The sequence below is a fragment of the Eurosta solidaginis genome, chromosome 2, assembly GCF_040869045.1.
Source record: "Eurosta solidaginis isolate ZX-2024a chromosome 2, ASM4086904v1, whole genome shotgun sequence".
Classification (NCBI taxonomy): Eukaryota; Metazoa; Arthropoda; class Insecta; order Diptera; family Tephritidae; genus Eurosta; species Eurosta solidaginis.
In genome coordinates, this window is record NC_090320.1 from 21,384,107 (window position 1) to 21,456,195 (window position 72,089).

Consider the following 72,089-nt stretch of genomic DNA (forward strand, 5'->3'; position numbering starts at 1 on the left):
AATAATTTCAGTGCATTCAAATCTCCGATTCATTCGAAATGTTTAGTTGCAATCACGAAACTCAAACACACGCCGATGTAACAAACAAATTTAAAGAGTAAAATTGAGGAGAGGTAGCATTGATTTATTCTCCACTAAATACAGATTTCAATTTGAAACATTTCTTTATAAATTAAAAATCAATTTTATCAAGTTATTATGAGTTTGTGCAATCAAAGTAAATGTAATAAGTTTGACTGCAAACTAAACATATTGAAATTTTATGAATGCTTTGTTATTGCAATTAAATTTGATATACAAAACTTATGCTAAATTTTTTTTATCACTTAACGTTTTTTTTTTTCAAGTTAAAAGAATAAGAGGTTGCAATGAAAGATTTTTATGCAACTAGCTATTACTGATAATAAGTGATTGCAATCAAAGTTTTCGAAAACTGCACAGATTTAAGTTTTCGTAACAAAAATAAAAGTGAGAAAATTTTGAATCCAATCATGATTATAATGAATTTTGTGTGATTGCAATCATATTTCTACTTACTTTATTTTTACCAGACATACAATTTTTATTATTTATAAGTACTTTATAACTTAAAAGGGATTGCAATCAAAAGTTTTAACGAAACTAAATATTGCTGTAAAATGCACAGACTTAAGCTTTCGCTATTGAAATTATATAGATACAATTTTGTTTGCAATCATGACATAGTGTTTTATGAATGTTGTGTTATTGCAATTATATTTGATATAAAATGATAATGCTTGTAGTATTGTTAAATTATTACAAGATATACATATCTGCTTATCAGACCTTTTTTCTATATTTGCCTTTTTTATATTTTGTGTCATGGATATTTTACTCTCCTAACCCCTCACCAGCCAAGTCAACTTAACAACCTGAATAAATGAAATTTTTCATATACAATTTATTGTAAATCGCAAAATCGATATCCTTTTACAAAAAAAAAATAATAATACATACATCCCACTTCATCCTTTCGTGTGCTTGCTCGTACATACCATATAACGTCAATCTGTTTGTTCATCACCCAAAGGATTTTCAATTGAATCTGTCAAACGGCAAATATCACCTTTCAATCATATTGTAAAACACAATTTCTCATCTTTGGATGTGACGGGCACTCGAGTGGACAATATTGTTGCTCCCATTGTACATACATACATATATACATGAATTTGTTTGCAAACCCCAATGGACATTAGTGGATATGAGTGTGACAATCTTTTGCGCTGGACAAAGTACTAAAACACAGCATTCATATATACTAGGACAGTGATGCGCTCAAGAGCTTCGTAGAGCTTCGGAAAGCTATTCGCCGTACACGTACAGACAGAGATTCAATAAAGCAAGCAGTTAATCAGTTTTAGCTTGTACTTCAAGCAGTAAAGATCGCATACGTCAGGTCTATACTCAATTTTTTTCTCCATACTCCTTGTACACACATACTACTACAAAAAAAGTTGTGTTTGTATTCGAAGCTCTGCTGGCTTTGTGCACCACTGTTATAGTGACATATTTTTTATATATATTTATAAAGCTTCAAAAAATATTATGTGCTATAAAAATTCAGTGGATACTTTTAAGTACGTTATGTGGGTATGACCCGAAAAATGTGACGAAAGAGAAGAAAATTGCCAAAGAGATGGACAGACATGTGAACGGACACGACATTTCACAGTTAGCTTGGACACACAACTTTTGTTTTGTACAAATACAACTTTTGAAATTTGTGTGAGTGGACACATCCTTCAATTTTTCATATTTTCAATTTATTTTTATGTTACGATTATATTCACACACATACATATATACATACATCCTCAATGCACATGAGTGCATGCCAATTTATGCTACGAGTGAGAAATTATCTTTAAGGTGGAAATGTTTGGCTGTCAAATACCGCCATTAATTCGATAAGTCGTTTAGATACAAAGAACATTTTTTTCACGGTTCTATTTGAATTGTTCTCGCTTCCTCTCCTCTTTTCTTATTGCGTAATTCATCCGAATTTCCTTTTAAATTTTTAATACTGTTTGTTCTTATCCTTAAAGCTTAAAGCGGCACTACACTACGTGACACTTTTTTCGCCCGTTTGATCAACTTTGTTGCTCATTGCAGCGTCGCGTTGTGTTGCTGCCGCTAGGTGTGTCGTTAGCTTAACACCATCGTTCTCCATTTTTTGCTCCCTCTCTATTCCTTTCTCTCACTCCCTTTCTCTACATATCCCCTTCTTATTTCCTTTTCTTTCTTTATCTCGCTTTCTGTATTCATCTATTTCTCTCTGTGAGCCTTCCAAGATTTTTCCTATCTAGCTTAACGCTATCGATCTACATCTTTTACTCCCTCACTATCCTTTTCTCCTACTCCCTGCCGCTACAGACTCACTCCTTATTTTCCATCTTTTTCTTTCTCTCGCTTTCTCTCTTCATCTCTTTCTCTCTGTGAGACTGCCAAGGCCTATCTATCTGTTGGATTACCACATGAAAGAATTACAAACTATGAATGCCTTAGCTTCGTACGGCAAATAAAGGATAGCAAAAACTTCAATGAAAATGGCAGTCGGTGTTGATGCAGGGTTTTTTCCAAACAGTTTTAAACCGCAATGTTCATCCGTCTTCTAAACTGAGCTAGCATATTTCAAACAGAGGTACTGGATATAAAGAGGGCCTGTCTTTTCCTGTTAGAGAATCGGGTAAGCGACGGTACGATACGCATATACTCGGACAGCTAAGCAGCACTCAAAGCACTAAATTCACTATATACGTTCTTTAAGGCTCTCTTAAATTATAAGAGGACGGTACGCGAAACAGCAAACCTTACGTCCATCACGCTCACTTGGATACCCGGTCACAAGAACATGGACGGCGGTGAGCTGATAGAAGCAACGGCCACTTTCATCAATAAAGAGTGACATTCTTATCAATCTCAAGAAAACCTTCACAATTGCTACTCTACGGATAGCTAAAAAATCATCATATAGAAACCGAGGCTGCTGCAAGCAGCTCCTTGTACATGGGTTTTTACTGCCTATGTTTGTCATTAATCTATTCAAGTTTGCTATTGTGAGAGAGGTGAGCTTAATGTCTAGCTTCAATCACAGATATTTCGTTGAAATGCGTGTTTCAATTTGCTGGTCCCCAACCGTCATGTCAATAATAGTTGGCATGCGCCTATTTGTAAGGATGACGATCTCCGTTTTTGCTATAGCCATCTGAAGACAGTAATCAGCCATCCTTCTCTTACCACTGCGCATGAGCTGATTTAGTTTGAGCTGTGCCAGCTCACAGCTTCGCGCAGTCAGGACATCTGTCACGTTGTCCGCGAAAGTAACTATGAATATACTTTCTTGCATGTCCAATCGAAGGAGACTGTCGTAACTAACGTTCCAGAGATTGGGGCCAAGTACCGAATCTTGAGATGCTTCGCTTAATATCTAAACTTTCTTGGAGCGTGGGTGGTTTCGTACGTTAGATACCGGCCTTTCAAGTAGTCACTCAGAATTTCTAGCAGGTATTGAGATACCTGACTGTCGTCGCACCTGACTGAGTTGAAGGCATTCTTGACGTGTAGCGTGATCAACAGCAGGATTATCGGTCTTACAATGACGTCTATTGTAGAGTGACCTCTCCGGAAGCCATGCTGTCCATGAGACATACTACATTATGTTAATTTAACCTTTAAACAGCCTGCTACTTTATCACTCCCGTAAGTAAATGCGTTTCCGGGTCGAACCAGAGTTCTTTGAAGCCTTTTTTCTGTGACTAAAGCAGTGATCACCAAAATTTAAACCGTGACTGCGTTGCTAAGAAAAATATCATCGTAGTAATGCTCTCATGGTCGTGGATTAACGGGCAGCAAGGCAAATCATATGCACGTATAGTTGTTTAAGCTCAACGCAAATAAACAGTCTACCCCGATGTTGCTACGACGCTTGCCAGCGACTACTAAACGAAAGAGAATAATAGTACATACGTATGTGAGAAGAAGGGGGCGCAAGCACGTACATAGACTTAAGTAACAGAGTAGCTATAGCCTGAAGAGCACTTCATATTAGAAAGTGGTCTGTCTTCAACATGAGCGTAGTCACTTTTTATCCCAGGGCAAAATTTGGTTGCGTTCTCTCTAAGAGGGTTTTGAGTATTGAACTGCAATATCTTTAGGTCCTTGCCTTTGCTCCACACCCATCACAGAAATATTTAAATTAATAAATCGAGATTCTTTTGTGAAAGCATTCATCATTGATACCCGATACGCTTCAAGATTTACATTAAAATGCATCAGGAGATTGATAATGTGTCAATATGTTGATAATTCTTACCTTGTGGACTCCACACACACACACAAATAATCACACACGGTGCGAAAGAGAAGTGAAAATTTATTGGCAGCTTACATGTCGAACTGCATGTTTGATAGCGATCTTCAAGAAGTTGGAAAGCTGCTTGTGGCAGCAAAGTTGAAAATTTATGAATGCAAACACTTGACACATTAGCAGCGCAGAAAAGTTGTCGCCTGTCAGAAGAATGCTGGTGATGGTGATGTGTCTACATTGTAGTGGTGCTGGAAATGGGCACATTACAATCATGTACCTACGCTGGAACTTAGCAAATTTGTCGAAATGCCGGGAGTGCTGCTTGTTGATGTTGTTGTCTTTAATGCTGCCAGCTGCCGCCAGCCATGCCAAATGAATGCGCTTGGGAACACGTTGATCAATGTGCCATGAGATGCGATCGCGCGCTCACTGTGATCACTGATCAGCTCGATCTTAAGCACAACAACAAACACATAAACGTACTTTGCAATGGAGGTGGCTAGTGGTTGCTGAATGATTGGCATGGAATTCGTTGGTTTTTGCAGGCGACAAGAAAAATCAATTAGTGAGCGACATCTGATGATAAGAATGACGCGCCGCGACGATTGTGCTGCATTGCATTGAAGTAGGATGCTGCTGCTGCTGCAGTGATCAAGCAAAGTATGAAAGAACGCACGAGGGTGTGGAAGGAAGGTAGAGTAAAGCTTTAGTGCGTTTTAATTAAAGGAAAACCTATCAGCGGTTAGATGGACAATGTTAACTTGGCCTGCGCTTGTGATGTGATCAGAGAGTGATGGCCGCGTTAATGATGATTGGTGACATACCTCAATTGCACCAATACAAATGCGCGCGCACACTCACAGACACAGACACAATCTGCTTGCTGGCTAAAATTTGTAAGCGGCCATCCTCGTTCACCTTTGAGGTTGCATGATAAATTTACGCTTCATTATGAAAAATTATTGCGCTGACTTTTACACAAAAACGCGTCGCTATGCAGCTTGTGAATATAAATAAATATGCACATCTGTCACTATGCTAATTTCTCCAGAAGAATTTATGCCACAAGACAGCTAAGATTTTGTTTTTGCAATTTTTTTCGCTGCTTTGCAGCATGTCTGCGGCTACAAATATAAGCAGTGATATCAATCAGCCAATAAACCAAAAATCTGCATGCCAAATACAACACTTACAGTAGACGATATTACAACAAAAACAAAATTGTGAATATACCAAAAAATCGAAAAAAAACAAAAACAAAACATGCAACATAATTCATGTTTGAATGTTGAGTAATTTATGTAAATGTACCTGTACAACATGTTCGCCTCAACAGATGGAGACATCTGTATTTGCATCTGTACGAGCTAAGTGAGTGAGTGTTGTTGTGTTGCCTGTTGTTGTAATTTTTAGCATCGTAGCAATTGCCGCTATCGTCATTCACAAGAATTGAAGAAATGAATGCCAAATGAATGGACAGATGGCCAAAAAAATGTTAGGCTTATATATACAGGGTTTGTGGGTTTGTTGGTAATATACTAGGCTCTGAATGTGATAGCAAGGCATGATTGGATTGTCATTGATAAACCATCCTTCTCCGACCATGGGTATATCAGTTTAAGAGGGCATCGTAGTGAGGAACCTTTTAGTTTAACGAACTGGACCAAATTTCAGAGACATGTAGAAAGAAACTAAAAGAGGTTGCCAATGTGGAGGAACTGGAGGAATCCAATGCCGTTCTACCACAGACTATTATGATTGCGTATTATAGAGATTGCCCTCTAAGGAGACTCAGATTAAAAGTAAAGGCTGCCAAGGTGGACCAATGAGCTGAATTTTCTTAGATAAAAGGTACAATAAATGTTTAAGCTGGCAAAGGTCATGGAAAGCGAAGCGTACAGGAATGAGTATAGAGTAGAGCTGCAAAAGTATTCATATAGATATCGACACATCGAGTACCCGATTCATGGTGCGACTATCGATTTTTTTTCTAAATATCGATCCATTTTGTCATTCCTTTTTCTAGCGGCAATCGAATATTAATAAATAAAATTACATACATTATGTCAGATTTGTGTTTATTTTAGATGAATACCTATCAAGTTGGCGGCTCTGAATATGGAAAAATTCGTGCAAAAGTCCAATGTGTAAGTTAAGTTATATTTTTCATATATTATATTCGTGCGTCCTCATTATTGTTTGCATCCACTTACATTCATACATATATTCGTATAGGTATGTACATATATAAGCAACAGAAGACATCATTGAGTTGGAAGATGAAAATTTTGTTGCAAAAAAGCCATGAAGTAACGTCAAGCATGGATCCAAATGCTCCAAATTTGACAAAATCAGCAATACTTTTGCAATATGTCATTATTTCAAAATAAAATAATTAACGGTTTTATTGAAAACAATAATTACATGAAGTAATAATAATACGAAAAGCTAGAAAATAATTAGGTAGATCCTAGGTACTAGTCATCACACTCCTTATCAATCTAGGGCGTTGATCAGACAATTAAATAAAAGCGTTGGACGTGTGAAATTTCTGTTGATAGTTATAAGTAAGACCAACTGAACCTTAATAAGGTTATGCTATGCCTCACATTTTAAGAAATGTGACGCTTCCAACGCTTTTATTTAATTGTCTGATCAACGCCATAGATTGATAAGGAGTGTGATGACTAGTACCTAGGATCTACCTAATTATTGTCTAGCTTTTCGCATTATTATTACTTCATGTAAGTATTGTTTTCAATAAAACTGTTTAACTTAAACATTTTTTTTAATTATTTTATTTTCAAGTTTTTAGTCTTTATTTAATTGCCTATTATTTCTCATTCTATTTAGTTCATTTAGTGACTCATTATTACAACGACTCTTTCCTGACAATTTGTTACAAGCTAAGTCCTCAATACATAATACTTCCAAAGACTTTACTCGACTCTGCACCACGTATGCTTGTCCCTCCTCCAACTCCAAAATATTTTGGTGTCACTTCTACCGGACTGTATGTAATATTTGTTCCAAATATGTACCAAATAAAATCGGCCCACAAATACGATTTTGTGAATATCTCGATCCTTGCGCCACCTAGCTGCGCTTTTTTTTTGATAGCTCGCTTTCTATTCTTGTATGTATTATGTGTTCCAAGCATGGGCCAAATACGATTTTTGTGAGTATCTCGATCCATGCGCCACCTAGCGGCGATTTTTTTTCATAAGTCGCTTTTTATTCTTGCATGTATTATGTGTTCCAAATATGAGCCAAATCGGACAACAATTGCGAATTTTGCGAATATCTCGATCCTAGCGCCACGTAGCGGCGATTTTTTTCTTATTATTGCATTGTCATCGGGTTCTGAACTATATTCCAAGTTTCAAGCTTGTAGTTTATCGGGAAGTTACTTAAATTTCAATTACAAAATTCGTTCACAACGGCCGTGCATGCATCCTGCCTGTCAACTCAAGCTAAATAAAACCGTTTAAAAAGTTATAAAACTAGTGGTAATACGTCCAATTTGTTTCACCATCTAGAACGATCGCATCCAACTGCAAATGTAGATTCACAAAGCTCGCAAAATAAGATTGATTTTTATAGGAAAAAAACATATGATGGTTCATCATCACGTAAAAAGGCTATTGACAACGCCCTAGTAGGTTTAGTCACCGCAGACGCTCGAACTTTTTCCATAGGGGATGACAAAGGGTTTTGTAACTTTGTATATGCTCTCGATGCACTTTATAAGCTACCATCGCGGACAACTTTGAAGAATGTGTTTGCAGACAAATCGTTTCGAAATTATGAAGACAAAATTAAAGCTAATTCTGGATAGTATCGAATATTGCTCCATTACGACTGACGGTTGGACTTCGCTGGCTAACGAAAATTATCTCACAGTAGTAACATGTCATTTTATATGCAAAGATTTTGTTTTGCGATCAGCAGTTTTGTCCACTCAACCATTATTAGAAGAAACAAACCCCTCAGCCAAAAATATTTCTGCGTCGTTGCTAAAAGTTTTCGAATCCTGGAAAATATGTAACAAATAGCAGCGATTGTCACAGATAACGCAAGTTCAATGATGAAAGCATGCGAGCTTCTGCGAAAGAAAAATCTGCCCTGCTTCGCACACTCGCTAAATTTGGTAGTGCAAGATTGTTTATTGTTGGGCTGTATTAAAATAATTTTAGCAAAATGCAAGCGCATTGTCACATACTTTAAGAGCAGCACAATTGCATATACTAAATTTAAGGCTACACAAAGCCCAGAAAGAAAATACAGCTTAAAACAGCAAGAGCCTACAAGATGGAACAGCAAGAGCCTACAAGATGGAACAGCGCCTACGAAATGATCGATCGAATTTTGTTGACCAAGGATGCGATTGGGAAAGTTCTGCTAAACACGGAGAAAGCACGAGCACCGTTAGCCCCTAATGAAATTGCAATATTGCATGATTTAAAAGGCTTGTTATCATCATTTCACAAAGCCACCATGCAATCATCATCAAATACCACAGTAACAATCTCTTTTGTGGTTCCAGCTGTATGTGGACTTTTACATACTTTGGAAAGTTCAAAGGCTACACTTAAAACTTTTGAAGGTTATCAAACATGTACATTCTTAATCGAACGTGTCAACAAAAGACGTTTGCAGTATGAGGAACGCACTATTCCTCGATTAGAAATATTGCTGGACCCCAGATATAAAAAAGGAGGATTCCGTTCTCCTGTCAATGCCGAACAAGCTGAAAGGGACCTTCAAATCGAACTGGATCTTTTAAGCACGACAAGTACGTTTACTCACGATATTAGAATTTCAGAGCCGCCAACATATACCGAAAAGCCAGGGTCATCAAATAACTTGCTCCAGTTCCTTGAATCAAATATTGCTAGTTTGCCAAGAGCTAATAAACTTGATGCGGGTTTACGGCAGTAGTTCGGAAAATGAACATTCTCTTCGTGAAAGTAACATTTTACAATACTGGAAGGTAATATAATTTGAAGTGTATGTGAATTTATATGTACATAATATATATAATGATGTCCATATTCATTTAAGACTGCTCAAAACGAGTTATTGAAATCTTGTGCTGTAAGATACCTATCTGTTCCGGCAAAGTCAACCGAGTCGGAACGCATGTTTAGTAAAGCTGGCTTAATTATTAATAAGAGGCGAGCGAGTTTAAAAAGTAAGCATGTCGACGTGCTTCTTTTTATATTCAGTTGAGCAGAGCTCACAGAGTATATTAAGTTTGATTGGATAACGGTTGGTTGTACATATATAAAGGAATCGAGATAGATATAGACTTCCATATATCAAAATAATCAGGATCGAAAAAAAATTTGATTGAGCCATGTCCGTCCGTCCGTCCGTTAACACGATAACTTGAGTAAATTTTGAGGTATCTTGATGAAATTTGGTATGTAGATTCCTGAGCACTCATCTCAGATCGCTATTTAAAATGAAAGATATCGGACTATAACCACGCCCACTTTTTCGATATCGAAAATTTCGAAAAACCGAAAAAGTGCGATAATTCATTACAAAAGACAGATAAAGCGACGAAACTTGGTAGATGAGTTGAACTTATGACGCAGAATAGAAAATTAGTAAAATTTTGGACAGTGGGCGTGGCACCGCCCACTTTTAAAAGAAGGTAATTTAGAAGTTGTGCAAGCCGTAATTTGGCAGTCGTTGAAGATATCATGATGAACTTTGGCAGGAACGTTACTGCTATTACTATATGTACGCTCAATAAAAATTAGCAAAATCGGAGAAGGACCACGCCTACTTTAAAAAAAAAATTTTTAAACTTTTGACGACGTCAAACTGGTTATGCCCATTCGCTCACCTGAAGATAGGGCACTTCTTCAATTGGATCTGAATAATCTGGTTGAGTGGTGTGACGTGAACGTCATGTCACTAAATTTACCGAAGTGCAAGTTTATGTGTTTTACGACGAAATCTTTTAAAACCTATCAGTACATGATAGGCGATTATATCATTAAGCAAGTCACAAACTTTACTGATCTTGGCGTTATAATGGACCCTAAACTGGACTTCAAATTACATATCGAATCGTGTGTGAATAGGGCTAGAGGCACTTTGGCTTTCGTAAAAAGGTGGTCAAAGGAATTCAATGACCCCTATGTTTATCGTTAGTAAGACCTATATTGGAATATGCTTCCATTATCTGGAACCCGCGTTATCAGGTTCATAGCAACAAATTGGAATCGGTCCAGAAGCAGTTTTTGCTCTTTGCTTTAAATCATTTGCCCTGGGATCCATCAAGGAACATACCGCCCTATTGCAGCCGGTTAAAACTTTTACAGCTGCCTTCACTACAGAGCCGTAGGGAGATGCTTGGCGTTTTATTTATGGTAAAACTATTAAGGGGGATGATAAACAGTCCATTTCTGCTTGGCGAGGTGATGTTTAATGTCCCTTTTAGGCCCTCTCGGTATTTCCAACCGCTATATTTAAATACATGTAGATCGAATTTTCAAATGCATGAACCTCTTCGTTGTCTGTGTCAAGATTTCAATAATCACTGCAATAGTATTGATACTTGCGACACACTTTACAGTATAAAAAAATATATACTCACTGCCTTGAACTCATAACTGTTTCAAAATCACATGTTAAACTAAATCGGTTACCTGCTCCAGTTACTTTGGGCGGGTGGCTTGGAATCACGTCCTTTCCAACTTCCCACACATCGCAGCCCTACTCATTGTGTGTTAAATATACATCAGCTGCTCGAAATCACGTCCATTCCGACAGCACTAATAATCAATAGTTACTTTGGGCGGGTGGCTTGGAATCACGTCCTTTCCAACCTCCCACACATCACTGCCCTACTCATTGTGTGTTAATATACATCAGCTGCTGGAAATCACGTCCATTCCGACAGCACTAATAATCAATAGTTACTTTGGGCGGGTGGCTTGGAATCACGTCCTTTCCAACCTCCCACACATCGCAGCCCTTCTATTGTGTGTTAAACATACATCAGCTGCTCGAAATCACGTCCATTCCGACAGCACTGATAATCAATTCCGTTGCTCGGCATCACAGTCCATCCCGACAACTGATTCAATAATATATGTGTATACATATTTTATAATATAATTTTGCTCACTATGTATACTTGTTAATTTTACACTGTAATCCGCATTTATGTTCATTCATTAATTCATATTTAGTCTGATTGATTGTAAAATTTGTAGACTAACAAATAAATAAATAAATAAATAAAAGTAAAATTGTAACAAAAAATTTAATATCTTTACAGTATATAAGTAAATTATGTCAACATTCAACTCCAGTAATGATATGGTGCAACAAAATACAAAAATAAAAGAAAATTTCAAAATGGGCGTGGCTCCGCCCTTTTTCATTTAATTTGTCTAGGATACTTTTAACGCCATAATTCGAACAAAAACTAACCAATCCTTTTGAAATTTGGTAGGGGCATAGACAGTCGTCCGTCTGTCCTTCCGCATGGCCGTTAACACGATAACTTGAGCAAAAATCGGCATATCTTTAATGAACTTAGTTCACGTGCTTACTTGAACTCACTTTATCTTGGTATGAAAAATGAACGAAATCCGACTATGACCGCGCCCACTTTTTCGATATCGAAAATTACGAAAACTGAAAAAAATGCCATAATTCTATACCAAATACGAAAAAAGGGATGAAACATGGTAAGGTAATTGGATTGTTTTATTGACGCGAAATATAACTTTAGAAAAAACTTTATAAAATGGTTGTGACACCTACCATATTATGTAGAAGAAAATGAAAAATTTTTGCAGGGCGAGATAAAAAACCCTTAAAATCTTGGCAGGTACTACATATATAAATAAATTAGCGGTATCCAACAGATGATGTTCTGGGTCACCCTGGTCCACATTTTGGTCGATATCTGGAAAACGCCTTCACATATACAACTACCACCACTCCCTTTTAAAACTCTCATTAATACCTTTAATTTGATACCCATATCGTACAAACTCATTCTAGAGTCACCCCCTCCACCTTTATGGCGATATTTCGAAAAGGCGGACACCTATAGAACGGAGGCCCACTCCCTTTTAAAAATACTCATTAACACCTTTCATTTTATACCCATATCTTACAAACATATTCTAAAGTCACCCCTGGTCCACCTTTATGGCGATATCTCGAAAAGGCGAACACCTATAGAACCAAGGCCCACTCCCTTTTAAAAATACTCATTAGCACCTTTCATTTGATACCCATATCGTACAAACACATTCTAGAGTCACCCCTGGTCCACCTTTATGGCGATATCTCGAAAAGGCGAACACCTATAGAACGGAGGCCCACTCCCTTTTAAAAATACTCATTAACATCTTTCATTTGATACCCATATCGTACAAACAAAGTCTAGAGTCACCCCTGGTCCAGAAAGGCCCACTCCCTCTTAAAATACTCATTAGCTCCTTTCGTTTGATACCCATATTGCACAAACAAATTCTAGGGTCACCCCTGGTCCAGCTTTATGGCGATATCTCGAAAAGGCGTCCACCTATAGAACTAAGTCCCACGCCCTTTTAAAATACTCATTAAAACCTTTCATTTGATACCCATATCGTACAAACATATTCTAAAGTCACCCCTGGTCCACCTTTATGGCGATATCTCGAAAAGGCGAACACCTATAGAACGAAGGCCCACTCCCTTTTAAAAATACTCATTAACACCTTTCATTTGATACCCATATCGTACAAACAAAGTCTAGAGTCACCCCTGGTCCACCTTTATTGCGATACCTCGAAAAGGCGTACACCTATAGAACTAAGGCCCACTCCCTTTTAAAATACTCATTAACACCTTTCTTTTGATACCCATATTGTACAAACAAATTCTAGGGTCACCCCTGGTCCACCTTTATGGCGATATCTCGAAACGGCGTCCACCTATGGAACTAAGGATTGCTCCCTTTTAAAATACTCATTAACACCTTTCATTTGATACCCATATCGTACAAACAAAGTCTAGAGTCACCCCTGGTCCACCTTTATTGCGATACCTCGAAAAGGCGTACACCTATAGAACTAAGGCCCACTCCCTTTTAAAATACTCATTAACACCTTTCTTTTGATACCCATATCGTACAAACACATTCTAGAGTCACCCCTGGTCCACCTTTGTGGCGATATCTCGAAACGGCGTCCACCTATGGAACTAAGGATTACTCCCTTTTAAAATACTCATTAACACCTTTCATTTGATACCCATATCGTACAAACGCATTCTAGAGTCAACCCTGATCCACCTTTATGGCTATATCCCTAAATGGCGTCCACCTATAGAACTATGGCCCACTCCCTCATAAAATACTCTTTAATGCCTTTCATTTACACAATACAAACATATTCCAGGTTTTCCCTCGGTTCATTTTCCTACATGGTTATTTTCCCTTATTTTGTCACCATAGCTCTCAACTGAGTATGTAATGTTCGGTTACACCCGAACTTAACCTTCCTTACTTGTTTTAATAAGAATTCATGGATCTCAGACTAGTCTTATTAATCACGGAGAGTTTGAACACATTTATCTCAAAATTCGAAGTCAATGAATCCCTTCACGATTATGTTTTAGGACAAAATAAAAAAATGTTGTGTATGAGAGGAAAAGTCATCGGGCCTTTTTGAAAAGTTTTAAGTTTCCTCAGAAAATGCAATATTAAGTGGTTATAAAACTTGTATACAGAACTATGTCAGTATATAAAATGCTAAACCGTTAGAAAGAAAAAATCCATAACGGCCATCATAATATTTATAAATTAACAAGTAAGGAAGGTTAAGGTCGGGTATAACCGAACATTACATACTCAGTTGAGAGCTATGGTGACAACATTAGGGAAAATAACCATGTAGGAAAATGAACCGAAGGAAACCCTGGAATGTGTATCAAATGAAAGGCATTAAAGAGTATTTTATGAGGGAGTGGGCCATAGTTCTATAGGTGGACGCCGTTTCGAAATATCGCCATAAAGGTGGACCAGAGGTGACTCTAGAATATGTTTGTACGATATGGGTATCAAGTTAAAGGTATTAATGAGGGTTTTAAAAGGGAGTGGTGGTTGTTGTATATGTGAGGGCGTTTTCCAGATATCGACCAAAATGTGGACCAAGGTGACCCAGAACATCATCTGTTGGATACCGCTAATTTATTTATATATGTAATACCTGCCAAGATTTTAAGGGTTTTTTATTTCGCTCTGCAGAACTTTTTCATTTTCTTCTACTTAATATGGTAGGTGTCACAACCATTTTATAAAGTTTTTTCTAAAGTTATATTTCGCGTCAATAAAACAATCCAATTACCTTACCATGTTTCATCCCTTTTTTCGTATTTGGTATAGAATTATGGCATTTTTTTCATTTTTCGTAATTTTCGATATCGAAAAAGTGGGCGTGGTCATAGTCGAATTTCGTTCATTTTTCATACCAAGATAAAGTGAGTTCAAATAAGCACGTGAACTAAGTTCATTAAAGATATGTCGATTTTTGCTCAAGTTATCGTGTTAACGGCCATGCGGAAGGACAGACGAACGACTGTGTATAAAAACTGGGCGTGGCATCAACCGATTTCGCCCGAAAACAGTTAACATCATAAAATCTATGCCCCTACCAAATTTCAAAAGGATTGGTTAATTTTTGTTCGACTTATGGCGTTAAAAGTATCCTAGACAAATTAAATGAAAAAGGGCGGAGCCACGCCCATTTTGAAATTTTCTTTTAATTTTATATTTTGTTGCACCATATCATTACTGGCGTTGAATGTTGACATAATTTACTTGTATACTGTAAAGATATTAAATTTTTTGTTAAAAATTTACTTTAAAAAATTTTTTTTTAAAAGTGGGCGTGGTCCTTCTCCGATTTTGCTAATTTTTATTAAGCGTACATATAGCAATAGGAGTAACGTTCCTGCTAAATTTCATCATGATATCTTCAACGACTACCAAATTACAGCTTGCAAAAGTTTTAAATTACCTTCTTTTAAAAGAGGGCGGTGCCACGCCCATTGTCCAAAATTTTACTAATTTTCTAAATTGCGTCATAAGTTTAACTCATCTACCAAGTTTCGTCGCTTTATCTGTCTTTTGTAATGAATTATCGCACTTTTCCGGATTTTCGAAATTTTCGATATCGAAAAAGTGGGCGTGGTTATATTCCGATATCGTTCATTTTAAATAGCGATCTAAGATGAGTGCTCAGGAACCTACATACCAAATTTCATCAAGATACCTCAAAATTTACTCAAGTTATCGTGTTAAAGGACGGACGGATATGGCTCAATCAAATTTTTTTCGATCCTAATTATTTTGATATATGGAAGTCTATAACTATCTCGATTCCTTTATATATGTACAACCAACCGTTATCCAATCAAACTTAATATACTCTGTGAGCTCTGCTCAACTGAGTATAAAAACCTAACCCTTTATTGGTTATATAAATAAATGAACGGGCGCTAATCTTCGTCGATCCTTATAAAATTTTTGCATTGCACTTTCTATTATATTTGACGAACTGTTTTTCATATTTAGCATTTTAGGTACTAACACACCTTGGCATACAAGCTGAGAAAGCTTAAATTGTTTTAAAACGGATCCTATGGCTGATTTATATCTGTTTTGATTTATTCTAATTCGGATCAATTTTCTATTGTTTCGAAAAAATATCATAAACGAATTTTATGCATGTTTTGAACTCACCGTAATAAATAAAACAATAAAAACCGTGAAACTGTTTATTATAAGAACGTTTTTTATGAAAGAAATGAATAAGCTTTTAGTTTTGTTTTTATTAATATACACAAGTAATATTTAAAATGTTCCTATTTGTAATTTTTTTTTGAAATATATATATGTATACAATATATGTTTACTATACATGTACAAATTTTGTTTACATAAATGACTGAAATATACCTGATATTGCTTTTAAATTGAGTAAGCGTTTTTCACTTAAAAAAATGTCGATATATATCGTGATATATCGATACCCTCCCTCTGAAATATCGAAAATATCGAATTTGCCGAATATCGATACTTTTGCAGCTCTAGTATAGAGATCTATTGACGATACAAATGCTTTAACGAAGCGCTGTTAATGGAAGTCCTAGGAAATAATCGGTTTAGGGAGAAGCATAAATCTATATTGGGTACCATGGTATATGGGCCCGATGGGAATAAAAAGCGGATAAACTAGCTAAAAAGGGCGCATCATTCGAAGTTTGCTTTGTAGACGTCGCAATTAGGTTGGGCGGGATTAAAAGAGGATTTGCACGTGATAGACCCAACAGGAAAAGCGTAGATCCAGGCGCCGGGTTGTAAAGTTTCGAAGATCATGAGTAGGTCTCACAACATTAGACTAACAAATTTACTACTATCATTAAAAAGAGAGGATTGTTGACTCATGATGGGTATTCTGACAGCACATTGCTTTTGGCGTCACATGGCTTTGTTAGAGAAAGCAGATGTAGGAAGTGTGGGTTATAGAAGAAATCGATCGAGCACGTTTTGTGCTTGTGCCCTGTGCTCGCAAGGTTACGACTTCAGTTGTTAGGAGTTGCACAGCTATCAGATCTAGAAGCAGCAAAGGTCTTAGAACGCTTCTAGTATTTGCCAGAGGACGAAGTTATTTTATAACATGAGGCCTAGTTTCTGATAGGGGTTTTCAGTATGGTCATGGAGCAAACTACTGGTAACACTAGGGACTCTTTCATTCTACATATGTCATGTTCTCACGGACCACACAGTTCAACCCAGCTTAGTAATGTAAGTACTACCACTAACCATAATAACGACTCCTAACATATGTATATGTGTGATTGAGGGTTAAACAAAGGCGTGTGATGTGATATCACATGTGACATGATATCACATACAGAGCATATTTTTGTATGAAAAGTTCATGCAGTTCATTGCCATGGCCACCCACCTAAGCAAATGATTTGGCTCATAGGCTAAATCAACTTTTTGTAATTATGAAATTTTTTAAAATTTTTAGTGCTTATTCCATCATTGCCATCCCTTTCTCTCAACAACTGATTTGCGTATTTTAACCTAAGCATACATATGTATCTGAAGACACCTGTTTAAAATTTTTATATATATATATGTAGGTATGTATGTATTTACTTAGTAATATATGATGTTTTTTCCAGCAGCTTGGAGCAATAAATTTCCACGTCTCCGGATTTTTATTACATAGCAACAAATACACATACATACATATATACATACATATACATATGTTTGTATGACTGTACGGCTGCATCAACGTATCATATCGCCAAAGTAGAAGACGAGTTGTTGCTGTGTAAATTATCGAAAGACCATCAATAGTTTATGTCACCCTGGTTGACTTTGATTTACGGTGATATTTTGCACAAATCATAAATAATGGCAAATCTGCGATAATAGTTTAGAGATTTCCTTTTGGCGACAAATGAATGCTTCAGCGATATTTACAAGCCGATGGCAAAGATGATGCCCAAGCAGCAAGGAAGTTGTTTTGTTGTTCGATCTGGCGCGAGTTTCTTGTCATTTCAATATTTGATTGCATGGTCGAATGCAGCTTTGTACTCGAAGGGTTATTATTACAAAAAAAAAAAAAACAAGTTCGGTAAGTATCACGAAAAGTTTCTTATCTGAACAATCCGTTGTATGGGATACATACACTGAGAGAAATGGTGCTAGTAAAATCAATAATTTGGTTTTGTTGTTCTTGACTTAACGGAGATACGGTGAATTTGATCGAATTATGGTTAATTCGACCGAGTTATTTGTCAAGCGAACAAATTAGTTTAGTCATTTCAACGGAAGAGAAATTGTCGCTCTCAAGTTAACACAATTTTGTAAAATTGACAGATTCCTAATCAATCTAAGTGATTTTTCTGTTAACACAACTGATCTTACAGGTCATTTCAACGGCGATCAACTGTCAACACATGAGCAAATTTCAAAGAGAATTTTACGCTCACTGCGCTCTCTACTTTGTACTTATGACGATAGTGCCACTTGTTAAAAAAAAAACATCAAAATAAGAAAACCATCAAATCGAAAAAACCCACAAAATGGGAAAACAATAAAAAACTATTTTAGTGAATTTACTGTGCAAAAAATTATTACCGGTACACCTATTTATCGGGTACAATTTTGCAACTTCTCGTCCAAGAGAAATGCAAAATTGCGCCCTCCTGTTGCAAAAGTTTTACTTGAACGTACAGAATTTTTCCAAAGTTAGTAACATTTTGTTCAAGTTTTTATGAATTTTCACTCACGCGAACGAATCTAATAAGATAATAAAAAAAAACATCCTTTTTTAATGTTGATGTTTCCGACAAAATAAAAGTTTGAGTTGTTTTGGAATCGTTTCAACTTAAAGTGTTACGAAAATTAAACTTGCCGAATTACATGTGAAGTTACTCCAGTGCTGAATTACCTTCCTGCGATTTGATTCTTTACTTTTCTATAACTTACAAGTTCTCTTTTTAAAATGTTACGTCAAACATTTATACTAGAAGTTTTGTTCGAAACAATCAAGTGTGGCAACTACATGCGAGAGAAGAAATTGAGAATGAGCTGAGCTGCAGCCGAAAGAATTGAGAATCAGTTTTGTGATTACTATTTTCATTTCTATATTCATATGTATGTATATTTAGCAAGCATGCGTATTTATGTATTCACATATTTAGGTATTTATATGGCGGCCGCCGTGGTGTGATGGTAGCGTGCTCAGCCTACCACACCGAAGACCCTGTGTTCACACCCCTGGAAAAGCAACATCAAAATTTTAGAAACAATCCTTTTCAATTAGAAGAAAAAATTTCTAAGCGGAGTCGCCCCTCGGCAGTGTTCAGCAAGCACTGCGAGTGTATTTCTGCCATGAAATGCTCTCAGTGAAAACTCATATGCCTTGCAGATGCCGTTCGGAGTCGGCATAAAACAAGTAGGTCGCGTCCCGCCAATTTGTAAGAAAAATTAAAAAGGAGCACGACGTAAATTGGAAGAGAAGTTCGGCCTAAAATATCTTCGGAGGTTATCGCGCCTTACATTTATTTATTTATATGGCAACATAGGTACTTTCATACAAAGATGTCGCAACAACTTTTTTTGTTCATTTGACTACTAAAACGGTCAATTGCGAATTAACGATTTGTGGGCAGTTGATTCAACATCTTTATAGATAAAAATTGACAGAAATTTCGGTTGAGTTGACCCGTATTTCGGTGATTTTACCAGTCTTTTTCTTTCAGTGTACCATATATACGACCGATCTGTATGATTTCTACAGAGAATAATATTTGCTATATAGGGAAGCACTTGGTGAAATTGAAAGCTTCTAGCTGTTAAAATGGGGGAGTTATTACGAAAAGCTTCTTATCTGAACAATCGGTTGTGGGGGATATATACGGCCGCCTTCATCCATTTTTTCAGACAAAAATATGTGCAATACACGAAAGCATATAGTGAAGTTTGAATAAACTGATAAATTGAGGAAGATATGACAAAAATTCTCCTTTCTGAAAAATCGGTTGTATGGGGGATATATGCCACCTAAATATAATCCCTCACAAAATTTTATCATGATATCTCAATTGAGGGACTAGTTTGCATACAAACGGACAGACGGACAGGCGGACAGGCGGACAGGCGGACATGGCCAAATCTAAATCAACTACATGTATTTCCTTTAAGGACTTAATATCCATTTATATATTTTCATTTATCTATTTTCTTTTCTATCTATTTTCCTTTAAGGACTTACAATTTTGAGATTCGTGACAAAGTTAATATACCATTTCATTTTCATGAAAGGTATAAAGATACCAATACCAAACACCTACAACCAACGCCTCTAACACCCTTCTCACTCTGGCCCACCCCTGTTGAAATTGCAAGTTTTCTTGGACTCCCGTTAGAGGATATTGATGACAATTTGTGATCGGTCGCGCCTATTGGTTGGGGTGAAGCACTGCTCCAACAACAACCGCATTTTATAAATTGACATTCGTGTGTGTGTGTGTGTGTAATATTTAGAAGTGTTGAAGGTATGCTTTTTCTTGACTATCAACAACTGCAGCTCGCTTGATGCGACATTTATTTAGTTGTTATTGTTTTTAAAGCTTTGTTGTTGTTTTTATTGCTTACCAACAATATGCAGTTCACGTGCAATTAATATTTATAAATAATTGCACATTCAAAGCATATTTGCACTTGACTGAGACGAATTCATCAGTGTGGTATGAGTGTGTATTTGTTAGATACATATCTGTGTGTTTGTATGTATGTGTATGTATGTACACACTCACGTGTGTGCTAGTATGATAAATGTCTAACTGCTGCAGTTGCAGAGTTTGCTGGCTACATGGGCAACATAAATCGCCGTCAGTTCAACATCGTCATCATCAATAGCTGCGTCGTCATTGTCGTCAATGTATCACCTTGCTGCTGCTTCGTTGCACAGTGGGCAAGTTGCAAGCTTATATGAGATACGCCGCTGATAACTTTGCAAACATAACCAGGTAACCAGGTCACAGGATCTTTCAAAGGCAGGGGTCCCGCTTGATCCTGCGTATGCAGTCGAGATGTATCATTCACTTACATCAATAAAAAGAAACATACACGACAGATTCAAGGAGGTAACGGTCTCCAACTGGTTGTTCCGAAACACCTGTATGACTACCAAGTAAACTTGGACGATTTACTACAGCAGGAGAACAGAGGACCTGCTTAGTAGGTCAAGTAGGGAAATATTTAAGATCACTGCAACAATCAAGGACGCTGGTCGCTCTGACTGCATGCAGAGAGAATGGCGATCCCTTATAAGAGCGTTTCCAGCAAACAAACAGTCGCACACTACCTATGGGAATGACTGAAGGGACTTTAGGAAGTAGCTAAATGCTGTGTAAAAGATATCAGGCAGGTTTATTGTCCGCAATTATTGGTTTGAACGAAACACGGACTAGCCATACTAAAACAACAGGAATTGGTTTTATGAGAACGAGCATTAAAATGGCGTCCGGCGCGTTACTTGGGCTTGGGTCTTTGGTATCCCGGCAGCATAACAATCATACAACCAACCAACCATCAATATAATTACTAGCCCTTGATCTACTCCGAACTCAGCTAAATCCTATGGCTGACCTTTGATCTTATTACTGCATGTGGAGGCTTTTAATATGTTTGTATTTTTTTTTATTTCAGACTTTCAATGAAGACCCACTCCACTCAGGTAAAACAGTTTCTCTCTAGCTTGATCGATATATTCACACACAATGTGAACTATCCTTTCATCGTATAGTTTGGTATATCTTCTTCTTCTTCTTGTAGCGATGAAAAGACTTCCCACAGGTTTTGGGAAGTTTTATCCATACTGATGCTCCAATGCAGGTTATTGACCCTAAACGTTGATTGAGGTACTAGTCTGACTATCGCCCAAACTATTTTATAATAACCACGTTGAACCTTCTAGGTTATCAAACTCCCCCCTTCGGTGAGGAGCTTGGTGTCGCCAGAGTCTCGCCTGTTAAATAAATATGATTTTTCACGAGTAGGTTAGCTTATCAATTGGGTTGGAGAAGCTATATATTGCAATGACATCCTTTTTAAAGGGGTCTGCTACACAACCTACCTCTTAAGTCCCGACATCAGTATATCTATTCTATAAAGGTGAGTGCAGGGAGAGATCTAGAGCCTATAATAACGGGTTATTTTTGAAACGAATATAAATAATTTTGTTTACTATTTTTGTTCTAAGCAGGCATTTACATGTTTTCCAAACTGTTTGGTTTCCCAGCACTTTGTAGTGACCCTTATGTGCAATTTTATGGGCCCAAAATTCTGAGAGAGCACGCCGCTTGGCAAAGTGTTCTTCCTACCGACATATCCCGCATGGTAGGGGTTAGGTTAGGTTAGGTTAGAGTGGCCACCGGTGCGAGCACCAGTGCACGTAGGCCCAAAAAGTTCCCATTGTGATACCACGTGGATCTCTCCCCTACTCAAACCAACAGCTCGATACAGCAAACTGCCGGAGTTTTTAGTTTCCAACTTAGCCAGATCACAAAGATGTTGAAAGAAGGGAGATCCCAGAGATTCCTTCCTCTTATGCCAAAGCGCGGGACAATCACACTGAAAATGTTTGACTGTTTCTATCTCCTCTTCGTCTTTGCAGCTCCTGCAGTAATCATTATAGGGAGCACCCAGCCGTTGTGCGTGCTTCCCGATTGCTATATGGCCGTTTAAAGTCCAACCACCAGAGATATGCAGCCTGGCTGTCACAGTAAATACAAATTTGGTTGTAGCCGTGAGCAGCCTTTCCCAGGTGATCGGCGGCTTCATTTATAGCAGCCACCTCTGCCTGAAAGACGCTGCAATGATCGGGCAGGCTAAATGATAGATTTCACCCTAGTTGAGGTGCAAAGACACCGCTACCCACCTTATCCAGTTTGTAGCCGTCAGTATATATCTGCAGCCTATCGCTCAGGTCCGGCGGCTCCTTCAACCAATAATCCCTATCCGGGATAATAACCTCGTAATGGTCGGGGTTACGTCTCAATAAAACCTTGTAATGCATACATCACTACAAAGCACTAAAGGAAGCCTTGAAAGAATAATATCTTATCTTACAAGATAAGTCAATAATATCTTTAATGGCTGGAGGAAATTAAGATGCATTTTGTGTCAAGCGGAAATTTGCGCAAATTTTATGTTCTACAGACCCACTGTACTAGCGCTATAAATGCACCAAATCAAAAATGCTTAGGTGTCACGAAAGCGTTAAGAAAGAAAGAAATTGCAAAAGCAAAAATATGACAATATAAAATAATAGCACAGGTGCCGTATGTGTGTATGTGAAAAGGGTTGAAATTACATATGGCCGAATCAATCATCGTACAATCTGCTGGTTGCTAATGCCAGCTGAGTTCGAAGCAGAAATCGATGCTGGTTATGCCAGTAATCGTTAAAAATGTGCAAGAAAAATATGCAAGGAGAAAGATATTTTAAAATGAATCATGTTTGATGAAAGCTTATCATCAATATGTGGTATTAAGATTAGCTTGAACTTGCCGATACGTGAGGACCTCACATAATCTGAATGGGTCCATAACCTTACTAGAAGTTTGTATAATGACCAAACTGAGAACTACTTAAAACCAGGACCTATAATAAAAAATTACTCCGTCCTCTTCGCAATTACTTAAAGCTGTCTAGGACCTCTGCCTCTTGCTGCTTCTAGATATGACAGCTGTGCCACTCCTAATAGCTTGAATCTTATCCTGACAAGCGCAGGACACGAGCACAATACATGATCTACCGTTTCCTCCTTAAATCCTTAGTTCCTATCCATCTCTTTTTACTGACTAAGTCTAATTTAAAAGCATGTAACTCAAGATGGCAGTGTCCAGTCATAATGCCTGTTATGAGTCTACAGTCCTCTTTTTTTTACCAATAAGAATAACTTTGTCAAGGTTGTAAGATCTACATTTGATCTTTGACACTTTACAGAACTTCCATTGGGTTTACGTCTTTCCCACTTGTTCGATCATGTGCAACTCTCGTCCTCTCTTCATCTCGCCCAACCTTGGGAGCAATTGGAAGTCACCGGACCAAGCTTCGAGGGATGCCCCCCTTTTAGCTAGCTCATCCGATTTTTCATTCCCATCTATTCCTATATGCGCTGGCACGCAATAGTGATATATATATATGTTTCCCCTTATCTCGTTTCTTTCTAGGAATTGCTTACACTCTAACACACTTTTAGATGCTGTGCTATGCGAGAATATTGCCTTAGTTCCATCTTGGCTGTCGAATAAAAGTTGACGCGGACGCAGATAAAGCTATTTTCTTCCAGTGTTCCTACCGCTTTCGTTTCGGCTTCTACTTTCGCCCGAAAAAACTAAAGTGATCTGGCAGCTTGTAGGATCTGTTTATTTCTGGATCTGCGCAGTATACCGCAGATCCCACACCTTCCATTCCCTTGGAACCATCAGTATACACGTGTAGCATCTGCCATTTTAACGTCCTTGCGCCAACCTTCCGCCTCTATTTGGGCTCTAAGAGTCCCAACGAAGTGCAGCTAGGGAACTAGGTATTCTGCACGGCAAATATTTGATGCATCTATACTACTCATATGACCTGCCCTCAGTCTGCCTCGAGGCACTGAGTCTCGTTGAAGTTGCTAGAACTATGTTTTTCGCCACCCGGTTTAGAGAAGGAATGTTAAAAATAGTGCAGCCGCCGGGTTGTTTTCAGGCTCGCGTTATGATAAGCATCAATAGCCTACATACCCTTCTAATTTTTTTGAGGTAGGCTTTTTATAGTGTGACTGTTCTCCACACAAGGAATCCATAGTATAGAATAGACTTTATAATATCTGTAAATACCCCCTGAAAGAGAGAGGGCGTTAGACCCCACATACACCCCAGCATACTTTTACATGCATAGACTGCCGTCGAAGTATTCTCCAGCCTCTCTTCTCCACGTTGAGCTTTCACGACAACTAACTATCTAGACTGATTCCTAGATATTTGAGAAAAGGCTTCTCCTGTAGGGTCTCACTTTATAGCTTGAGCATAGTCCAATTCGGAACCTTGTACCTCTTGGTAAACAAAACCATATCCATATTCTCCGCGTTGGCGCGCAACCACACATTAGATGCTCAAGTAAAAACAAAAACTTTATAAGACAAATAATAATGCCGTCTTAATCTCCATCTTCTCTGCCTAATGTGACACAATTACGAGCTTGTGGAGCATCTAATGTGACAGTGTGTGCCAAACTATTACAAGATATATGCTTGTATTTATATATTTAAGCAAATATACCACAAAATATTCACCACAATAATTTTGGTCGATCCTCTACTTTATGGGCAAAACAAAATATTTGTGAAAACTTTTATTGCCATTTGCACTTGCCGCCACTTCGCCTCCTCCACACAAGTTAAGAAAATCAAAAAATCCCATAGCAAGCAATCGTACACGTTCATTGCATATTCATCACAACAACAACACCAACAACAACAACAACCATAGCAAATAATACGAATATACGATAATAGTAAAATTTAACGATAGCAATGCTACAACATTACTTATACCCTTCCTAAGCTTTCGCCAACCAGTCGAACCCAATGTTGGGCACCTACTGCTACGAAAATAGTGCTATAGAGCGTAAGGATGTGCTCTTATACGGCAACTTGTGCCTCTGGAATTTGTTGCTTGTGGAAGAGTGGAAGTTGGAGAAAAGTTCTCAAATCCCTATACATTAAAGTTGCTTTACACCACTTTTGTACGCCTCTATCTGGAGTATGCAGCCTTTATCTGGCGTCCATTTCATCAATTTAGGATAGACAGGATAGATCGTGTTCAAAAAGTGTTTCTTAAATACGCTTTGCTTTGCCTTCGCTTCACGGAATCAGTTTCCTCCTACAAGTATCGATCATTAGAAAAAAAAAGGTCGGTCCTCTCGTTAACTTTTGTTTTTGGCATTATATAAGGAACTGTTGACTGTACTGACCTTCTGGAGCACATTTCTCTTAATGTCCCGCAAAGAACACTGCGATATTCAAATATTTTTTATTGCGATAACTTTAAGACAAACTATCTTCGGAACGCCCCTTTGTCAAGGGCTGTTAATGAATTCAATATAATCTCTAATTCTATCGATATTGATTTTTCGGTCTCGAAATCATATGTTCTTTATACTTTAAATTTAATATAATCTATTAATTTGCTAAATTTTATTTACTCATGGTCTGTAAGAATATTTTTCATGTTCGTAGACTAATTCAAATAGATAAATAAATAAATATTTGCCCACTTCGCTCTTTCGTCAATAAGCTATTGTAATGCCTTGAGATGAGCTCTCAAGCGACTAGTTGGCGTATGTGAACACGGTATAAGATGCTTGCCAAGCAAACGAACTCAACTTTGGTTGCTAAACGTCGCTTAACGTTTGTTTATGTAGAAATTGCAGCAAACAAATTCCCATCACTCACGAAAAGCAGCAGTAGCTCCGCCAAAGAAAGCAATCGTAATAGAAATGGCAACAACAATAACGGTTTAAGCAATAGTAGTAGCAGGGGCGTAGACAGAAAATTGCCTGGGGGGTTGTTCAAAAAAAATTTTTTTTGTTTTTCAATTAAATGATATAAAAAAGGTTACATTAAAAACTCAAGCGCATGCGTTGGCTTTTCTTTGCCATTTCATCTAAAACTTCATCAACGGTAACAATTTGATCATGGTGGATGCTTAGTGATGCACAGCCGTTCAATCGATTTTCACTCATCGTGTTTCTAAAATAGTTTTTAATCAGCCTAAGAGTTGAAAAAGATCTCTCGTTTTTTGCTGTTTTTACTGGAAGCGTACACGAGATTTTCAACAACATGTGAACATTAGGAAAAGCCACAGAATCGTATTCCTGTAATATTAATCATAGCTAAATTGATAAAAAAAACTGAAGTACCTCCTTCAGGAATAAGTAGAATTCATGCTTTTTCAGCCTATGCATGAGATCTAACGTAATACGTATATAAAATTCAAAAGAAAGAGACTGATCGAATAGAAAAAAATTTAATTTAAAATAGTCATATCTACACGGAAAAAACACTAAAGTGCTTTTTTTTTACATTAAAATGTGAAAAACACATTATTTTTTCATTTATCGAATAATTTGAATTTTACATTTTTGAAATGTGTTTTTGATATGGAAAAAATTTAGATATTACATTATAATAATGTGTTTTCCACATGAAAAATAACGTCAAATTTGCATTATATTTCAAAATAGGAAATGTGTACTTCGAAAAAATGCTGTAAATTTAACATTTTTAAATGTGGAGAATAAAATCAAAGCACGAGAATTAGTATCGTTTAGTTCGGACCGTAAGCAATGTTTATATGTGTGTTTATATGTAGCTTGTCGCCGTGACGTAAGGGCACAAGAATCATGCAAATATTCAGACGCATGGAGTTTTCATATTTGCCTTTTCATTCCGATGAATGTAATCGCGGTTGAGGCAAACGAGCAAACGCCTGAATTTATTATATTCACGCACGCAATAAGTTGGTTGATTTTAAGTCAATGTCGATTATGTTCATTTGAGCAAGTTGGATCATTAAACACGATCATGTTGCCGAATATAATCGAACGTTGTTTTGTTCGATTTTTGCTGTTCTCGGATATCTATGTAGATGGTCGTTAGGAAAATTTATAAGGAAACTTCTTTATGAAATTATAGTAAAAGTTAACATGTACATTTCTATATTTAATAAATTGCAGAATTATTATGAAACAGAATATGGTTAAAATATAAGTGTTCACTTCGTACATACATATGCTTGCATATTAAAAATATAATATCACCAACAAAGTAAATACGTAGCAGAATTATAAAGAAATTTATTAACATAGACATAAAAACATCAAATATTTGAATTGTAACGACCTAAAAAATCAAATGATCCTGAGGCAAGGGGGTTTAAACCCCCAACCACCAAACCTCGCTCCCCGTCGCTACGCCCCTGAGTAGAAGGTCCATAACAACAAATGGAGCAATAATAAGTTGAACAATAACAGCAAGAATAACTATCCCATCCACATCAAAAGCAGCTAAAACTGAATTCAGCTCACCTTAAAGTGCTGAACCAACGAGAATAACAACAATTTTTGGTCCCGATTGACGATTATAAGCTAACAAACTGTAAAGTAATGCGAAAACATATCGAATCGGAGTGCTCAAAATGAAGAAAAACTGAGGCTGAGGCTGAGGATGTGCATAAGATGGCTGAGGCTGTGGTATATACTCCGTTGAAAAGTAAAAGCTAAGGCGTTGGCAATGTGCATATAATTTACGCTTGCATTATTTTTGCTATAATTTGAGATAAATCGACCACTATGGCGTAATGGAGTACAAGTAAATACAATAATGAAGCTATCACATACATATATGAAAATAAGTTGCTTTTTTTAGGTTTCGTTTCTTCTTGCAGCTTGCACTTTCCACATCTCCTGTTACTGACACGCTCAAAATTATAAACATGTGACGCCAGTGACGGTAGTGTCCAGTTAGTATGCCCATAGTGAGCCTTGAGTCTTGCCCCTTTAGAGATATGAGCAACTTTGTGAGTATAGCGTCGTAGGATTTGCACATGATCTTACCAATATTGCAGCACAACCCTTCTCGCTACGCCTTTCCAGTTTCATGGATCATATGCAACTCCTGTTCCGGTTTGACTCCTCACAAACGTATTAGGACGTCTACCGTCGTTTCATCAATTGCAGCACGCTCCTTTGCCAACTCACCGGCCATTTCGTTACATTTTATCTCTTTATGACCAGAAATCCAGTATAGATATATGGTGGTACGTCCTGAGCGAAGTCTATCCAATGCTACTTTGCAATCTAGGACGCTTCTTGATAAAGGACTGTCAAAAACTAGCTGTATTTTTTTATAACTAATATACATTTGCACTTAAACGTTATGTGGCCTGCCAAGTGCATAACTTTATCTACACTTATAAATTTGTTGCGTAGAAAATAAGTACTGTTAAATTTCAGTATGCACTATACTCAGTTGCAACTGAAATGTGTCACTTCACGTGTGTGTTTCCATGATTCATCGCAACCGATTCAGGTTTAGCTTATACACTTTGACCATGAGAGGTGCATGCCTCCGCCAATAAGCACAACCCGTTTTGTAGTGAGTTATTTAACCGCTGACAGTAGTCTTCAACAACTGCCGCTAGATGGTTCTTCTAAACATTATCTAAGTGATTATAAGGTTTTTTTTTACCCGCAAATGTAGATGTATATACATGTAAAAAAAAAAACGCGGCTATTTAGAATTCCTGCTGCCTTCTTCACCACTACAATTTCCTCTGAAAGACAATGTCAGGCAGCCTGTAGGATCTACTTATGTCTTAATCAACACAGTAAGCAACAGACCCTACCCCTTCCGTTAATGTAGAACCATCGATATGCTAGTGTGTATTATGTTCTGCCATTCCCGCGCACTTACGCCAACCCTCCGGCTTTCTTGTGGCCCAAGATCTTTTTCGAAGCTCAGACATGAGACTATGTAGTCCGTTTTGGCCTGAGAAGAAGTACAGATTTTCGTAGGCGTCTTAGTAGTATCTGAATATTTGTTCCTTCTGAGTTACATTCGCCTTAATACTGACGGGACTGCGCTCATTAACCATGTGGCGAGAAAAAGTTCAGAAACTAAATCTGAACAAAATCACATTATGCACTAAACAGCATAAAGATCAACCAGAATGATTGCAAAATCTGAAGGTCTTTTTGGTCATGATAAGTCGGCCCATAAGGCTTACTTCTGACAATAACTAAGTGCATTCATAGCGGAAAATGGTTTCCGACAAGACATTTGCGACATATCACATGTATTAGAATTTATTCTTCTCGGTTGCTGTACGGATACTTGTGATCCTGCAAGACTGAGTCGTCGCTCAAAATACCTCATAAATGCACGCACCGAATTTGGTATCCGGAGGTTATTACAAGAATGAAATACTCAACCAAAGTAAATTTGATGTTGTTGTTGCTACAGCGATAAAGACAGACCCTGAAGGTTTTGGGGAGGGTTTTCTATATTGATGGTCTTTTGTTGGATATAGATCGGGTACGTTCCGGTAACAAGCACCATTAAGGAACTAGCCCGATCATCTCTGGAATGATTTAACATGACCACATTGCACTTTGTAGGCTATCTTATAGACCATCTAAACTCTAAAAGAAATCATACAGTTTACAACAACAAATTCCTATCGGCAACCACTTAAAATTTGCTTAAGCAACAAACAACTTGGCAACTATAAGAAAATAATATAATATTACCCATAAATTTAAGCGAAAAGTTTTCTTTAATAGCCTCCATTCGTACAGTTCATACATTTCATTAGACCCCCCAAACGAAAGCTTCGAAGCGTATGGAAAAATATGCGCTCTCCTTCTCACTCAAATAGCTGCGTCGCCCACCAAATGCATTCACGTCGTCGTCGCCTTCATTAGGCAGCGGTAGGCAAAATTCGACACCCGTCATGGCCAACATCATCATCAGCAGCAGCAGCAGCAGCAGCAGCAGCTGTAGCAACAGCGATGGCAAAGGTTGTAAAATTTTATTTGACGATGCCATTTTGTATCGATTTCCCACATTTTTTGACGATGAATGCCATCGCACAACGAATTGCAACTCCTACGATGCGTCCGACGCAGGTTACATTCAGCCAGAAGGGTCGCGCTGATGAGCAGCAATAATAACAGAAAAGTAGCAGCAGCAACAAAGCGCTACCAACGAATTGCTTACTGACATTAAATGCTAACTTATAAAAGGCCAAGAAAAGTTTTACACAGACACACACAATCTTGAGCGCGTTCACATTCGCAAACTACACCCAACTCCCCACTTAGGCAGCACTCAGCATGCGTTTGTGCCCAAATTTGCGCATTGCCATTGACAGACGTACCAAGCACACGATTGACGATGTCAGGGGACTAACAATCAGCTGGTAAAGTCGGCTACCATTTCGTTCTCTCTTGCCGCTGGTCGTGTTGTCTTCTTGTGTATTTTTGTGAGTTTTGCGGACTAAAGTTGCTTGTGCGAGGATGTATGTAAGTGTCGCCAGAGTTGAGAAAAATATAAATTTCAACAAAAAGCATAGGAAAATAATAATAACAATAAAATAAAATTGTACGCGCCAAAGTTTTTCGTGTCGAACTACTTTTGGCTTGCACATTATGAATTCTTCCGGTTACGTCTGTCCCCCTTCATCTCGATTGCATTACTGTATTGTAGACAAGTTGTCAAATCAAGAGCCGATCTAGTAGTTTGTTGTTGTTCGATACGTAAACGGATAAGACCTCGTCGATTTTTTTCGCACAAAACCGCATAGGGGAAAACTGGTCTAAAAACCATACTAAGCAACTTTGTTTGAAATAGTATGAATCACAACTGATTTCGCGTACTGTTTTTTTCTGTGCTGTCTTTACAGTTTTGTACTGTACTTTAGTGAGTTTTACTCTACGGGTATTCTACGGTACTTTACTGTTTTGTACTATACGGTACTTAAGCTCACTGATTTACAGTACAATATAAAACAGTTAAGTACAGTACAATACAGAACAAAATAGTTAAGTGCACTTCAGTATAAAATAGTAAAGTAAGTAGAAAACAGTAAAGTGAAGTATAGAAGAACAGTTAAGTGGCGTACAGTACGAATTAGTACAGAACAGTACAATACAGAATAGTAAAGTAAAATAAGTTAAAACAAAATACAGTACGGTACAAAACAGTAAAGAACCCTGTAGGGCTGTAGTACAGTACAGTACAATACAGCACATTTCATTACAAAACAGCAAAGTACTCTAAAGTACATACACAGTTTAATAAAGCACAGTACAGTTCACTACAGCATATTACAGTGTAGAATGTTACAGTATAGTGACAAATATTAGCGATACTAAGTGATACTCACTGATGCGGCCACCGTGGTGTGATGGTAGCGTGCTCCGCCTACCACACCGTATTCCCTGGGTTCAATCCCCGGGAAAAGCAATATCAAAATTTTAGAAATAAGATTTTTCAATTAGAAGACAATTTTCTAAGCGGGGTCGCCCCTCGGCAGTGTTTGGCGAGCGCTCCGGGTGTATTTCTGCCATGAAAAGCTCTCAGTGAAAACTCGTCTGCCTTGCAGATGCCGTTCGGAGTCGGCATAAAACATGTAGGTCCCGTCCGGCCAATTTGTAGGGAAAATCAAGAGGAGCACGACGCAAATTGGAAGAGAAGCTCGGCATAAGATCTCTTCGGAGGTTATCGCGCCTTACATTTATATTTTATAAGTAATACTTACTGATGCTAAGTAAATGAAGCCACAACAACAATAAAGCAGCCAGTCACTTGTATCTACATAAAAGAATCAATCATTATGTCTACACAAATGTACGTACAAGCAGCGGAGAGCGATGCACAAACACATGCATAAATCTTATCTGAGATACTCGCAAAAGTAGGCAATCAGCTATAATAATCGTACATCTTTGTTATAGCTGATAAGTTTATTGTAAATTCTAGAAAGAGAAACGCCTAGAAATATGCGAGGAAACCAAAGAGTATAAAAGCAACACCAGCTGAGGCACGACGAATCAGTTTGATTTAAGCACGCTGTCTGTCGAGAAGTAGAGGTGTTATTGTGAAGTATTTGAATATAGACCATTTTGCATTATCGAATATTGGAGTTATTTATTCAACAGTTTATTGATTCGAACGTTAACAGAAGGTTGCAAATAAGCGGAATTTCCCAAAATTCGTTAGTACAGTATATTAAATTACAGTTTATTACAGTATAATAGTGAACAGTATAATATTATTAGCTACCGTGCATATATACCGACACACATACATACATATCAACTGCATACATATCTACCCAACAGCCACCACTAAAGCGCAAAACATTCTGGCGATCATGCACAAGCAGCAAATTGGAAATTTCATTCGCTCTCACGCAATAGGAACAAATTCTCAAGTAATTTATACACGGCTATGTACAAAAAGTTAAACTAAAACTCAATTACGACACTCCCTCGTAGTGGAGTAAAGTGGATGAGAGTGGATGTGATGACTGGCAAGTTGTTTCTTTTTGGGTCAGAGGGGGTCGTTTAGCATGTCTGCTCCGTCAGACAGGCCTTCTCCACTGTCCAGAGGGTAACCTAACTTTTGCCCACATTTATGCTGAGGGAAAAAGGATTTGCCTCCGGTTCTCCTGCTACATATATGCATCATATCTCTAATACACTTCCTTGCTGGTATAACCAACATCTGTGGAAAACCGTCATCCTCCTTGGATCGCAACTACCTAGGCGAAATTACCTACGAAAAGCCGCCTTCCTACTCTCTCTTGGTTCTAGGGATTCTGGTTCGCCGTGCGCGCGGTTGTTCGAAATCAATACATTAATTTACTGAACATTTATTTAGGTTGGGGTGGGAGAAGTGGGACTTCCACCCGACTCTGGAACGACTGATCATACCCCAAGCCTTTGACCAAAGGCACCTCATAGAACGTTGTCGATATTGCTGCGCTACTTTTTCGTGTCTTTTTTGGAAGCCACAGTGATGTTGTTCTATGCCATATTTGCGTGGACTCCCTTTATCTTTCAAGTCTAGCCGAACTCGTCAGTAAGTACAATTTCCTAATATCAAACACTTAAGAAACCCTTAGAAAAAACTTCCACCCAGCCGGTATCTCGAATTAAAAGTCAAAATATAGTACTACTTTATGAATAACTGAAAGCGCAATGCTCTTCTTTCTCCAGGCAATTGATCCTGCGACGGTGATCTTTTAAATGCCTAAGTGTAAACTACGCTCCACGCACTGAGGAACTAAGTTTTGGTTATAAGTATACTCATATAGTGTAGGTATGTCCTCGTACATAAGAACTGCAATTCATTTTTGACAAAACGCTTGAGCCCATTAGCACGTGCACACATTAACTCCGCCTCGGCACGGCAGTCTCATAATTTTGTGCAAATTACCACCGAAACGTCGTTGCTTAACACCGCTCATACAGAGAGCCACACACACGTATGTAGCTTAGTACGTATGGAGATGTGTACGTGCGTGGAACACTTGGTAGAACTCGAGGGTATTTTACACTTTGGTAGATTTGCTTATTTATTTCTTTGTTTGTTTCGTTATTTGTTGTTGTTTGCTCTTTTACACACAACACTACGAAAGAGCATCTTTGCTAAGAGTTCAGTTTGTCTCACACATATTTTTTGTGTTTTTTTTTTGTGTTGGGTTGCTTCAATTTCATAAACCATGTCACAATCGTCTTCTAGCTGGTGATTCATTTGCCGCGTGGAGCTCTTGTGCTGCATGTGCCAAAAAAAAAACTATTCGTAGTGCTCATAAATGCAATAGCACTCACTACTCCACCTCTTGTACCACACAATATTTAGAGTAACGAGCTCAAGAAACAGGTGTATGAGTTACTCGGTTTTTCGCTATTAGATGCTTAAGCACTTTACCTCACCCAAACCTTACTATCGGCGCCAGCTGCTTCGCCCATTCGTTAAATGCTTGCCGTACTCGCTGTGTTAGTTTCGTGAGTGGAGTAATGATATTCTCACGCCAAGGATATTCGGTTTAGCTCATGAAATTGCACAAATCATTTCCGAATTTGTCTGCTGGTTTGATATTCCACGTTTGCGATTTTGGTTTCATCCTCCTTCGCTATTTTTACGGCTAGATTTAAGGTATGAAGTTGGTTGGTTGGTTAGATGCATTGCATTGCATTTGTGCGTCGGCTTTGTTGATTTCCATTCAATGTAAGCTCTACACATAACTTGACCAAGTTTATGTTTGTGGGATGTGATGTGACTAGTAGAGCTCAGCATAGCTGAGTGTTAAAACATTGAGGATACCTTGCATTTTGGGTTCAGTTTCAATGAATTATCTGTTGGATAGTAACATTATATCGAGATGATACATGTGCTTGCGCTATTGTGCTGGTGCTAATAATTGCTCTGTAAATAAAATGTCAAGTTCAAAACTGGTGCGCCTCTAGTGCATTCGAAACCAGTACTAGTACGCTCTTGACCTCTTCTATGTGCGTTAAACTGGTGCATTAAGATGGTGATGTTATTGGCGTTGGAAATTTACCCACGATGCAACACATTCGCTACGGCTACGACTAGTTACCATCTAGCTACTACGGAACTAGTTCTAATTTGGAATTTACGAACTAGTTTTGGATCAGAAGTTTGTATAACTAGTCCTGACTTCCCTCGCGGGTGTAAGGTGGGCACAGTAACAGTGATGTATAATAATTGAAAATATCTACTCGCTTACGAGTTAAAGGTTCGGAATTTACGTAGACGTTGAATATTTGGCATAAAAGAAAAAAAGTTGTACTCCATAGCTGAATGTTCTAGAGATCGGAGTGTTGCTTTTGCTGTTGTAGCAATCCTTCGTAGCTCTAGACTCATCAAAAGCTTTTGACACAGTCAATCACAGAACGTTATGCAAGACTTGGAAAGGTCTACCCTTTTTCTCAGTCTAAAAGATCAGCAGGCATCTGTGCAGTTCATCGACGTAACCTCCAAAGACAGAAAAACCCGACAAAGGGTGCCTAAGGGTGGAGTCCTGTCCCCAGAAGAATTTGCATTGTGTCATGAGCCGATGACAGCACGATAACGGTAACAGGTCCTAGCCCATCCACCCAAATATACTGGGCGAGAAGTTCGATAAGAATCTATGTATATTTTTGCGAGCATGTTAGCCACAGTTGTACATAAATTCCAGAGCCGTAACACAATTTTCAATTCTCTTGCCGGCAGCACTTGTAGCAAAGCTAAAGAAACACTCAAGGCATTTGGCCGGCAGCTTCTATGCTACGCGTCCCCAATATAATCGCCAAGACTAAAAGAAACACACTGAGGGAACTCCAGACCTGTCAAAACATCGCGCCCAGTATTGCCACGTAATGTCTTCTTATGTCTCCAGAACATCTCCCTACACAACGACGTGACAATACTCTCCATAAAGAAGAGAAATGAAATGCTGAACAAACAGTTTCTGCTGAATACCCAGAAAGTTGGATATCCCAACGGACATATTTAAGAGGCCACGCCTCTCTGGACCTTAAGAAGTCATCTCCGTAAGCACCATGAAGAAATCTGGCTCTTAAAAACTCTAAAATACCTACGAAAAGGTGTGAGATCACTAAGCCAGGGATTGTTGGATGAACCCCGTTCTTAAAGGCAAATAGCCTAAACTAGCAGTTGTGGGATGCAACCTTGCCAGGGAGACGCACTTCAGTCTAGCTCGGCTTCGATATGGGATACTATAATAGGTTAAACTTTTACTTATCCAGAATCATCCCCGATACAAGAAATGTGTCCTGCTTGGAACGTGTCTCCGCATGAAAGCAACCATCTTTTCAATTGCAATGTGTAACTCTCTGGTCCAACCCTGTGAAACAACAAGTTTCTACGGACTTCCGGACATCGATGAAAATAAGTGAGTGGTCGCACCTATTTGACGGAGCAAAGCACTGTCCAACAACCATAACTTCAATCTTCTTTGATGAGGACATCTTCCTGCAGAATTCAGATTGAAATTGGACAGTATATGATAGAGATAGATAAAAAGTGTTACGACGATCGACTGCGACTATGCTGTATAATTGAAGCATTCAAATCTGAGATGCTACTCAAATCGGAGACCTGAATCCAAAACAAATTGTTGGAGGAAGTTGAGGACTCTTTGAATATTTTTAAAAGAACGCCACACTACCTTTGGTGAAGGATGAGTTCGTTGCTCCATCTTTCGCATTACATATTCCGCATGTAGTATTTTTGTCATAAAGTTTTCATAAATAATCCCACAAAATTACTGCACGCACAAAATATAAGAATACGTTTCCCTCCCCAGTGCCCCCCTGCCCCTAACCATTATGCGAATGTCGTCAACATCTCATTGACGTCGCCGCCGAACTCTCCATGTTAGATGTAAGATATCATATTTAGACAATAACCATTCCAAGCATTCATTGTACAAGCAGATTGACACAAGTCGATCTTGAGAAAAACTAATCAAGTGTCGCGTCTAGAAACAGATGAGGTCGATTGCCCACCACCCACAATAAGCAACCTGAAAGATGACGTACTAGAATTTGATGTGCAACTTCGTTCATCTGACGACTGCGAAATGTTATTCTACTAAATACATATAAGAGTGCCTGATGTTACAACAAAACTTGAATAACGAGAGGTGTCCAAATGAGATGATAGACAAAGTAAAATTTGGTAGACAATATGGGTAAAAGGTTTTGGTATGGTAAAGAAATTTTGCGAAACAAAGAATATATGTACAAAGGTATATAGAGAGAAGAAATCATAAAAACTCTAAGATGTCGGCGATGTTGCGATGAGTATAAAGGGTACCACGATATGGGCTGAATGGTTTGAAAGTGATGAAGAAAAGGCTTGGGATTTTAAAGAATTACGTTTTACACTTAAGATGCTGGAGAAGAACCAGCAGGTCCTTAAAATTCGATCGAAGAGAATAGTTTTCCATCCAAGGTTTTGAGCAGAAATGATGTTAAGCTAAAGGGTCCTTAAAATGACACGAGCAGTTACTCAAGAGTGCGGTTGGTTGGTTGGTTACTGTGCTGCCCGGCTATGGAGCTGAGCCCAAGTAGCGCTCTAGGCGCCATTTTGATGCACTTTCTCCTGGAACCAATTACGCTTTGGATTGATATACCCTGCGTATAGTTTTACTCAAACCACTTGGTTAGATCAATAAACCTACTGATGTCCTTGATTCGGCAGTTTGACACCGCCCTTAAGTCCGAAAACACATAACTGCCTAGAGTTCGGGACCGAAAATTCGCAAGGGCTGGGCACTCGCAGAGAAAGTGAGTAACCGATTCCTCGGCACCCTCCTGTCTACAGCTCCTACAACTCTCATTGTAGGGGATACCCATTCTATTCGCGTGTGTGCCAAATGGCCAGTGCCCTGCAATAGTGGCCGTGATTCTGTATATTTCTTTCCTAGATCTATTTAGTAGATCATCGGTTCTTTTCTAGTTGTAGTCTGGCCATATTAATTTGGAGATTCTTCAGGTGTCCGTAGAGTACCAATCGCGGATTGCTATTTTCCTTAGATAGGTGGGAATGTCTCTTTGAACTGATGTGAGTGGTTTATGCACCGCGACTGCTTCCGCGATATCTAACGATGCTCCTTCCTTTGCTATTTCATCCGCTTTTTCTTTGCCGTCAATGTTCCTGTGGCCGGGTACCCAGCTGAGAGTTACACCTGCCTGGTTGCCTGCTTCACATAGCACCCTCTTACAGTTATCGACGGTTTTTGAGGATGTGTACGGTGATTCTAGCGCTTTTAGCGCCACTTGACTGTCGGTGTATATGACTACCTCACCGTGTATCCAGTTCTGCAGCAGGAAGTTACTCTCTATTCCTTGCAGCTCTGCTTGAAAGATGCTGCCTGTGTTTGGAAGAGGGATGGGGATTGCAACTTTTAGTTGGTTGGAGTAGACACCTGCACCGACGTCGCAGTCCATTTTGGACCCGTCAGTGTAGATTGAGGTGGCATCCTCCCTGCAAACTCTGTCGTCCACCCAATCCGTTCTAGAGGGTATCTGCACCTTGTAATTTCTGTCGAATATCAGCGTTTTTGAGAAGTAATCTGTTGTCGAATCCACATCGGTGAGCCTTGTTAGGATGTCACTGTGGCCATAACCTTTTTCTTTCCAGCATTTAGACTCCCTTAGTCTGATGGCTGTGCTGATCGCTGTATATCTGATGTGGAGGGTCAGTGGCAGCAGGTTAAGTATAACGTTTAGTGCATCCGTCGGGCACGATCTAAGTGCACTTGTTACCCCTGCGCATGCTGCCCTTTGCATTTTGTCTAGTTTTTAGTGTTGTATTACTTGTTCAGGACAGGCCACCATGCTATGGCTCCGTACGCCAGGATGGGCCTTGTGACCCCCGTGTAGAGCCACATCATAAGTTTTGGCTTTAGCCCCCAATTTCTGCTGACTATTCTCTTGCACGAGTAGTATGCGATATACGCCTTCTCTACTCTTTTTTCGATATTGGTTTTCCAATTTAACTTGTTGTCTATTTCGACGCCTAGGTACTTAACTCTAGTAGAGAGCGAGGATTCCGTTCCATCTATTGAGGGTAGTCGAAAAGTTGGTATTTTTGTTCTGTTACTGAACAGTACCAGTTCTGTTTTGCTAGGGTTGATGTTGAGGCCCCACGATGTTGTCCAGGTGTGCAGGAGGGAAAAGCCCCCGAGACTGCAATGACCACATCGTCTGCGTATGCTACTGCCTCAACACCATTCTTGTCGAGTTCGAGTAGTATCTCGTTCAGTGCAATGACCCAGAGTAGTGGCGAGCGGACCCTACCCTGGGGTGTACCTCTACTCACTTTGCGGGTCATTGTCACTGAGCCCATATCCGCTTGTGTGGTTCTGTTTTCCAGCATTGATTGAGTCCATCCACAAATATGGTTGTCAAATCCGGCCCTTTGTAATTGTGCCGGTTTCGATGTTGTTGAAGGCGCCTTCTATATCTAAGAAAGCTGCTAGTGTGAATTGTTTGTAGTGTAGTGATCTTTCCACAAAACCCGTTAGCTTATGGATGGCGCTCTCCTTAGATCTACCCTTCATGTAGGCCTACTGTGCCTTTGACATATTTGGTCCTGTTATTACTGATCTAATATAGATATCCAGAAGCCTCTCAAGGACCTTGATCATGAAGGATGTGGGGCTTATTGGCCTGTAGTCTTTAGCGTTTTCTTGTGGGCGTCTGCCCGCTTTTGGCAGAAAGATTACTATTGTTTTTCTCCAGCTTTGTGGAATATAGGTCAGGGCGATACTCGCTCTGTATACCGTTTCCAGCCAGAGGATCATTGGATCACCTAGTTTTTGTAGCATTACTGGGATACCGCCATCCAGACCGCGCGATTTGAATGGAGAGAAGCCATTGATAGCAAACCTGATTTTTTCGCCGTCTATTGTCCTGTCCAGTAAGCCCTCTGAGGGCTGAGAGTCTCTGCAGAGAGATTTTTTTACTGGTGCTAGATCGCATCCAGGGAAGTGAGTATTGATGAGTGTGCCCAGGGAGTCCTCTGCTGAGTTTGTCCATAGGCCTAACTCGTTTCTTGCGAAGTGATTGTTGTGTTGTTATTTGGACAGAATTTTACTCAGTCTGGAGGATTCGCGGGTGTTTTCTATTGAGGAGCAGAAGGATTGCCAGGATACAGCCTTCGCTACCCTTTGAGCTCCTCCCTATATGGCTGCCACACCTTGGTTGTAAGGCACTCATTAAATGCCTTCCGTACTGTCGTTCTATGTTTCCTAAGGTCCCGCTCTACCATGGTGGGGACTTATTTTTACGAATACTAAATGGGGTGCACTTGTTGTAAGAGGTAGTTATTGCGAGCTCTAACTTGCCGACTAGCTCATCGAGCTTTTGAGGGCTTATGTTTGGTTCGCTTATGTTCGGCACATAATTCAGTCTTATGCACCCATTAAATATTATTTTATGCCATTCCGCGCTAGCTCTACACGAAATTTGTAGCATTCGTGTGTGTACGCTACTACGTGGCCCATATTTTCCCGTGCTTAACTTTCATCAAACGAGCTGTTTTGCTGAAGCACTCGATGTCCACGCAGAAATATTTCCATGAAACTATATTTGTCCTGTAAATTCCACGCTTGTGTATGCTCAACAGATTCCCATACTCGTTTTTCAACGCCCCGCTTTCCGTGTCCTTTGACATCTTAAACATTTCTTTTACCTGAATCGGAATCTTCTAAGAAGCAGGCCCTGTTATAAGCAGTCATATGCGTCTGTAATAGGAAATCATTGGATTCTTTCAGTTCATCTACATTGGCAACCTCATTGGTTTGTTCATTATTGTCAACCCTATTTATATTGTCTGCCCTTATTGTCAAACCCTGTAGTAAAAATCAAGAAGAACATATAAACAAAGTATGCCTGAAATCTGATTATTTGCGCAACAAGCAGAGTTGTGGATATGAACTGGGACTGATTGTCCTATGTTTGAAAATTACAGCAACTCTGTGAGCAACAACTGTCACACCAATTCCAACATTTCTACCACTACTACAACAACAGCAAAAAAGAAAGCACAACATTAAATCAACACTATTGAGCTGCTGCGACTTCGGCATCTGCTGCTTTTTTTTGCAAACTTTTCCTTCAGCATTGCTGCCATTCACACGTAGAGTTGGGTCATTTCGTTCTGAACTTGTTCAATTGACCGGGTCTCTCAACTGAACAAGTGAACTAGATCTTCGATTTCTGTTCTTTTTGTTCTTTTAGTTCATTTGTTCTTTTAGTTCGTTTTATCTAATGTTATTCTTTCTCTCTTCTCGTTCGCGAACATTGTAAATTCATACATACATACGCAGAAATTCACAGTGAGCACGAATGTCGATGATGACACTTACACTAAAGATATGTGTGGTCATCTTTGTGTGACACTGCTACAAAAATATATGTATGGACTATTTATGAAAAACATGTTTTATAAGAAACTAATCATTACATTTATTAAACTTGAAGATATACATATATTATCTTATTTATTCATTACTCATTTAAATATACCTACACAAAGCATTGCTGCATACACACCCCCATCTATACTTGTTGGCTTTTTTCGCGGGTGCGAGCAGCATTGATCAAATTTGCTTGAAAAAAAAAGAACAGATGAACAAAAAGAACAACTTGTTCGTTCATCAGAAAAAGAACGAAAGATTCGAATCTCTGAAATGAACGAAAAAGCACAACTCTATTCACACGTATCACTCATAAAATAGAGCAAAATTGTGGCTTAACGTACGTTACCAATTTGACGGTGTGAAACGAGATGTGATGAATAAGGTATGAGTCTCGGTCTCAAAATCAACGTGCTACATAAACACTTGTTCGGTGCGATGCGGGGTTGCACTTTACGATGGCGATTCACATGTCGCAATCGCATCAACAACAATGATGTGTTTGAAGAAGAAGAAGAAGACGAGAAAAAGAACAAGTGGTAGTAGAAGGCATCATTCCAATTACATACAGATGTAGCAGTGGGTGCGTGTGCTAAAGTTCGCGTTTACATCAGAAGGGCATTATTAATGAGTGCGCTCAGTTTGAATATTCGCATTCAAATTCGCTATTTGATCACATCACTCGATTCGTGCAACATCACAATATCACCTTCTTGCAACACATGTTGGCTTCACATGTAAATAACAAATGAAGTTTTTGGTTTTAGTTATAATGCATTTTTGAATATTTGCTAAAGATTGGCTTTAAAGTTTTGCGCGTGGAGTGCCAAGATTATTCGTATTGTAATGAATTTCAGGGAACTCCGCTTATTTTACACCTTCTAATAACGTTCGTATCGCTAAATTGTTGAATAAATAACTCCAATATACAATAATGCAAAATGGCCTTTATTAGACTACTTTGAAAGTACTTCACAATAACACTTATACTTCGCAACCAATAGCGTGCTTAAATCAAACTGATGACAGATTACTCAGCTTTCGCTGCTTTTATGCTCTGTGCCCAAATGTCTAGACGTTTCTTCTGCTAGAATTTTCTACTTGGTTACCAGCTAAACGCTACCAGCTATAAACTACAGATACACGTTTATAGCCTCTCGCGTAGCCATATGCGTGTGTATATGTGAGTACTACTTCCAACGATGCGTACATCTGTATGTAAGTTATCTCTTCGTTGCCTTGTATGTATGTGGATAAATGATGATTCATATGTTTATATAGCTTGCTTAATGTTTCTGTTGTTGTGCCTTTATTTAATAACCTTAGAGATGGTAATGTTCGTCATAGTATTATATAAGAAGGGAAACTTTAGGTGTCATGTTGTTGTTGTAGCGATAAGGAAACTCCCCGAAGGCCTTGGGGAGCGTTATCGGTCCGCTGTGTTCCGGTACCAAGCCCGTCCATCTCGGGAACGATTTGATACGATCACATGGGACCTTCTAGGCCATCCCGCCCTCCCACCTTCTAGGTCCATGTGGAGTTCGGGGTCTCGACAATTGGGTTGGGGAAGCTGTATATTGCGTTGGCAACCCCTTGTGAGGGTTGCGCTACACAGCCCCTAGAATCAATTTGCTATTTTAGTCGCCTCTTACAACAGGCATACCTACCGCGGGTATATTCTAACCCCCTAACCCGCTGAGAGATATAGGTTGTCATCCACGTCTAGCATAGAATTACTGCTAACCTGGACCAAATGAACTACCTATCGCCAGCTTCATTGCTTTTACTATAATGTACCAGAAACCAGTTCCAATCGAGATAGTAATTTTTGCTAAAAATTGAGATATAGCACTCACTCACACGAACTTAAGGGTGATCTTAGGCTACTGATTGCCTTTAATTACCCGAAGCGAACCTTGAGCTTTTTCAATCCGCATCTGTATCACTCTTGAAAATACCGATGATCGGACATACAGGAAGCTACGTAAAGCGAAAAGAAAATATGCATCCCTTCTTCTCGCGACCTCTTAAGCTTGGAAAGTCATAAAACAAAAAAATATTTCAGGCCAAGGTTAGGGTTTTAGGTATCGGCAAAGAAGTTGCAAAGTAGCAAGCAGTGCTGCCAACGTGGAGACCCCTTGTCGTATATCATTTTAGTACGATTGGAGAAATAACAGCCGACCTACGATTTAATGATTTCGTGAGAGCTCTTTTGCACTTTCTGAAGCCTCGATTTTTAATATTGTCCCTCCACTTGTTTCTGTAATCTACCATTACTGAAAGCAAGACAGTGATTCGACCGGGAAGGAGGGAACCCAGCGCCTGTTACACCTTAGAGAGTATTCGGTTGGTGGCAACTACTCTGAGGCATTCACTAGGAATGTTTGAGTCACCTCATGTTGATGTTAAAACCATCAATTAGGGATAGAAATAAACAAGATTTAAGATGTCGCATAAGCCGGCTGTGAATTAAAAGTGCATGCAAAGACATATAAAAGAAACGAAAGAATAAAGCACATAGCTTAAGTCGTTTAACCTGAAAGTAGAATAAGAACATTGTTGTATTGAAAACCAAAGAATTACACTCAAACATGTTCGTACGATATGAAAAGAAGGCTACCGGGCTAAGTGGTTACCGAGCAACGGCAACGTCAACGCTTTAAGAGAGTTGTCCAATTCGAACACTAAAACCTTAGGACACTTCAGCATACTAAACAAAAACAGTTTTCTTCCTTCACTGATCGCTGCGCGACCACAACAGCTGCGGAAAGCATTTTTATGGTAAACACTCCCAGTAGGGATTGGGGGAAGTCGGATAGGTGCCTATACAACGACGGTCCTAAGCTAAACGGCAGGATTATAGGAGGAGGTTTTAAAGCGACCTAGACCTCCAACTCTCCTTTAGACTAACCGATTATTGAAGTACCTTACAAGCAGAAGTATAAGGCATCATGGAACCCGAAGTAAGATAAGGAACAAACAATATGGGCAACTCACGTTTTATTTTCAACGACAGCCAGGTGGCAATCAAATTCCTTGACGCTAACTTCTACAATTCTGAACTATGTAGCACAAAGCTGTCGCCGATCTCTTTAAGAGCTAGTCAACAGAATTGTAGTATTACAGGCAAACTCGCTAGACAGGGTACAACCAGGCAGATTCGTTCTGACAACGAGCGCTTTCGTATACCCCTTGCCAAACGCAAGCTAATGCAAAAAGAACAAATCTACCATCAAGCATACGAAAGCTGGCTACTAACATCGAGGTATCGCACATGTGAGCAAACTTGGCTAAAAGAGGATCTTTAAAAATCCCGTCACGTTTACATCCAAAGTAGGGATACAATTTCCACACTTGTAGGAGTACTAACTGGGCACCTCATTATAAGTAGGCACACAGAAAGATGAGCAAAGTAAGCATACAGGAAAATTACGAGGAGGAAACTACCACACTGAACTAAACATTTTATCTACAATCACTCGGCGCAAAGTGGTGAAAGACAGCGCTTCTTGGGAGGTTCCTTTCTAGATAATCTACGGCAGGTCGTGGAGTATGACAGCAAGGATTTGATAGTCTTTATCAGGTTCGCAAAATGGTTCCAAAATCAAAGCTAATGGTGTCACTTAGTGGCAACACAACGGACACAGGTCTAAGGGTGTCTTCGAGAAGCCACTTCAATCTCATCTAACCTTTTTCATCCTTTTCCACTAGAAAATCTCTGTTAATCACTGCTCATCAAATAAACATACTTAAGCCGTGCTTCTTTCTTATGATTCTGCTGATACAAACCAAAAATAAATATTTACACTTCCTAAGCATTTGCGATGCAAAATTTTACAATTGACAAGTTGAATACTCGCCTTTCATGCATAATTTGTTTCGTGTGGTGGGTCTATTGATGTCTAGGACAACGCCACTCTGACGGTACATAACTTGCCAGCGTTTCAGTCAGACCCTTACTGGTAACCCCACTCAAACACTTGTCAAACGCTTTTCAGCCTGAGTATTTTCATTTACATATCTTCTTGTCGATGGATGCGTTTGACGATGTTAAACTACTTTGACGGGTACGAGGCAATAAAATTCAAATGTGGCTGCCACGCAAAAATTTGCTGATTTGGCACGAGAAACTAAAGCAAAACAGAAAAATGAAAACAAGAAATCAAGAAAATCGACAAGAAAATATTTTAAGTAAGAAGTATTATGCGAGAAGCGAGAGGATGAAGTGTAAGTGTCACAGGAATTGCGAAAAATTTTAGCCAAGACAATGAAGGCTTGAGTAACGCAGCAAGTCTTAAGCTCTTAAAAACATGTGTCATTTGTTTTTGTACTTCATATCGAAATACCAGTTAAACAATGATACGCATAATGTTGTCCTCCTCCTCTAATGCGGCAGTTACCCACCGACGTGTGCCGTACGTACGGACGTTTGTCGTACCAAGCACGTTTGACCGAACTTTAAAGCCCGTAGGAATCAATGTGTGCGTCTGTGTACATGTACATAACATATTTGTGTGTGTATTGTTTACAGATAAGCACTGTTGCCATTGACCATTTTGCTTGTATGCTTATGGAAACATCAACTTTTTCCAATTTAATTTTTGATATTGTAAAAGGCCGGAATAAATATTAAATAAGTATAAATAGATTACATATTTATAATCTGCACTTTTACATAATTATTTCGAATTATTTTCACAATTTTTCAAACTTTAATTAGGTGTTTTTGCATAAAATTGCAAACGGTTAAAAATTAGCGCACAAAAGTTTACTAGGCAACTCTGTCTAGTGAGAGAGCGATCAGCTGACACGTTCTTACGGAAAAAATCAAAATTGGTTTGATTTCTACGTTCCGGGCTACGTACGTACGGGCGTTGCACGTCGGTGAGTTTTCGTTTATATTGCACACTGATAAGATAGGTCGTGTCAGCTGACACGTTTTTGGTAAGTACGTTCATGAGTAACTGCCGCATAAATGTGCATCAAACACTTCATTGAGCCATGGATGAGGGCAGCGGATGCTGAGTCGGTCACACATATTTAGTTTACTTCAGTGATGCACAACGCCAGCAGAGCTTCGTATAGCAACTCTACTTTTTTTTGTAGTAGTATGTGTTTAGATGGCGAACATTTGAGCACAAAATCCACGCATGAGATGTTTACTGCTTGAAGTAAACGCTAAAACTGATTAGCTGCTTGCTTTACTCAATCTCTGTCGCTGCGCTCTCACAACATGTATGTAGGTTGTTTAAGTGACTTAAACTATGAACATTTTTATTTCGTTTGATTCATTAATCATTGAGTGAGCTTTTAATTCTCAACTGGTTAGTGAAATATTCTAAAGACATAGTTTAAATTTAGTATCACAAAGCGGGGGGTTTTTCAAAGCAAAATAAGGTGGCTCAACCCGCCGCCAATACTTTAGAGCCCCCAGTGCTCGCCCCAATAAATATATAAAAAGGTGTAACAGGTGCTTAGCATCCTCTCTTGTTCTATAAGAACAAATAAATAAAATACCCATAAAAATTAACATACAGTCCACTAAAATAACAAATAATATAATTATAAGAAAAAAACTATTCGCCCGCCGAATTCACAAAGCTTAGGCATAGGTGAACGCCGAATAGTTTTGCGAAGCTCTACGAAGCTCTCGAGTGCACCACCGGTTTACTTCATATTTGTTGCTAAAGCGGACAACGGCAACAACACTGTATGAAGTTTGTTAACTATGCCAACTTATTGCATGGGGGGCAGTTGGTTAGCGGATGAATGAACAGACGGGTTGTATAGCTGGCTATTTGCCCATTATTTCCATCTAATAGGAATTCCCACACATTTATATTAGTTCATTTTTCCTTTGCTTCAGTTCATTTCATTTCAATCTGTCTGTTGCGAATACAAAATGTATCGGAATCTAAACAAGAAATCGAATGTGTTTGAGGTTAGTTAAAGGATGTGTGGACAGATGGTAGGCGGCTACGGTCTCATTTGTCGTACGTTGTGGCATGCAAGAAGACAGACGTTTGAAGGGATTTCCTTTTGTTATTCTATTTGTTGATTGCATGGATAAGAGGACGTATCGCGGAGTTTAGTGTTTTTGCGAGTGCGAGTGCGAGTGTGTGTGTGTGCATTAACTCCGCCCGAACATTGCTGACATGTCACGAATTGTCACTTGATTTGACCGAAATGCAGAAATAGTGAACTAAAGGATTTTCAAACCAGTCGCAAATCCAACAATTACATACCTATATTGATTGACAAAGGGTTAATGTTGTTTATAAGATTAGAATATAGCGAAAAAGGAAATCGGCTAAACAAATCTAATATGCTAAGACTAGTAATATCGAAGGCCATTTACATACATAATACTAACAAGGTAGATAATATGTACCAGCGTCAATGAGAGCAGAACTATAAATCTTACCGCTATCCCTGTTTCGCGATAAATGACGCTAATCTGGAGCACCAAGGAAAGTCAAGTCTTCCTCCACCAATCTCTCTCAACTTAGTGTAGTTCTATCTCTACCTCTGCTTCCAAACTACGGTGTCGACCGAAATACTTTATTGACCGAAGCGTCTGCGTCCATACGCATAACATGATCTGGCCAGCGAAGTCTTTGGGTTTTTATTCGCTGCATTATATTCATATCTTCGCAAAGCTCCTACAGCTCATAATTAAACCTCCCTAGAAACCTCCCAGAACCAAAAATCTCACCAAGAGCTTTTCTCTCAAACACTCCAAGAGCCATCTCATCTTCTCTCGACACCATCTACGATTCCGAGTCATATATCAGCAGAGATGTATTGACCGACTATTGGAGCGTGATTTTTGTTCGTTGAGAGCGTAATTTACTTTGCAGTTGCCTACTCAGTCTATAGTAGCGCTAATTAGCAAGATTTATTCTCCTTTTGATTTCTAAGCTGACATTGTTTTTGCTGTTCATTCTGGTTCCAAATTAGACGAAATCCTTCACAATCTCTCGAAGGATATCTATCAACAGTGATGTCGAGTCGCGAATGTGTCCATTCTTCCTTGATTAACAGCAAGTACTCTATCTTGTCCTCAGCTCTTAATGCTATACCATCTAAGCCGCTCTTGTATGTTAAAGTTTTAGTGTCTTACCGCCGGAGTGTCGCTGCATTTCAGGTAAGCTTTTCGGATTACTTAGTGCGTTAATGAAGTGCTGGTTTTCAGCTAGTTAGTTCGTAGCCCGAGCAGTGACCACTACCTACCACTGTCTCTACTTGGCATTTAGAGCCTATGCGACTACCCTCACGTCGCACAATTGGGTCAATATTCAAGTTAATTACCTCTAGTTGGCAGTACTTCTAATCCCTTATTGCCTAAAAGCTAGCACTCATTTAACGGCTTCTCATATGCGATGTCTTACAATTGCTCCTCTCTTGCTAGGCAGCTGTCGTTTTCAGGTGCTCTTTATTTGTTTTAACTGACAGTTCTTATAACGACACTCAGCCGCTGTTTAATTGGCATACTTTTCAGCCCGTTTCGTTTTCTGCCTCGCAACAATTGCGGGGCACTGGTCATACTGTCTATGAAGAGCATATTAGACAGTATTTTGAACGCCTCCACCTTCACAGACATATTTATCAACCATAGTCCTCTCACTGTTTTTCTTTCTTCCTTCTTTAGGGGATCATTCTTATTGCTATAACGCCAAAGCCTAAAGTCATCTGTCAATGGTCTCCGCTCGACCTACCTTCTGCTGAAAATGATTAAACCAGGTCAGTTACAGAGCCTAGAACCATTGGAACTTGCGCCCATCTTATTCAGCACTTCATGCGCCTATTACCTAAACTTTTTTATGAATCATAAATATAATATGAACAATTGTTATTATTTCGAAATAGCTCGTATGTCATCTAATGACGCAATGGTTATCACATGACATTTTGAAATTTTATTACTCAAACAGCATTTAACCATTTACCATTATGTGAACTTAATTTATGATTTTATACGAGTGTCTGCATATGTATCGAGCGACCTAAAATGACAAGAAATAATTCAACATCACCACAATCACTAAGCCCCCACCAATAGAGTAGAAACGGTGATATGTAACCAACACCGTAACCGAAAAGCAAAAACAAGAACTCAAAGGAAAAACTGGAAATGCAGCAAAATCCTTTGACATTTTTATTGAGTTGTCGTCCTCTTTAAATGCAACTCAACCTGTGCGAGTATTATAATACATGTATAATGTGGGGCATTCCGAGCCAGTGCGGACACTATTCGGTTATTATTATTTTTTTTTTCAAAGAACGTCTTTTTTTGGCCGAGAACGGAATAGTCAAAGTACGAAGGCTGATACAAATACAATTACTTTCTTTAATCACTATTATTATACCGCTTTCCTTGAGTTCGTTTAGAGAACATATAAGCGATATGAGACGAATTAGGACAAGAGGAAGTATTTACTGACATCGATGTATGGTTGTCACGTCACTGTTAACGAATTTATACAAAGTCAGAATTGTGAAGAACTTCATGCATTACCGATTGATGATCTGGCCAAGAAAGTATTCCCATTGACATCCGTATTAGGAATGATTTGGAAGTAACAAGTAGAGGAAAACTTGGTCTGATGATGAGGACTTTATATCCATTATGCCCAAAATGGCACCGTACGACCTGTATCACCTCATCCAATGCTCTATGAAGCCAATTCGTACGGCCCAATTGAAGCGACATGTTTTCTTGTGCCCACCTCAAACGACCTTCATGACAATTCCTGATTCCTAGTAATGCAGAAACAACAGCAGAAACATCTAAATGGGTTCGTCTGGGCGCAGAATGCTCCACATAAAGTTATTTATTTTCACTTAAGGGGTAAGCAGGTGGTTAACAACAATTACATAGCTTTCAGGTTTTAAAATATTTCTGTGTGTATGAAATGAAGGACCACATCAAACACATACTCAGACACACACCCATTTTCGTTGATATTAGAGCAGCGCAAGGCTAACAAAAGTTCGCTCAGTTGGTTAAAAAAAATATAAATATTCTTGTATTCTTTTTTAATCTTTCTATTTGTAAATCTACACGACAAAAGTTTTAACTACTTTTCCTAATGTATTTCTTTGGCCTATAAACTCGTTTCTATAGGGAATTCTCAAAATCTTGCTTTGCAAGCTCTTAAAGACATTTTTCCTCAAGATTCTTGAATTCCTTTTCAAGCTTTGCTAGGGTAGGCATTTTGTCCATGGTATAAGGGATTAGCCGTACTCCAAAGCACCCGACTATGTGATTGGGCGGTTTAAGGGCTTGTATCTACGCGGTTCCGCCTCATAGGAGAGCGCTGCAATGTGGGTGACCAAGAACTGCCAACACCAGGGTCGGAGAGGTACAGTGAAGAAGGGTACGGAGCATATGGAGTAAGAGAGCTCTCTCGCAGTACCGCGGAGCACTAAGAATTGCGCAACGCTTGGGAGCAGTGGTCGACCCAACAGAACTAGGGTGCAAATGTGAGGCGGTAGACATAGGTCAAAGGCAGCTGAAAAGGTTTGCTGTGACAAACTCTCGATTCAGCAATCGGTACAAAGAAGGAAGAAACTTCCAGCGGCATTATGAAAAGGCGACGCTCGGCGGAAGGCAAAAAGCCTGCTTTCAAGAGGCATAGAATAACGAGTGTCAAGGTCGCGAGGCAGGTCAGCCGAATAGACAAGACAAATGGGTCTTAAGCTGCAGTGCAGATGGACCCCAATAGCGAGGTAGAAATTACCTCGAAAGCAACAACCTCGAAAGTTGCAAGCCAAAGAGAGGACGTTGTAAGTGGCAATGTACCAACCACGGATGTGGAAGTAGAATATAAGTTAAAGCACGATAACGGCATGATTCTGGCTTTCTCGAAGGTGCCAAAGTGAGCTAACATTAGGACTAAGCCTCTAAGCCCCATCCAATCATTGATTCGGCGGGGTGGTACATTGGTGTGAAGATGTCTGTCAGTATCAGTTAACGTAAATCCAAAATAGTCAAAGCGGTCTTTAAAGTCACAAAAACAAGATCAAAGTAAACTGATTGGTCGACGTGCTCAGGACTCATCTTGCAAAGTAATATTGAAAGAACGTGAAAAAATTCTGTTCAAAAAATTATCAATCTAGGAGGAAACTGGGATTTGTCGATTGGGAGCATGTGGCTATCGACAGTTGTATTAATTTCAAGGAACTTCACTGTTCGCTTTAATTTAAGTAAGTCCCATAGAGAGGTTAACAGTAATGTTTACGCCTGAACGGGTACCGTAGGCTGATTCTCTGACGACTCTAGGGGTAGTGTCTTACAAAACCTCACACTCACGGCCCTTTTGAGTTCGCCTACAGGTTCAGTCGGACAGTCCTTTCTTGTATACCAAAAAAAGAGTGTTACGTATACGCACCGGTACCCGGATTTTCAGGTGGAACGAATATGTGTGCGTGTAGTTCGTTGCCAATAAATGCTACTTTGGACTAGGTAGGCAATTGAAAAGTAAAGTCCTATCTCGGCAAAAACGAAAATCATACTCTACAAGTCACTTATCGTTCCCGTCCTGCTATATGGTGCAGAAGCATGGACCATGACAATATCAGATGAACCGGCTCTGGGAGTGTTCGAGAGAAAAGTTCTTCGAAAGATTTATGGACCTCTACGCATTGGAGATGGCGAGTGCCGAAGAAGATTTAACGATGAGCTGTACGAGCTATACACAGAGATCAATATAGTCCAGCGAATTAAAACGCAGCGGCTGCACTGGCTAGGCCATGTTATGCTAGTGAAAGATGGCGCTCCGGCGAAGAAAGCGTTTCTATCGGAACTCGCCTATGGAAACAGAGGTAGAGAGGGCGCCCCCACTCCGTTTGAAGGACCAGGTGGAAAACGATTTAAACTCCCTTGGTGTGACCAATTGGCGCCGGTTGGCAGAGAGAAGGAGCGACTGACGCGCCTCAATGCCAATTAAGTTCGTTGGTTTAAAAAAGCTTGATTATTTTGAACTTTATGTTGCTTCATCTTCTTTATTTCAGCCATTTCATGAATGTTGGTTTTTGTTATGCTTTAAAATCAACTAAACAAATATTGAACATACCTGTCTCGACTATATTCATGAAGGACTTTATATATATACCGCCCCATTTACGAAGAGCATTTTTGCATGAAAACTCAGTTATTTTTACAAAACCTTAAAATAAATCACTTAACCTAATTTTCGTTTTTTCTTAATATTTAGCTCTCACCAAGCGCAGCGAACTTTTGTAAATTCCCCTCACACATACATACATATTTGTTTTGAAACTGCAAGCTTGCATATTTATATGTTTTGCATTTATGCCAGACAGAATGACGAACGAGTACGACAAGCGGACTGACTTTGTGCAATTGCAGTCAGACAGACTGGCTGGCGCGAGGACAGCCGACAAGGTAGGCGACAGGCGCAAATCTACAAAGACAGTAATCGAGTAGACACTCAGTCTCGAAATACCGAACGGCAATGTAACAGCAGAAGAGCAGAGGTAGAAAGGCATATCAAGAATGAAGGTGAGTACATGATGATGAAGGACGAAGGACGACCCTTTAGCAGCAACCAATGATCAGGTGGTTGTAAAATGTTTGGTTAGTACGAGGTTAGCAACTTACGCAGTAATTGTCTTGTATGGGTTTGTTTAATAGTTAAATATGTGTGAGTGCTAGTCTGGGTGTGTGTGTATGTGTGTAAATTATGTCTTGCTGTGTCATAAAAAAATAAAAGTTATTACAACGCATTGGATTTATGAGTACTTTACGAAAATTATTGGCGTTGTTACTTCCCTCCTTGAGTTTGAGGAAATACCATTCAATGTAATTAATGTTTGCCGAGTGTAAATTACGAGTCTAAGAAAATACATATTTCGGTGATATACTCGTATTTATTTATACTCAGTTGAGCAGAGCTCACAGAGTATATTAATTTTGATTGGATAACGGTTGTTTGTACAGGTATAAAGGAAGAGAGATAGATATAGACTTCCATATATCAAAATCATCAGGATCGAAAAAAAGCCATGTCCGTCCGTCCGTCCGTGCGTTAACACGATAACTTGAGTAAATTTTTAGATATCTTGACGAAATTTGGTATGTATGTTCCTGGGCACTCATCTCAGATCGCTACTTAAAATGAACGATATCGGACTATAACCACGCCCACTTTTTCGATATCGAAAATTTCGAAAAATCGAAAAAGTGCCAATTCATTACCAAAGACGGATAAAGCGATGAAACTTGGTAGGTGAGTTTATCTTATGACGCAGAATAGAAAATTTGTAAAATTTGGAAAATGGGCGTGGCACCGCCCACTTTTAAAAGAAGGTAATTTAGAAGTTTTGCAAGCTGCAATTTGGCAGTCGTTGAAGATATCATGATGAAATTTGGCAGGAACGTTATAACCATTACTGTATGTATGCTTAATAAATATTTGCAAAATCGGAGACCGACCACGCCCACTTTTACAAAAAAATTTTTTTTTAAGTCAAATTAACAAAAAAAAGTTAATATCTTTACAGTATATAAGTAAATTATGTCAACATTCAACTCCAGTAATGATATGATGCAACAAAATACAAAAATAAAAGAAAATTTCAAAATGGGCGTGGCTCCGCCCTTTTTCATTTAATTTGTCTAGGATACTTTTAATGCCATAATTCGAACAAAAATTTACCAATCCTTGTGAAATTTGGTAGGGGCTTAGATTCTAGGACGATAACTGTTTTCTGTGAAAAAGGGCGAAATCGGTTGAAGCCACGCCCAGTTTTTATACACAGTCGACCGTCTGTCCTTCCGCTCGGCCGTTAACACAATAACTTGAGCAAAAATCGATATATCTTTACTAAACTCAGTTCACGTAATTATCTGCACTCACTTTGTATTGGTATAAAAAATGGCCGAAATCGGACTATGACCACGCCCACTTTTTCGATATCGAAAATTACGAAAAATGAAAAATATGCCATAATTATGTACCAAATATGAAAAAAGGGATGAAACATGGTGAGGTAATTGGATTGGTTTATTGACGCGAAATATAACTTTAGATTTTTTCTTTCTTTTTAAAATGGGTGTGACACCTACCCTATTAAGTAGAAGAAAATGAAAAAGTTCTGCAGGACGAAGTCAAAAGGCCTTGGAATCTTGGCAGGAATACTGTTCGTGGTATTACATATATAAATATATTAGCGGTACCCGACTGATGATGGTCTGGGTCACCCTGTTCCACATTTTGGTCGATATCTCGAAAACGCCTTCACATATACAACTACCGCCACTCCCTTTTAAAACCCTCATTAATACCTTTCATTTGATACCCATATCGTACAAACAAATTCTAGAGTCAGCCCTGGTCCACCTTTATGGCGATATCCCTAAATGGCGTCCACCTATAGAACTATGGCCCACTCCCTCTTAAAATACTCTTTAATACCTTCCAATTGAAATCCGTGTCATACAAGCACATTCCAGGGTTCCTTAGGTTCATTTTCCTACATGGTGATTTTCCCTTATTTTGTCACCATAGCTCTCAACTGAGTATGTAATGTTCGGTTACACCTGAACTTAGCCTTCCTTACTTTAGTAGTCTTTTATAATCAGTCCTATTCTGCATTTCGACTTGGATTGGAATTTTTTCGATTTGGCAATTTTGGTATTCTGTGTTCCAATCTCTTTCGATCCAACTTCGAATCGTTCGGTTTGTTGTATTCTGCATTTCGATCGTAGTTCCGTTTTTCTAATTTGCAAATTTGTTGGCGGAAAAATATTTTATTTTTATTTTTTTATTAATTTATAACAGAATTTTAACAAAAATGTAAGTAAAACTTGTTAAGTAACGTAGAAGGCTTGATGATGGTTGTTTTTTATATGTTTCCAGGTCAAAAACAACATGTCGATGTCGAAGTCCTTGGACGTATTTGCCCCGCAAAAGTATCTAACACATACTTTAAAGCATCCTTGTTAAGTCGAACGTTTTTTTTGAACCTAAATAAGAAAATAAGTCGTTAAACTTTACCAATTTTAAGTTCAAATTCTTACAATTCGTCACTCATCTCAAATGTATTACACAAATCTCGCAATATTTGCCTTTCCATTCTCGCCTGGCAATTTTCGTATGCGTTGCTTTCCAACTCCATAAATAATACCGCGGCTATTGATTCCATTATAACAGACAGCTATAATTTGTGTCTGTTCGTTGGGTCCAGTTATCAGTTATATGCCAGAGCAAGCTGTCGGCGTAGAGGAAGGTGAAGCGAAAACGTAAACAATCCTTGCGGAAAGAATAAATAAACCTTTATAGAGTATTTTAGGCCAGTGCAATGAAATTAGCATCCTTAAAATTCAGAAAATGTCAACTATATTCGTGCAGGAATCCGTTTTAACAAAACTTGGTGGCCACGGCAGGGAATTGGCCAAAAGAACGACAAAACAAACTTACAATTATGAAAGCACTTCACTCAAAAAAATATAACACTGCGGCAATATATTCTATTGCTTTTTTTTGTACAAAATAGCGTGGATAATAAAATATAAACGTTTTTCAGTGTTTTTTACAAATTTTCTTTAATTTATTTTGTTCCAATGTTCACACATTCCATACCAACAGCTGATTTCGAAAAATCATTTGCTCTTCCTCTTCTCTATACGATTCCGTCGTAATGCAGAATACCAAACTTCGATTGAAGCGGAGCGTAGAACGGGAACGTAATCGAAATGCAGAATAGGGGTGAATGTACGAAGAATTGCTGGATGTTAATATGATAAACAAAATAAATGTAAGGCGCGATAACCTCGATCTAAGGCCGAGCTTCTCTTCCAATTTGCTTCGTGCTCCTCTTGATTTTCCCTACCAATTGGCCGGACGGGACCTACATGTTTTATGCCGAATCCGAACTGCATCTGCAAGGCAGATGAGTTTTCACTGAGAGCTTTTTCACGGCAGAAATACACCCGGAGCGCTTGCCAAACACTTCCGAGGGGCGACCCCGCTTAGAAAAATTTTCTTCTATATAAAAAAACCATATTTCTAAAATTTTGATGTTGCTTTGCCCGGGGTGCGAACCCAGGGCATACGGTGTGGTAGGCGGAGCACGCTACCATCACACCACGGTGGCCACCAATGGTGATGTTAATATGACCTGCAGTAATATTTTCCCTTATTGATCTGTGTAACGATTGACGAAATATTTTTCGAGTAATAGCAAAAATTCGTATATTCTTTTCGCTTCATTGCTCGTTAATCAACGACTAAATCACTATCACTACGATCATAATACTCTTACTAACACAATCACAGTTTCAGCTTCGAATAGCCCCGCCGTAAAGTAAGCTGCATATGACTCATTTGCATACCATAAATGTGAGCGGCAAGCTGAAAGCTAGTGCGGTTAAAGCCCGTCCGTAAAGGGGTACTTACTTGGTGGTACTATTATCGGGTCTGTCGCTGACGATCGTTTGTTGATATGAGAAAACGGCAACCGTGTCTGAGAAAAGGGTAAATGAATATGGAAAAAGCGCAAATGTATTCGAGAAAAGGCTTAGGAAAATAAAATTGTTACAGAAGTTGCAAACGATTAATTAAACAGGATAGAAGTAGAGGTAGATCGAAGCGCTGCAAGATTTCTAAAATCTTTTGCAAGTACTACGTTAATAGTCTCACAAAATTTCTCGTATCGTTTAATAGACTGAAGAATTAAGGCTCTTCGTGGGCATACTAACGAAATACTATCTTCTGGCGTTACATGTTTATAAATTACTATTCGTCAGTAATAGTATAGGTGGGAAGTGAGGGCAACAGCGAAAAAAGGGTTAAGCACATTCTGTGTTCGTAATCTGCGCTCATGGGGCCAAGCCTTTCAGCTAGTAGGCACGGTATAGTTTCCAAGGTAGCCTAGAAAACTTCCTAGTGTTTGCCTGAAGGACGGAGTTTTTTTATACTATAAGCTTTGGTAAGTTATAAGTTTTTTTGTTTGGTAATAATACAACTTTTGGTAACACTTCAGTCTATGTGAGGTCTTTATTGGCAGCCAAGTTCAACTTAAACTAAGCGTATCTCTCAGCAATAGTTTAAAGTGATTGAGGTTTAATATGTAGAAACGATTCTGACACCGCTGATAGTATAGAAATCTACGGATTTCCCCTTGAATAACATACTAGGTTCTTCAGTCACTTATGTATATGCGATGAGTGCGATTTTGCTTAGACTTATTTTAAGAACCCGCGCAGTATGAGTTAAATTTTTAGGGTTGCGGTCAAAATTCTGCTTTTTTGGAAATTCTGCATTCATAATTCCGGAAGTCGAAATAACGGAAATCAATATTATGGAAGTCAATATTCTGGAAAAAGCCGATCCGACACCGGCTGCGCCATGCACAGTAATTCTGCGTAGAACACATTTCTGCATAAGCGGCCTTCGGTCGCGCTTATAAAAAATAACCCTGGGCTACGCCATGCCAAGTCCGGGTGTGTGGTATAACCGTGGATACCGCCACGGTGATGCCCTTCTGCGTAGGCGGCCTTCGGCCGCACTTTAAAAAAATAACCCTTAGCCGATCCAACACCGGCTACGCCATGCCATGATTCTGGAATTTTGACTTCCAGAATTTTGTCGACCCAGAATTTTGATTCCGGAATTTTGACTTCAGAATTTTGATTTTAGAATTTTGACCGTTTCCCAAATTTTTATTCTACTTATGGCGGCTGCAATGTAGCCAGCTAAAGATGAGAAAGTTTGTTTCATTCAAATTAAAGCTTACGCTTAGAAAAGTGACCAAGAGAAACTGAAATCGGATTCAAAGTCACATCAAATTGGCGGAAGCAACCAAAGGAACTACTCTTGGTCCAAAGACCAAGACGTACTTTCCGGCAGTGTGGATGACTGATATTTATTTGGAACGATTTTCCAACATCAGTCGTCAAACTTAGTTTCTAGAGAAACCGGTTTCGGCGATATGCCACGTTCGTTCGAAAAATGACACTGAAGATGGCACAACGCCGAAACCGTTTTGTACACAAATCAAATTTGACAAGGGATTACGGATAATCGTTACAATATACATCAAATGCAAACATCTGATATATATATATATTTTACAGGCACGGGAAATCCCCTCACCTCTGACCCCTGAACCCTTTGATCCTATACCTATCTACTTTTAAGTTAGTTGACTAGTTGTTAGAGAAACTTATTGGGACTTTTGACTGCTTAATCCTTATCTTCGAAACGGCAGCGAGTAGTTGACTGAACTCGCTCCATCAACTTTTAATATCTTATTCAAAAACCCGGCACAACGTTATAATTTTTTCTTTTGAAGTTACAAGCTTTAGTCTTCTGTCCCTCCCCTACTGCAATCAAAACTGATTTACACGATAGATTATTACCGGCGTTGCTTCTGCCACCTCACCTACTCACCCTTCAACCCAACACAAAGTCGCCCGCAATTTCAACACATTACAAAAACCGCAGCCTACAAAGCGTACAAAACATACTTTATCTGTTTGTTCGTTTGTCTATCTGTCGACACACCGTGACACTGCGACACTTTAGCGTTAAGCGAATATTTTGACGGAAATGTGTCATAAATTGCATAGAGCTTTACAATAAATCGCCAACCAAATGCAAAATTAAGCACCAGCACCGTGACACGTCTAACCGATCCATCGGCTATGCCATTTTTAATGGTTACCAAACGACCCATGATAGTTGCAGCTATAGCAAAAACAACAATAACACGACATACAAAATTTATAAAGCATCATAAATATTGTGTGTGGAACATTTGTTTTACTTATTTTGCTTTAATACCAAATACTTTTGGAGAGTTTGATATTAACAATACGGTCACCATCAAAAGGCTTCATAACTAAAGGCAGGGGCGTGTAAAGGGGGGAAAAGAGAGGGCCTTGGTCTCAGCTGAAGGTTTGTCGTAGAGGGCGGCAGCGCTGCTACGAAGAGGCAGTGCTATAATTGTAAGCAATTACAGTATCCGTTTACAGTCAAGAATGAACCCATAGATACGCATTCTTGCTTTCCTTTAAGGCGTCGTCTGGGTTCTCTACAAATTTCGACAATAGCTGGAAGTAAATGGAAAAGTTGCTGTGCGAGCATCAGAATAATAAGTGTTAAGTGGTCATGGCTAAGATTCTGATACCCACAGAGAAAAGTACCTCAGGGAAGGTCCAGTTCCAATCAAGGGACGTTCCTTCTGTTTTTGTTAGGTTACCTTAGGTTAAGAGGGCGTGTGGGGGTATTACCCACACTTCCGCTCGGAGACATTTTTGTCCATTGTGAGTGCCCTCAGTAAGTGCAGGGTGGCGGCACATTCGTTTAACCCCATCACCTCCTAGTGGTCCTCAGCGAACCACTTGCTTTCCCTTATAAGCCCAAGAAGAAGCGAGACATCCACATTACAAACCTCTGCCAGGCTGTCGAAGAACCGTGAGTCCTTCTTCTTTGAAGCCCCGGACATCGGCGGAGAATGTGGTAGATCGACTCCTCATCCTGACAGCTTCTACAGAGGGGTCTTGTTTGTATTCCCCACCGTCGGAGCATAGGTGCGTTAGCACGATGACCTGTGATGACACCCGTAAGTATCCTCACTGCGTATTTGTTCAGTTTGATGCCTTTCCTCTCCAAGTATGGCCATAAGAACCTTGAGACTTCGCAGTCAACCCCGTTGGTCCATAGCAAGTCTGTTGCCCTGTTCTCATATTCCTCGATTCTACCCAGGAGATAACCCAGTGGTGGTCGGATGGAGCTGTCCACTTCACTTTCGTCCAAATCGGAACGTTTCCTAGCCATCTCATCTGCGAGTTCATTCCCTTCAATATTGCTGTGCTCAGTAAGTAGTCGTCTAATGAAAGATTGCGGATGTGAAGATGTTTTGCTTACTAACGAGTAAATTTTATGTAAGCAAAAATTTACTTGCTCAAAGGTGAGTTTTGTCGCGGCACCACTTAATGTGAGAGGCGACACGAGGAGCGGAGGTGGAGGTATGGGAGTGTCGGCCGTGGCGAAGAGTTTGTTCAGATATTGTTGTTGCTGTAGCAGTACTTCGATTCATCCAATTCAACAGGGTTAGACCAAGGAGACATAGATGTTACAAGAGTTGGTTTCCCATTGAAATTGAAAAGATATTTAATGTCATGTGGAGAGAAGATACATTACTTGCAGGACATATATTGAGTCGCGTTTGATTCTATATAAGGAAAAGAGTTTAACCTATTCCATTATCCAAATCGAAATTGTGCTAGAGTGAAACCAGAATACAGCATTCCTTAACTACGAGTTGCAGGTATTAGACCATTAGAACCGAGCATTTATCAGATGACTCCCTGTTACGCTTCATTTTGTTCAAATGGCTGAAATCTATTGTGCAGAATATTTTCTTACGTATGTCCGTCGAAGGCCGGGACTCTGCAAGCAAATTTCTGCTAGCATGCCCAGATTACTGGGTATTAAACAGAAAATGTTTGTTCAGCATTTCATTTCTCACCTCTATGGGTGCTAATCGCGGTGCGGGTTGTAACAGCCGAGACTCAATAGAAAGTTACTTGGGCGCAGGAAAAGCGCATTAGCCCCTGATGATTCGGCATTGCTCCATGGCCTATGTCAAATTAATATCCCCTCGAGGGCTTCTACATTAGTAGCATCCCGAAAAATGTTTCATGAGGTCTTTTTATGTTACAACAACAGCAAAGTATGGGATGGCTGTGAATTGGAGCTCATTTCCGCTGATTGCTATTATAAATTAATCTACGTTTCTGTTCTTTAAAGAGCCGCTTCTTAAACAAAATATATTTGGCAAAAAGTAAGAAATTGTTTCGTTTTTCAAACCGCCTACCGTTGACAGCGGCGCGGATACGCCCCTGACTGTGAGCATAGTATTTAACTATGTACATATGTATGACCACCCTCCACTCCAATTTAACTAGGGTGCGGCGGTGACTTAACAGCTACATAAACGACGATGAATAATTGCTGCAGTCTTAATGCAACAACAATAATTTAGTATGACTTTAGTTCAAAAATATATTTATTGTGATTATTTAGTGAGTTGAAAGTTGTTTTTGGGCGAATGCGAACGTTGATTGTTTGTTGGCTGGTGATATTTTTTGAAATACGAACATAACTAAGTTTTTGAACCATACAAATTTAGTTGGCTGTTGAAGGGTTAAATGCTTAACTTTGTAAGTGCATTTACAAGCAGATGTATTGATATGTGTAACATTACCTCACTCGTAAGCTACGCAGTAAAAAACTCGTAAGATAAGTAAAACTCAACACACATTTCACATACTTCACCTTAGCTATAGGTTAACCGCCTACAGCAGTGAGCGAGCGGCGATTGATCTTGTTTTGTCTACATTGGGGTTTATTATACTCCCCCTATATCTTTTAGGTCTATTTGGGATTATTCAGTTTGTCCGGCAGTTCTTGTCCGACAGTGACTTTAGGCGTAGGAAAAAGAGCCTATCAGACAGTACTCGTAGGGGAACATAGAGGGTCTGCCGAACAGCACCCGTCATAGTACAAAAGAGATGTGAAAAAGGAGCTGTCTGACAATACCCGCAGGCGTATAAAATGGACCAGTCCGACACTACACGTTCAGGCGTAAACAGGTGTAACTTATCTATCCATAGGACATGTTCCAACAAAAGAGACCACTCCAAACTATACAAAGAGATCAAAACTGGCCTTAGTCGCATATTCCTTTGCGAATCAACGCGAATTTTTTCATTAATAATCGCGAAGGAGAAAAATAATATGTGTGAAGTGAGCGTGAATAATAATTTCACTATAAGACGACCTCTGGATTAGAACCTAATTCTTGTAAAAAAGAATCAAAAGGTACTTAATTCTGCTCCTCTTAGGATCTCTGTCAGCATCAAACGAAAGAACTCGTACTATAGACAGCCCGTTTACCTCAAACCGTGATTGCTGTCCAATGGAGCACTGAGGTCTTTTTTAGTACTGATAAACCTGTAAAACAAGGGGAAGGTCCGACAAGACATTGAGATCTCGCAGATGACGGGGCAATATATGTACTAGACCACGGCGTAGCCCATTGGTTTTGTACACATCGTTATGGAGTTAGTAAATGGGAGCTATATTAAGAGCCCCAGCGCAGTCGAACAGCTTCTTGCCAAAAATTTTTATACGAACTGAGCCCGACTATTTACACTCAAAGAAAGTGTTCACAATTTTTGTTGTGAAAGTGTTCACCTCTCATTCGATCTTGGTATCGGTCGCCAAGCCCGGCACTATCCGTTACGTGGTCAAACTGTAAGTCCTGTCTGATGGCTCTTCTGAATCATCTCCCGACTCTTAACTACAAAATGACCACTCCTCCTTCTCTTCCTTTATTAATCTCTGGGCTATATTTCTTCTTGCTAGGATTTTCCTCAAGCACGCTGTTCCGCTAGAGCACTCGATGTACGCACAGTAATTTTGCCATGCGACTCTCTTCGCCCTAGAAATTGTACGCTTGTCGATTCTCAACAGATCCCAATACTCGTCGCTGTACGATTCGTTTTCCCAGAACTTTCCCAGTTAAAATATTTCTTTTATCTGTCTTCTAAGAAGACTCAGCTTCTTGCACCACAATGGCGACTTTGGTTTTCCTCTGAATCTTCTTAGGTTAGGTTAGGTTGAACTGGCTGGTCCATGAGGACTTCACATAGACTGAATGAGCCCGTAGTGTTACCAGAAGTTTGTTTTAACGGCCAAACTGAAAAACCCTATCAAAAACCAAGACCTATGTTATAAAATAACTCCGTCCTCTTGGCAAATACTAGAAGCTTCTGAAGACTGAATCTTCGTAAGCGACTTTAAAGGAAGTCATTGAATTGTTTCAGTTCCTCCACATTCGCAACCTCTTTGGGTAGTACCAGTTTTGTTGCTTCATGTTCCTGGAATTACGCCCAATTCGTTGACTTGAGGGTTTTAACGGTTTCTCCCTTCTCTGCCCTCTTATGTGGGATGCTGAAGCTGACATACGCATGGCCGGAGAAGGTTTATCTATCAAATCTTTCCTTCCTTTGACAGCCATGGCTCCTGGATCAGCACCTCGGTGTGGAAGGCTTTGTGTCAAATTTCACTGGAAGTAGGTGTTTATACTCGCTACCAGTTTGGAACTGGCTTAACTAACTTCAACGAATTATTATGCCGAACCCTCGGCAAAGTAATTCCTTGAGCGACAAATACCTGAATAGATAAAGCTTTTTTAAATTCAAAGATTTATCTTAAGGGGGTGGAGGTCTCTAGTTTGTAACAAATATATACGCATTTATAATTTGTTGTTGTCAATGTTTTTAATTTAAAGCTAAAGTAGAGCTGAATATTATTATTTTCCTATCACAACAAAGCAATTCAAATGACAAAAGTCAGAAACAGAAGCGCTTCGCAAAACGTTGACAAATCACGACCGAGGGGCAAAGGGAGATGATCTGACTGCTTGACTATGTTACTGTATGTATGTAAAAACAACAGCAACAGGAACAGTTTAGCTAGCGGCAATGAGTTGGCCAAAGTAACCACCCTTTGTGAGTGCGTACGTACTATATGCCATTTGGTCCCTTTGAATGTTTGTATGTATGTAATTGTGCTGTGAACTCGCCAAACAAACCATCAAAGCGTTGTCACTGTCAGTGTGCTTGTCACAGACACATCACAGGGATTATAACGGCAAGCGGCGACGACGTCGACGACGACTCACAACTGTCACTCAATTTTGCCGAAGGAAGTTTAGTAAATATATGTATGGAAGCATTAAGGTATGTAAATGAAGGTAAAATAGACATAATAATAACAAAAACAGTAGCAAAAACGAACACACACACACACACTAGACCGTATAGCACTGAAAAAAACCGGAAATGGGTTTAAAGGTTTATGCGACGCGCATTGTTGACAAAATACCAAAAACCACATACAAATGCGCCAATTTTGGCTTCGCGCTTGACAAACGTTTTGACGTGTTTGTTCATAGATTTGTGTAGGCGTCGCACTGTGGGACGTTTTGAAGAAACTGGTTCGAAAAATAATTATATCGCCATTTTCACTCTTATTATGTTTGATAATATTAAACGAATTAAGTCTTAGCAAAAGGTTAAAAAAAATTGCTTGGACGCTAATTCTCTTCCTGTCCAAACATGTCCATAAGGACCTTGAAACCTCGCAACCATTATATTTAACGATTTTCCTCAGGCGATAACCCAGTGGCGATAGTTCGCAGCTGTCCGCGCCGCTTATGCCCATTTCGGAACCTTTAGTGGTAATCTCATCTGCAAATTCATTATCTTCAATATCGCTGTGCCCCGGGACGCTGCAATACTTGACACCTACGCAAGGTAACATACTTTATCACTGTACTGTCCTGAAGCAGTCTGACTGGTCTCTCTATGATATAAACCTCCGCCTGGAAGGCATTGCATGAGTCAGGGAGTCGGTAAGACTGATTTACCTGAAATTGGTTTTAGTACATGCCAGCATCAGTCCCAATTTCCATTTTCCAGGCGCCTGTGTAGATTATAACGCCTCTAATACTGTCTAGAGCTTCCTTCCATTCTTGCCTTGAATGATATCTTATGTTTTGAACCTGGCAGTCGTAGAACCCTTTTCGCGACCAAGCCCTGCACGAACACTTGTAGAAGCATCAAATGAAAAATTACGTTGAACTCTTCCTGAGGTGCGCTCCTGACGGCGCCTAACCCAGGCATGCTAGCCTTTGAACCTTCCCAACCCTATGTTGATTGCTCTTTTTGCCTATCGTCTTCTACCAGAAAAAACCTTCTTTCTTTGATTTAGTCAGTAGACGCCATGCTGATCCGTTTTCCCACTTTGTGCACTGAAAACTAAGTGGCGAATCCTTGCTTCGTAGTGGGGTGTATAACAGCAATATATCTTCTTCAAGGAAAACTTCATAATTAATTTCCTTGTCGTACCTGACTTTCATCTTATCACCCACGATCCTGGTGCATGTCGCACAGTTTGGCGTTTCGCCATGCCACGTGGAGCTTGCATCACCATCATAGCATGCTTTCTGAGAAGTTATTTCTTTTCCAACAAGTATATTTGTTTTTGACTAATTAACTGATTTGAGAGCTTGCAATATGTCCGTCCCGCAGTTTCCATCAATATTTGCCTAGAAAATTGCCGCCCTTCTTTTTACAGCACTCGTGTACTGCTGCGACCTTTATCTTATAGCGAATAATCCTTATTTGCAAGTCGATCTTCGTTGCATGGTTGCGCTACACAACCCCTTGAATCCGGTATTTTAGTCGCCTCTTACGACAGGCGTACCCACCGCGGGTATATTCTGAACCCCTAACCCGCTGGGACCACGCTCTCCTCTTTCTCAATACCTCTGCAGCTACATCAGTCATTTTAGGATTCGAAGCTCATTCTAATGCGTGCAATTTCCTATCAAATAGTGACAAATACAACATATTCATAGCCAAAATTAGTCTTTTATCATAGGAAGGCCAAACAAACCTTGATAACTTGCATGAAGGAAGTGCTGATCAGAGCATTTTTACTCTGCTTGTATTGTTCGTGCTCGGACTAAATTAGAAATGGCTGCTCATAGGTATAACAACCGCGGGCACACTCCTCCTTGCAAGCTCGTCAGCTCTACAATTTCCTTCAATATTCCCGCCATCAATACAAAGCCAATACTGAAGTGAAGAGCCATCTCATTGAGCGATCTGCGGTATACAGTGATCGACGTTGTGTTTTCGAGGCATTTAGCGCGTCCTATGTGTAATGATATTGTAGATCAATTTGGGAGCCATTGAGTTCTCGAAAGTTGGAGAAATATTTTTTCGATATGATGTTTGTTGGATATAGCCAACGCCAAAAATATTCCAAATAGTGCAACGAATTCTGGGGGATTCCTGATTATTTATACACCTTCTGCTAAACGTTCGAATCGCTGAACTGTTGAATAAATAACTCCAATATTCTGTATTGCAAAGTGGTTTTTATTAGACTACTTTGGTAGTAGTGCTTCACAATTATACTTCACTTCACAAATAATACCTTGTGTAAATCAAACTGACTAGTTATTTCTCAACTTGCGCTGTTTTTGTACTCTCTGTTGCTTCGTTCGCATATTTCTCCAAAGGTCTAGACTTTTCACGAAGATGGAACCGTTGTATCGCATACTTGGTTATTTAGCTATATGCGGGTGTATGTGTGAGTAAGAACTTCGTCTCTTAGCTGATGACTACATATATGTATGTGAGATAATATCTTTGCTTAAAGCTGCTGCTTATGTGTGTAGAATGTTCTTCGTTGCGTTGTACATAATTGTGGCTGCTTGCCGTTTTTGTTGTTGTTATTATTTACTAACAGTATAGTGATGTCAACATTCCCCACAATAGTATGATACTGTTTTAGAAATTTTTGGCGTTGGAGTTGCAGCGTTAGCGAAAGTTGGAATTTGGGTGCAGCTCTTCAAAACCTATACATTGTGGTGATATTTTATTTTTTTTTTTTCGGAAAAATTCTTTAAATTAGCCCACTGTGCACCGTCAAAACGCTGTCACTGCATTCGGTTATATGTACGTTAAAGTGCGCGTCATATTTGTTGGTTGGGGGTTGTTGGATGGTTCTGTTTGATTATTTGCCTGCTTGTTTGTCAATTTCTTAAGCTGCTTGTTCGCGCGCTCACTCCTTTCGCTCATGCCCCTCATAGTCCTCCCTTTCAGGTTGCCAGTGTCTTATCATTATTTGAACCACACTTTACATATGTCAAAGTGTAAGCAGCGCATCCTTTGCTTGTCACTTTGCTTTGTTGACGCTTTCATACATACAAACATATGACCTGCAGCAGTACTAGGTTGTAGTGTGTGCATTGAGGTGGGGAGCGATTGAATTGCTTGTTGAGTTTCTTGGTGCGTTTAGCATTTTTTTGGATGAGATGTCCTGTGGCATTGTCAACATGTCTTGTGCATTGTCGCATGCATTATAAACGAATTATAGCCGTACGAATTTAATGTTATGTCATAGAATTTGGCCTTGGCCGCTTGGGATGAAAATGGTTAATCGCCGTTAAATCTAATTAGATGACATCACCAGGTAGCGCAATTGTAATGATATACAAGTACATATATAAGTAAAAGTACGTGTATACGTCGATACGTAATGTATGTATGTACTATGTCTTATTGAACTCTTGTGAGGCGTGTAATGGTGTGTGGTTGGTCTTTTGGGTAAGCAGCAACAGTTACGTGACTATGTTGCATCATTCTCGGCATCCACGTCCGTGTTGTTTGAACTGCTTTATTTCCCTTGGTGTATATCCACAGAAGGGCTCTGGACTATAGAATGCTGTTGTAGCATCCTGCTTTGCTAGATAGTTGGCTGCCTGTTCATAACCTTCAGTTCCCTGATGCCCGGGAACCCATCATAAAGAAATCTTGTAGGTCAGAGCATTTACGACTCCAATGGATTCATCAGCTAGCTTAGAAGTAGTTGTTTAAGACTGCAAGTTACGCAAGACTTCCTAGCAATCTGACATAGTGGGGATGCTGCTGAAGGACAAGCCCCACCGTAAACATTTTCTACCGCAAACTTCCATCCTATTCGTTTCACCATTTTTCCGTCATCAAAACTTGATCCATTCGTAAACCAGACCTCTGATTCAGTGTCGGTTTATGAATTCCCCTTTTTTCAAACAATTCTGTGCAGAATGGACACCCTAAAATTTTCGCGAGATTCTGAGCACAGGGGCTATTGCATCACGTAGTTGCAATATGATATTTTCTACGAATTTTCTTATTACCATCATATGCACTATCATGTTTCCAATCTTTAGCTGCGAAATAGTTTGAAGTCTTAGTACAGCCAGTATTGCCTCTTTTTCTCTATTAGAATAGGGAAGCAAGGTATTTACACTAAGGCATTAGATGCATCAGCAAGGCTTGTGTGGGCAGACGAATAAGTACGAGAGACCCTTGTGTGTCAAATCCATTGGATTTTAGTGCCTAAAGGTGGTTATATATAACTAGGCTCCACAAGAGAGGAGAGACTACACACCTTTGAGGGTATCCCCGAAGGTGAGTCAGTTTCCGCTCCCAGCTCCAGACTGATTTTCGCTCTTTAGCATGGATAGAATCCAGCAATTGATTATTGGGCTTATATCCTTGCCAATCATAGCTTGTTCAATAGCCTGATGTGTAGTGCTATCGAAAGCCCCTGAGATGTCTAAGGGCTATATTTTTAGACTCCAAAGCTTCTTGTATTTTTTCGTGAGGCTATGCTGTCTCCGTGGATTTTTCTAACTGATAGAGAAATTGATTCCTACAACCGATGGAGTTTGTTTGGGCTGACCTCCCTAATGTGCCGATCCAAAATTTTATCCATACCCTTTAGGAGGAACGAACTGAGACTAATTAGTCAATACGACAAGGGCAGTTGATCGGGTTTCCTTGGCTTTGGTATGAATACTAACTTAACCTCTGTTTTTTTGTACGCACAACTCTTTTAAAGTTCATTTACATGAGGTCAAAGTAAAAGTACGCCATATAATATCACCTGAAATGCTTTCATTTGAGTTCGACCAACTTGTACTCACTGCTCCCTTTGGCATGTCACTATGCGAACTCCTTGTATTGTGCTATTTTTATCAAACGCGCACATCACTCGCCACGATGTACATATTTTGCAACACTTAATAATTGAAACGGAAACGATGTGCGATCGTCATATCATTCGATTTGTAGTACATTTCATTTGATTACATGTTTCACCTAACGTCTCCGGGTTGCCGCAGTAGACGTCCTTCATTACATAGACGAATGCATTTGCTGGCTGTCGCTTTGAACGCGCAAAACCCGCCTGTACGTCGGCCTTCTTGTCGCTCCATTTGATAGTGCACTGCATTCAAATTGATTCAATGCCCTGCCCGCTACCCGCTGTACAACTTTCTTTCATTGCATTTGTGAGCGACGACTATAAATTTTTCGCAAATACATACAAAATATTTTTTGCTGCCAATGCGCGCGCTCTCATTGTAAAGGATGGCAGTTGGCATTTTGGCGGCAAGCGGATGCCATCGTCATTCGCGCCATTGTTTACTATATAGTTTGGCAGCTTAAGTAGAGGTTATGTTGCGAATAGAGTGGAAGGCAGTGGACTAGGCAGTCGAATGTCATATAATGAAGGAATGGTGTTCGGAGATTTTTCGAAGTTAAAAAAAAAAATGATAAAAGCTTTAATATAAATAAAACTATTGTTTTAATAACAACAAAAACGCCATATATATTCTGTATACATAAATATGTAAGGATTATCTCACTTTAAAATTTGAATTAAATAATCTAAAGTTTTGTTTTGAAACTGAGTCGAGAACTGTGCGTGTGAATGTGCGAATTTTCACCGATCAGCTGTTAGTTGCGCTACTTGGTAAAATTTACAATGATTCGCGCTGTCATAGCTTGTGCGGGCAATGCTGCCACGCTACCAAGTTGCCACAACACATTGCAACACTTGCATTCATTTATTTGAAAGAAGAAGAAGAAGCTATGAACGATCACTAGAGTGTAACGCCACTGACAGCGTCGCATTTAGTAGCGCGGCAAGCTGCGTTAGCATCAAAAATCACCAACGCCGCGCGCGCGATGAGTGCAAAATCTATTGACAATGGGATGTTGCTGTCGGGACGTGTCATTAATTGTGATTACTTTATGATTGTAAACGAACTCGCGCAAACCGCTTCCCCGGCATGATGTGCGCGCGCTCTCTCTTCCCCTGCTGACTGCGCGCAAAATTTCAACACATTTTATTCTGCATTCGATGAAATTATTCTGATGTTTATAACGATCTTCTTCAGATATTTTTATTTGTTAAGCGTCTTTGGCCTGCTGCTCGTTGATGTTTACTTCCAGCTGTCATTTTTTTAAGCAATGAGTTACAAAAATTCTATAATGTAAAAGGAATGGTGTTACTGTAAATTGTTGATAGATATATAATGCTATCACTTGCTTGGTAGGATGCGGTTCAGTTAAGGTGATAGTATACGGGGCTCCGATGCGGTCAAATGCAATTGGGTTCCTTGTGCAATGAAAACGATCGATTTAACGTAAGTACCTGCCATTGTTGGCTTAACCTTTCTATGCACCAATGCACACGGGTCAAGGGGCGTCGGACAAGGCTCACTTACCTTTGTCCCAATTGATGATGGAGTGAGTAAAACATGGTGGGGTTGGAGATCTATCTAACTCATCTACCAATCTATGAGTCATAGCAGCTGATTGCAATACAACTCCAAGCAAGCTAAGGAACTCTTACTGCATTTAGATAGGAACGACAGCCAACACGATACTTCCGAAGGGAGCGGACTTTCGTAGCCGAAGCTAATACCGGTTGAGTATTCTCTTCCTCCGGACAGGTGGTCTAGAAAAATTAAGTTAAAAAATAAAAATAAGAAGGTATATGAGATGGGTGTTAGAACCCCAAACAATTTAAGCACTTCGCGTTATTACACTGCGTCTCCTCTGTTTTAAAAACATCCAAAGCATACCTATTAACCAATTCGATCGACCGAATTGTGGACAGAGCTCCACCTACGCCATACCCATTATCCCTTGATACTATACTCCAACTATCTTAATCCCTTGCGTCCGGGTTTCACGGAAAATCATTCAAGCATGCAACCAATCCCCATACAAAGACAGACACGTTTCACTCAAGGTGCTGTTATGCAAAAATTCACTAAAAGAACTATGACCTGTTAGCAGAAAAGCCATAATCGTATTAAACCTGAAGTTTGTATTTTCTGCCACAAACAAAGCACCAGGATGTACTCGACCGTAACCCTATCCTTGGTACTGCTATCCCAACGCGTTAACTACTTATCAATAATCAATTCCTCTAATATTCGTTTATTGAATAAAAATCCGCTCTCCACATCAATGCCGTCATTCATCCTGCGGCAACGGCATGCTGAAAACCTTTTTATACTTAAAGGTGATACATTTTAGTATCACCACCAGGTCAAGAGGGGGTTCTCCTATTAAAATTTGCATCGCATCTACAGTGAGATACACTGGAAATATACCAACAACATACACCTTTGTATATCAAGGATACGCCTGAGACCATGAGCAGTAGTAACCGTTCGATATCACATGGCGTCTCCGTAAGTAGCGCAAGCATGCCGATCAAACCAAAATGTCCTAATAAGTGTTTAGGTTATATAATCCACCCTCCTTTCCCCTATATACTACTCTAAACACTCTTGACTGTATAATATTATGCACTCATTTTGTATCTTTCTTCAAACTTTTTTTCAACCTAAAAATGTGGCTTCCCTTGTGACAATATTTTTTTAGTATTTTCTATGTTTGTTGTTGTTCCAACTAAGTGACCATTACTTTGACGTTTTATAGTTTATACATAGTGGTCATGTCTAGTTCATGGCAAAACTTCAAAGTTGTTTGGTAGAAAAATTAAATAAATAGTGGCACGTCAAAAATGCCCAAGAAATTATAAAGTGCCACCTGGGATGATAAGTGTGCAACACGGCCAACTTGACTGACATTATTATGAAGTGAAAAAAAAGCAAAAACAAAGATTGGCAAAAAAAGCTATTGCACAAACAAGTTTCGTAT